Consider the following 72,089-nt stretch of genomic DNA (forward strand, 5'->3'; position numbering starts at 1 on the left):
AATCGAGTTAAAACTCAATCGATAAAAAAAAACCAAAATATTAAAAATAAGAAATTCTTAAAATAAATAATTGTTTCTAGATTCTGTTAAAATAGTTTTTGCTTCACTCCCCCTTCTACCAATAAAATAGTTGTCTTATAGAATATTTAAACAAAATTCAAACATATGCCTGTTAAAAACCAAATATTTGGTCTTTCTCTTCACAAAGTCAAGTTGTATTTCCCCCCTTTTTATAGCTTATTTTTTGGGGTTCAAGTATAAAATTTTAGAATTATATGTTATAAAATACAATATTTTTAGGGGAATTGCTATTCAGTCCTTAAACAAACGTGTTGTGTCTTAACTGCTTTTCCTCCTAACCCACCGAATATTCCTCTCTTCTATTCCGTTCCTTTCTCTCTATAAATCCCCCCGTCCCCCTTCTTAACTCCCTAAACCAAATCAAGAAAAAGAAAAGAAAAGAAAAGTCCCCCCTTAAAAATCGACCAAAACAGAAAACCCAGATCATAAAAAGCTCCCTAAAATGTTGAGTGAAACATTGAAGAACAAGTACCAATTATGTGAAGAGATCGGAAGAGGGCGGTTTGGGGTTATCTCTCGAGTGTTTTGCCCTTCAACCCAATCCTCCTTCGCCTGTAAATCCATCGACAAACGCCTCCTTTCCGACCCCACCGATCGAGAATGTCTGGAGAACGAACCCAAAATCATGACCCTTTTGTCTCCTCACTCCAACATCGTTCAAATCTACGACATGTTTGAATCCGATGATACCCTTCAACTCATCATCGATCTCTGCCAGCCTTTTACCCTCTACGACAAGATTCTGGAACCCGATATGTCTGAACCTAAAGCCGCGGCTTACATGCAACAGCTTATGTTGGGTTTGGCTCATTGTCACAGGTTTGGGATCGTTCATAGAGATATTAAACCTGATAACATTTTTTTCGACTTCAGAGGTAATTTGAAGATTGGGGATTTCGGGTCTTCCACATGGTTAGGGGAAGTTGGGACCGCCGATGGGTTGGTGGGTACGCCTTATTATGTAGCGCCGGAAGTTGTGATGGGTAGGGCTTACAATGAGAAGGCTGATGTGTGGAGTGCGGGTGTGGTTTTGTACGTTATGTTAGCCGGTGTTCCACCGTTTTACGGTGAAACGGCGGAGGAGATTTTCGAGGCTGTTCTGAGAGGGAATTTAAGGTTTCCATCTAGGATTTTCAGGTCAGTCTCTGCTGAGGTTAAGGACTTGTTGAGGAAGATGATTTGCAGAGATGTTTCCAGGAGATGGTCTGCTGAACAAGTCCTGAGTAAGTTCTTTTATTTTCTCTCTTCATTTTAATCTCTTTGTTTGGGGCTTTTTACATATTGAAATCAATTGGCAATTTGGGTTGATCTTGGTTTATTGAAATTTGCTTGTTATGAAATGCAGGGCACCCATGGATCTTGAATGGAGGGGAAACAATTTCAATGGACTGATTTAATCAAAGCATTGGAAAGAGCATAAATAAGAGCTTATTAGGAACACCCCCTCCCCCTCGCCTCCTTCCCCTTCCCCTCCCCCTCCCCCCCCCAAAAAAAAAAAGAAAAAGAAAAAGAAGAGAGCTTATCAATGTAAATATTAGGCACTGTCTGCATATCAAGAATCCCCATAAGAAGGGTCCCCCAAGTAATCATCTCTACAAAGCAAAAGTCAAAATCAAGCAAAGCTTCCCGTTTTGCAAGGCCATGGAAGTTATACACAAGAGAGCAGAGTTTCATCACATGGGGGGGTCCAAACCAACCACCATAATCAACCTACCAGTCTTTATTAATATCTTTTTTGGTTTTTTGTTTTTGTTTTTGGTTAATGTTTTTAAGAACTAAGCATATAGAGTGTACATAGATAAAAACAGTAAGTTGAGACTCGACCTCCTGTACTTGTGTTTTTTTATTAATGAAAGTACGAAGGAAGTGAGAAAAGCCTCTTCTTTTCATATATTAATATACATAAAAATAAGGGTATCTCTTTAACTTTTTCATTTATCTTTCATTTTTGGAATCTCCATCTCTGGGAATCCAAATGTTGATGGTGCATGTGTACTAATAGCATGTACTTGAGCATATACTGAAGAACAAAACTGGGTTTCAAGGAATCTGCAGAATTGTTGCAAAGGCAATGTGATTGTGAAGTGGCATATGATATGACTATTCTTTCCACATTGACATTTGACAAAAGTATATATGAAATGAAATTTTTAAATTCCATAACTTTTGTGAAAGTCATAGGTAGAAGCTTGACACTAAAGAATCAAAATATTGGGGAACAAGCTTTGCATGTTGGCATATGCTTTGGTTTATTCCCTTTCCCTAAGAAAAACTTGTAGAAGATAATTCTTAGTTGAATTTTTTTTTTTGTTAAGAAAGGGTCATAACTTACACATGGATTTGTATAGCATTTTATAGCTTGTAGAATGGGAAACACACTAGTGATTTCACTTTCATACTCTTAAAATCTCAATGGGAAGCAAAACTCCTTTAATATTATGTTTTCTATCTATAGAATTACAAACATACGAGATTTGAGTGAGTTTTAGAATTTCTTTGATTTTAACTACTAAAAATGGTGTCCATTGATGTAGACTGGTTGTACAAGGTGAAGAAGAGAGGAGTTATTGAAATCCAGAACATTTAAGATGGCAGGTGGATGAAATTAATGAATGAAAAAGAATGGCACTTATCAAGGCTTTTATGATACCTTTTTTAAATAATAATAATAACTCAAGCCCTATTATCAAAACTTTGAATATATGCTTTTAGAACCAATCTATTTTGAACATGAATCCTGGAATCTTTAACACCTGGCATGTGCAAGTGGGGGAAAAAACATGCAATCCTACTTAGATCTGATACCAGTTTGCAGTATCCACTACAAGTTTTTTAATTAATAAATAAAAAGAAAAAGAAATTTTTTTCCTAGAGGACAATATTCTCCTTCAATTTTCTGTTCATGGGTCCTCACACGGCTTCATTTTTAAAGTTTGGTTAAAAAAAAAAACCATGCAAGTATAAAGAAATGTATTGGTAGATCAGTGAAGTAACATATCATATGGTAGTTGATAATGAAGAGAAGAAAAATAATGGTAGTTGGTAGAATATAATAATAAAAATATAATTTTTTAAGGCTCACATGCATACCATATGGCAACATCTTTGATAAGTTATCACACTTCTTAATTACACCACAAAATTTATGGATAAAAACCTAATCAATATTCTTAAGAGACAATTTAAATTATTTCATAATAAAGTGTAACTTTTGCAGGAATAAAATTATAAGGGGCCAAATTACATTTCTTGTAATACTAAAGATTTAATCTGTTTTATGGGACCAAAACACAAGAAGAAGATGAGCAAAGAGACATTGTAATGACTTTAGGGAAAAATTTTCTTGGCAACCAAACAAAGAATTAGACCCACTCCATGTGCCACCTGCAAAATTTAGGTCCCACCATGTGACTACTATAGTTTTTTTTTTATTTCCAAATATTTTCTTAAATTTTATGGATAATTTAATGCTAAATTATTTGTGGTTGAAAGGGTTCATATTGGTCTTTGTCAATATTGATGACTTCTGTTGTCTTCATAATTGTTTTTTCTTATTCAAATTTCACTTATTTAATCTTTATTATGACGTGTTTAGAAATCTGGAATCAAAGGACTCATCTAGAATAGTAGAATGTATACAATAAAAATACACTGAAATTAAAATCAATAATATTTGTGAAAAAACCATGAATAGAAAAGATTCTAAAAACCATAACAGGATAAAAACAGTGAATAAAAGAGCAGACAGGAACAGCCGTAGGATGGGTTAGGTTTGGACTTAGTAGGAAACATAGTACATTAAAGTTGTGAAGTTATATGTAAGAAATTGTGAAAAGCAATGGTGTTTTCGAGGAGCTTACGTGCCTCAAATTTGGTTCAAGATGTCGACATTTCATTGTGTTTGCTAATCACAATTTCTTATATTTAATTTGAATTTCCCCTTCTTTCTAGAACTCCTAATAAAACAACATTTTAAATAGAAAAAGAAAAGCCATTTTCTTTGACCATTGATAAGTTATCCCTGGTCACTTATTAACTAAGTTTTTTTCTATAATTAAATTACACGGTTTTAGATGACTCTTTCACTTCAAATCTATTTATAATTTTAAAAATTCGAAAATGAGAATTTACAATGAATTTTTTTTAAAGCATCGTAAAATAGTAAAAGTAAGCTCGAAAAGATAAAGGCATTTGAATTGAACAAAAAAAATACAAGAAAACAATATACACCAAGTGTTTGAGTAAATGCTCTCAAATATATTTTTTAACTCAAGAATAAAATATGATGGGATGAAGTGATAACAAATGATGGGGAAGATATTTATTTATAATTAAGCACCCCAAATCTAATGGTACAGATTGAACTACATCAACGATTGAGATTAATGTCTATTTACAATATTAAGATTTACATTAATTATCTTGCTAACTCTAATTTTAAAGGGGTGTTTCATTGGATTACTAAGGTTTTAAGTAAATAGGTTTCTCCATGAATTTTATGAATCGGGTCAATTCAAATATGTCAAATGAGCTCTATTTATACTTCATATTATTTGTTGTTTGGTACTTATTATTAAAATAAGGAATAAAATACAAATAAAATGTTAATATAATAATTTTTATGGCTTATAAATGTTTGATAAGAGTATGGGAATATAAATGTTTGTACGATTTAGGTTACGGAGGATGTGACACTCATCAACTTCGGTGTAAAGCAACAAGGAAAGGAAAAATCTGGTGTTTTCCACCCACAGAAAAAGATGGAGAATAAAGTTTGAGAAGGGACATTTGTTTTGAAAAATGCCCTCTTTGTTGGATATTTTTGCTAAAATATTAATTTCTAGAATTCCAAAATCAGGTGGAAATTGGATCTACACCCAAATATTGGACGGTCTTTTTATTTTATTTTTTGATTGGTTGTTTTATGTAGAAAAGAAAATGTCTGCTTTCAATACCACAATAAATTTTTTAAAAAATTATAGAAATTCAGTTGGGTGGAACATCCATTAAATATTAAATTTGGTAGTGTGATTAAACAAAGTGTTAGGATTAGGGTTTGGACATGACAGGGGACCTAACCCCATATTTATTGTGCAAATATCTCAATTATTTGTATTTTATATTTTTAAAATTGGGACAAAACAAATCCAGCAAAGCTCACATGTTTTGGGGTTATTGCGGTTTGGTCAGATAATCAGAGTTTTGGTGACCATCACCCTTCTTTTTCAATTACAAATCTTTTAAAAATTGAAAACAAAACCTTTTAACGTGTAATCAATATTACTTCACTCCAGGATTGGATTGGTATTGAAAAACACATATTTATTTATTTGGTTCTTAAGTTTTATAAAATAGTTAGTTTTAGTCTTTTATTTAATTTCTTTTTGTCCTTTTTTAACTATTAAGTTTGTATTTTTTTATCAAATCATCTCAAAATAGATAGAAAAGTTAACATATATTAACTTTATTGATATGGCATCCACATGTATACCACATTAGCAATTAAAAAAAATTAAAATTATTAAAATATTTTTTTATAATTTTATACCTTTTAATTTTTACAATTATTTTTTTGAATTTTTAAAATTAATTAATTGTTGACATAGCATCCACGTGTATGTCATGTTAACAAATTTAACCGCCATTGAATTTTCTATCAATTTTGGGGTAATGTGACAAATAATGCAAGTTTAAGGGTTAAAAAAGATGAAAAATTAAACGATAATTTTGTAAAGTTGAAGGGCCAAATAGATAATTATGTTGTCCAAAATAAGTTTGAAATTGATTTAAAATACAAAACATTACCTTCGGTTGAAAATAAGAAGATGTCTAAAATTTTTATCCAAAACTATTAAAATAAGATTAAATAGTTGAAATAAGTAGATTTTAAAATAACATAATTGGATTGAGTATAACAAGTGGTGTTAGGAGATAAATTATTAAATAAAACCTAAAAAAGACATACAAAGAAATTATTAAATGTGAACTATGATGGGAATAAAATTAAAATTCAAGTATTAAAGTAAAATGAGGGAACTTAATTAAGGATTTTTTGGGCCGCAAAATAAATTAAAATTTCAATGGGTTCTAGATTTTTCTTTTGTGAATAAATAAGGTGACAGTTTCTTGGAAAAATTCTCCAGAGAACTAGAAAAGTGCATGTGCTTATATTTAATAACTTGCATAAGTCGTATAAAATTTCTACTAAATTTGTCCCCACCCATTCCATATGGTAACCATCTTTTGACTTGTGTTCAATTACACTGCTTCAAAATGCCCGCCTTCCTAAGAAAATCCCACAATTTCTGCTTCATCTCTAACTGTTTCTTTTTTTTTGTTGCCCGAGGTATTCACCGGAATAAGCTCAATGGTTAACTCTCTGCGTTCAGTAAAGTTATTTTATATGCAAAACGAAAATTAAACATTGAACCACTAGTTAAGGTAAAAGAGATCTTTATTATCTCATCTAACTTCCGTTGTTTTATTATTAAACTATTGTGTCAACTTTCATTATTATTTTATTAAATCACACTTATACGAGTTAATTAATTAAAAAAATATTACTTTCCTTCTAAAATACATAATGGCATACTAACTTGAGACATCCCAACTTCAATTATGTGTATTATTTTTAAACTTTTTACCATGTGGATATTCTCTAGAATTATTTTAATTTAAACTTAAATATATTTTAATTATTAATCTGATAGTACGCTTAATTCTAATTCAAGTATATATGGTTTATAATTATAATTTTAAGCTTTTTATTGAATAATCTTAAAGTCCTTTTTTCTATCAATTTGAGGGATTTATTTTAAAAAAAAATATTTTTCACTCAACATCAAATCAAATAGAAAAAAAAAAGTATTTGTTGATTTCATTAATAACAAGTATACTTCTTATCATTAAGCCAAAATTTGTTAAGTAATTCTTTCTATTAATTTGATAAATTTTAAAATTTATTTTTGAAATATTTCTTACAAAAATTAAATCAAATTAAAAAAAAAGTTATTTTGATAAAGGGTAGAAATATTTCTTTATGGATTTATAGTCAAATCTCAGTCACTTAAGGAACAAGAATTCTAGTCAAAACAGTTGTGTGTAAATGTGTTCAAACATTACACAGAACTTGGACTGTTTCCAAGTTGAGAATTTCAATTTTGGATATATTTTTACTAAAATCAAGGCCCATACATTTTGGGTTGTCACTTCAACTCAGAGGACTGTCCACTAAACTTTTTTCTCTTACTCACATATATGAAACAAAAAAAGAAGAAGAAGAAGTCCTAGATGACATATATTAAGGGAATATATGATCCATGAATTTTAATTTCAATATCACTTATTTGACTTCTAAATATTTTGTTTTAGGTCTCAAATTCTACCATACCAACAATTTTCTATGATAAATGTCTACCATAATTCAAGGATGGTTAATAATTATTTTTATATTATTAAAATAATCAAACCAGTTTAAAATATAATAGTGTATAAAAAATACCTTGAAAGTTATTCTTTTCAAGTGCAATTTAGTTCCAAACAAAATATTTTATTTACAGAATGATCAAGATTTTAAATATATTAAGTACGTTAAATAATAAATGATATTTTTTTAAATAATAAATGTTAACTCTATTCCAATTTGGCCTTAAATAATTGTATAATGATGTTTTTTTACGCAAGTTATCGAAATTGTATAATGTGAATTATTTATATTTAATATATCAAATTTTATACTCTTAATTTTTTAATTAAATATATAAAAGGTATAATGGTTTGTTTAGCCCTCTAACTTTGCAGTCATTTAAATTTTCACCTCTTTTAGACCTTAAACTTGTATTATTTATCAAATCACCCCAAAATATATGAAAAAAGTTAATATATGTTAACGTTATTGATTTGCATTCAAGTTAAGAGAATTGTGTCAAATGTGTACCCAAATATTTCATATTCATATCTTCTTAAAATTCCTCTTTATCTATCATTATTATTTCCAATATTTATTTTCTTAAATACAATAGTGTTTGAAGAAGATCTAATATTCATCTTCTATTATTGTCTCTTACATGCAATAAGATTAATAATAACTATTGCAAATTGCAAATTGCAAATTATTGGAAACTAGAATGTTTTGCCCATGACCAAGGGTTTGAGAATCATGTATTTAAATATTTGTTAATATATATGTATATATATATTGATGTAAAATCTATACCTTTAATATAAAGATTAAATGGTTGGAAGTATTTATTTACTAATCAAAGGTTATTAAAAATAGGTTTTAGAAAATCATCAAAAATTTAAATCAAGTGATAAATCCATAAAATTAAAATTTATCTTCATTTTTTTTTATCAATAAGTTTACTAGTATCTTTTTACTTGAAAAAGAAGAAATGCTAATAACCAAAAAATATATAAGATAGAGTTCATTACGTTTTAAGAAATAAAATTCAAAGTTTAACTTTACCAATCACCACATATTTATATGCAACATAAATAGATTGAATATTTAATTTTTTTCATTATACCCCATATATATATATATATATTAAAGATTGTCTTCAGCCAAATTATGATCTTGATTATTTTATTATATTTAAATTTGAGATTTAATTTTTATATTTTTATTTCATAAATTTTAAATTTGAGAAATTTTCTGTTAGAATAATTTTCTTAAAAAAATTCACATTAATGTCTTAATCTGATTTAACAATAAATTACTATATCATCTTGGGGATTAATTGAGAATTATCTCACAGTTTAACAAGACTCTAAGAAGATGAAATTGAAAATATACAACAATTATCTTCTTTTCTATTATGTCTTTAGACCTCGAAACAAGATAGCAGTTTAGTAAATCATTAATTTTAATGAGAGGTAATAAATACAAGCTCGTTATTTGGTTTTATCTTGTGTTCCATTTTGGACCGAATTCTGAGAGGAAGAATTGAATTTGAATTTGAAGCGCTAAATACAAGCAGCCAGCCATAAAAAACAACTAAAACATCATCTGAAATCAATGTATTTTTATTTGTCAACCTGCTTATCTCACTGATGATGCCCAAAACCCTTTGGGTTTCACTTGCTTTCTCTTTCCCTTTCGCTCTTTGTTTTTGGACTTTTCCCTCTTATATATATAAACAAATGAACGTTTCTTTTTTTAAAAATTTAAGAAAATACTTTGATTAATAGGAGCCATAAATAATAAAAATATAAGGACATAATATATAGTACAAAAGATAAATATGACATTTTAAATTGATGCACAAATAGCATGTAGAATAATTTGCAAAGAGGTGAAAGAAAAACTACCCATAACCACAATATAGGAAGAATTTAGACACAAATTAGAGATGCATTATGTTGATCAAATCGCTAAAAATTGAATTCTAGCCTCGCTATCATCACACCAATCTAACGATGAACTTTGGTCAACCAAGAAACTACTACCAAGAGCTCCAAGAAAACCTTTGCATTAATGATGCACAAAAGACCAAATCTCAGATGGACTATCCTACTCCTCTCGGATTTCACTTTTATCAATACACCACTATGCTTTATCATGACAATGCCTTCCAATAATAGTTTTGTTAGGGATCAACCCGATTAAGCAACGAACAAGTAAAAAATAGCAGAAGAAATTGAGAAATTGAACACACAAATTTAACGTGGAAAAATCCCTCAAAAGAGGATAAAAAGCCATAGGCAAATATAATTTTACTATAATGACAAAAGAACAAATAGTACAAAAGATGGAGATAAAAACTAAACCCCGAAACCCAAAAATCAAAGAACCCTCAAAACGTAAACACAAAATTCTCCAAAAGTATTATGAGTTCTAATATTTTAATGGGTGTATTTTCTAAGGTTGTAAAAGAGCCTATTTATAGGCTAAATTTGTAAGTCAAATAATAACAACATAATCTAGATTAATTAGAGTTCAAAGAAAACAAATAAACATAGTTTAATTGGGAGATTATCTCTCAAATTTGACTGAAATATGATGCATACTCAACAAATCTCCACCTTGACTTATATTTCCACAACGCCATCTTTGCCAAAGCCCGCCACGGGCCTATCTTGAACTATGTAGGGAATTAACTGAGTCGAATCTGGGCTTAGAAGCTGGAAAACTTCTAGCCTTCGACTGTGCACTGCCAAATCAAAACTAACCCGAGTATGATTTTCACGAACACAACGCCCTAACTTTTCAAAACTTGCATCCAAAAGAGAACATCTCTTAAACGAAATGGTCATCCCTTTTTCCCTCCTATGACCAAGTTGCATCCGCTCCAAACGAGTTCACTTCAACCCTATAACGGACGAAGGACGTCTGATTTCACCGGTTAGACTTTCCAAACGAGATCCCCTGCTCTACTCGATGTTGATTCTACAACCTTTCGAGTCTAAAATTGTAACACCCCACACTCGGCCTAGACATTATGGTCGGATTATGGAGGTTAGTTTATGCAAAAAGAGATGAATGTTTGACTTGATGGAAACCAATTTCATCCAAAGGAAAATTCAATTAGATTATGCTTTTGAAAATCACAGCGACTTTCTGATATCACCGTTTTAATTTTGTAATTAAAAACCAAAACCAATGTATTTGGAAAAATTTGCGTGTTAAAGCATTTTGAGAGAATTTCAATTAACCTTGTAGCAGAAAACCTTTTAGCTTTTTGTATATAAAACTACGGTTCATTTTAATTATCTTAGGTTAAGCATTCCTAAATGATAAAAGCCTTCGTGTAATGAATATAAAAAATAATCCTAATGAACTAGATAGAAATTAGAATGTCCAATCAAAATAAAAACCCCTAAACAGTTCAAAATGTCCATAATAAAACAAATGAAAAAGTCTGTAGTGCTTAATTTAAATTTATGAAACTCGAGCTTCCAAGTCGCCGTCCATTCCTAAGTCGAAGGATTACCTGAAGCAAAGCATATAAATCGTGAGCTCTGAGCTCAGTGTGTGATTTGACCCAAAACTTCAATACAAGAAATCATAATCATCAATTTGTTTCATAGCGTATCAGATTTCATATCAAAATATATCTTATCATAACATATTATATTGTAACAAATCATATCATTTCATAACATAGTGTAACATATCATATGATATCATATCATGTCTTACCCCTATCCGCTTCACACCATCTCTGTCCAGCCAATCACACCATATAAGACTACTAGAGTTCATCCATCCAATCACACCAATAGGTGGCGGTGTGCCACTCGTATAAATGCAGTTGAGCTACCGTAAATAAATTTGCAGTCTAGCCGCCATAATTGCAGTATAAATTGCAATATAGCAGTTCCTCCATCATATCATATCCCATCCCGAAACACACAAAAATCATAATCATATATCATAAATCATATAGCATGCATACTTACAGATTTTCATATAAATCATAACATAACATAAGATTTAATGGTAACATTTCATATAAATTATTTCCTATGCGCACAACTCCACATTCAACCGAACTGTATGTGGAGAACCATTCTCTGTTGGGACACATGTGGAAAGAATATCTCGAATCTAGGATCCACTCGAACGTAAGCTCAGAGCTATCACTCGTTGACACTAACAAGAAATCATCACCGCTTTCGTCGGACAAATTAACACAGCTACATCTTCCTTGTTACTTTCAGCAACCCTTTTATTTTACAGTTTATAACAATCTGCTTTGATGTGACCTAACTTCTTACAGTATCGACACCTTTTGTCTCGCTTCTTTGATGCTACCAAAATGGAAGTTTGCCTATCTACCTTGTTATCTAAACCAAACTCATTGTCGAGTTTGTCTTTACTCAACAAATGACCTTTCACATCATCAAATGAGAGTTTGTCTACCATAAATCAAGGTCTCTTTGAAATACTTGTATAAAGAGGGTAAATAGCACAATAATAGCATTGCCTGATCTTCATCGTCAATCTTAACCTCAATAATTTTTAAATTATTCAAAAGAGTAATAAATTGACTAATGCGATCTCTAAGAAGTTTACCTTCGTTCATGTGAAATGTAAATAGACATTTTTTCAACATTAAACAGTTAGCCAGTGACTTAGTTGCATAAAGAGTTTCTAACCTTTTCCACAAGTCGGATGAGGTTTTATCCATCAATACCTTATTTGCGACGCACAACTGGATTGCAGACAGGGCCTTTTCATCAAGCTTTTCCTATTGTTTGATCTAGATTCCTAGGTTTTTTTAATGGTAATGACCTTTTTTAAGTCGGTCTAAACTAGAATTGCCATCATCTGAACTTGTCACAGATTGAAATTTGTGACACCATCGAACTTCTCAATGTCAAACCTTATTGCTGCCATATCTGAACATATAACATCCCAAAAGTCTTAAGTCTTGATTCGTTAATTTTATTCATAAATAAGTATGTGCTTCAATGGTTAAGTGATTTGGGTGTGAGCTTGAGGTCTTGAGTTCGAGTCTCGGTGGATTATTTTATTTCATTAATAGTTTTGTTAGACTGTCCTGTTGTGGAAGTTGGGTTTGTTTTAAACTCTAATAAGTAATGGGACAAAGATGAGAGTTAGTTGGTTAGGATTTGTTTTTATTATTTTATTTTTATCTTTTTTGTTATTTTATTATTTCTTTTGTTTGAAAAAAAAAGAGAGAGGAAAAATATCAAAATCCCTCCCCTTTTACACGTTCATTTTTGTTTTTCCCCACGTTATTTTTCTTTTTCCCATAATATTGTTTCTTCTTTTTCACGTGAGCTGGGTAGCAAAATTGTTCTTTTGGATTTTTGGTCTTTAGTTCCTTACTTTGGTTGTTGCTATTCAACGCGATAATAGTGTTTGATTGTGTAAGTTTCGTCTCATTCTCTTGTGTTGGAATTTTGCTTCTTTTGTTTTCAATTGTGTTGAGCTATGGTGGGTTTTGTATCGATGATAAACAATTGATTGGTTTTAGGTCAAGTTCGCGAAGAGAAGAATTCATCGGTGAATTAAGATTCGTGTGGGTGCTGTCTGCGCGCAAGGGTAAGTATTTGAAACAGTTATGAGTGCAAACTTTTAAGTGAATTTTTTTATGGTTGCGTTGTAGTCGAGTGGTTATTCGATATGAATTGAGGAATTAAGATTGATTTTGGGTGTTCTATTGTCAATTTTTAAGTTCTGGTTATCTTGTGGGAATGTTCGCATCAAAATCGAGTAAGGTGTGTAACGAGAAACTCGATAAATGACGATTGGTGAAAGCTGAAATTAGGGTCTATCGACGCCACACAGCCATGTGATAGGCCTTGTGTGACACGCGGGCTAGGCCATTTTGAGTCGTGTGGGCCACAGATGGGCGTGTGTGGGCCCTTTAGGCCACGCCGGTTAGGCCATTTTAAGTGTGTGGGTCATACGGGCGTTTGGGCTGAAATTTTAAAAGTTTTCCCTAAAGTCGTACATGTTGTCCTAATCGACATTGGGCCTTTCGTGTGGGGTCAGTATGTGTTTAAATAAGCTATTAAGAATGAAATCTGATAGTTTGATAGTGTGATACATGATGTAAATAACATCTAACATGTATGATCTGTTATATACCAGGTTCTATTATTGTTATACGAGTATGTATGTTATTAACCCATATAAACCATCATTTCATAAATTTGACATCAACTTTTACTATTTTTACAAACAAATCCCTAAATGCAAATTTCATAAAAAATCACTTTACAAAACTTGTTTATTTATTAACAGGGTTCCATAATCTACCATTTAATATCAAGAATCATACAAAAATTTTCATAACATAACCCTCAACCTTTAACAGTTTTACAAATTGACCCCGGACTAGCTAGATTAAGTTAAAACGATTCCGAAAACATAAAAATTATTAAAAATAAGACAAAACTACATACCATGCAAGAGAAGCAAGCTTAGCCGAATCTTGTGTTCATCAATGGTTTTTTATTTCTCTTACTTTCGGTTAGGAAAGAAGAAAAATAAAAGATGATACCATTTCTTTTCTTTTGTTTTAACTTTATTTACTTAATTACCATTTTGTCCTTTAAAAACATTCAAAATTTCAATAAAACTTTCCATGAATATCCGCTAACTATTCAAGTGGTCTAATTACCATCTAAGTCCTCACACTTTAAAGTTTCATAGCCATATGACCATTTTAACTAATGGAGTTCTATTTTTACACTTTTTACGATTAAGTCCTTTTCACTTAATTAATCATGCAAACATAAAAATTTCTTAACAAAATGTTAAAACGACCTTAATATACTACCAAAAACATTAAAATAATAATAAAATAAAAATTTACTCGTCGAATTTGTGGTCCTGAAACCACTGTTTTGATTTCACTAAAAACGGGCTGTTACACCTTTCGTTTGGTGTCGTTTTCACTCGTTTTCAACCTTGAACATGTCCCTACACCACTCATTCACACGTTAGGCCCCCAATGGAAATTTTGGCCAAATTGGGTCACAAAATGAGTAAAAATGAGACATTTACATTTATTAACTTAATATCTAAAAATTATGAAAAATTATGAAAAAGACATTACTTTTCTTGAGAATAAGCTCCTCAAGTATATCAAGAAACCCTATTTTTCCATATCAAATTACGCCAGATCAGTGTCTATGAAATTTCTCCTAAATTTTGGGTAAAAATGGTGAAATTGATGGAAAAGGACTAATTTGTAAAGAAAGCAAATTTTATCTCCTTTATCTTTTCCCACTCATATTGAAGTCATAGAGAAATGAAGAACTTTTTTCATTTTTCCTTTCTTTTTTATTAACTAAAAATGAATAAGATATCTTAATAAAATATTATTAAAATAATATTAAATTATATCACCTAATCAAATTTTAACACTGAGCCCATAATTATTGTAACTGCTCATTTTCAGTGGTGTAAAACAGTGGATTCGGGACCATGATTTCGACAAGTGAGTCGATGTTTTATTATTTATTTAATGTTTACAAGTATTTGTTAAAGTCATATTAAAATTTGGTTAAGAAATTTTAACGTTTAACTAGTTAATTAAGTATAAAGGACTAAATTATAAAAGCCATAAAAGTCCATCAGTATGAATTTTTATTGGTTAATAAGTTTAGTTAATAAAGTACAAGGGTTTATTAGGAAAATATACCATAATTAGAAGGTAGGTATAGTTGATGTTGTTTTATTATGTTAATATACATGTTTTATTAGTTAATTAGAATAAAAGACAAATTAAGTTATAATAAAATAAACAAAATAAGCATCATCTCTTTCATTGTTCTTTAACCCACTGAAAAACCACCATTAAAAAGAAAAGGAAAAGCTTGAAGCAACCTTACCATTCAATCAATTGTATGTAAGTATAACTAAGCCCGTTTTTAGTGATTTTTATGTTTTTGAGTTCATATTAGCTTAACCTAGCTAACCCGGGGGGTCAATTTGTAAACTTGTTAAAATTTTAGGGATTTACCATGAATAAATTGGGTATGTTTGTGAAATTATTTGATAGATTAATAAGGTTGGTAGTTAAATATAAGTATTTTGTTAAGTGATTTTTGATAATTTGATGTTTAAGGACCCATTTGTGAAAATAGTAAAATTTCATATAAATATTGTGTAATGATGAAAAATATGGGATGATTAGAAGGTTTAAGAAATTCAGCTATCATGGTTGGTAGCTAAAAATAGTAAATTTGCAAGTTTCGGGTTTAGGGACTAAATTACATAAAGGTTAAAATATTAGAGGTAATTGGTAAATTCACATTGATAAGGGTTATAGGTGTGAGTTAATTATTTTAATCTATTTGAATGGTTTAATTGAATGAATTTATTATCAAGATCAAGAAACGATCAATCAGATTGAAATCGAGGAAAAGCTAAAGTTTCGGACTAGTCGCCGACTTTGTTTTTTACAACCGTTTTAGTTGAGGTAAGTTCGTATAATGATTAAATTTATTACTTGATGTTTTGCATGAAATGCTAAATATTATGCTATGTATAACATATATTGATAGTTGTATGATTTTTTGGTATTATGGATCAAATTATGATGTTAATCAAATTGAACATTATCTTTGAAAAATGTGCATTTCATGGAAGTATGTTTGAAATGGTATAATGGAATGCAATTAAAGGATTTGGATATGTACAATGGTCCTGTTTGAACCTCGTGAATACTTAGGATACAAATGACATGTCATTAGGGGTTATTTACAGTTTCGGGTGCTAGTCTTGGATGTCCTACTAATGGCTGAGATCCTGCATTTGTTGCAGACTCCCCATAGCTCATGTGAGCAGCATCATGTACCTTAACATCCCGACCCACAGCTCGTGTGAGTAAGCCCTTTTCACAGCTCGTGTGAGTATTTACAGTTACATGTTACATTTACAGCTTGTGTGAGCATTTCCCGAGTATTTAATCTTATTTCATTTGGTTCAACGGATGACTAAAGCATAAAATAAATACATATGTATATGAAATGATCTATAATCTTGAAAGATGAAATGGAAAATGTTGATATGATTTCTTAAAGTTAAAAGAGTGTTTATTGAGTATATATGGATGAAGTATGTATTTGAAATGCTTATTATGAGATGTCTCATGTTTTGGTTGGATTTATATGTTCTTTGATACACCTATTAATCTTATGAAGTAGTGTGTATAGGAAAGAAAAGTATGCTCATGATCTAATAAAATTATGCTTGAATGGTTTAAACATAATATGTTTGGTAAGTTTAAGTTTTCATTATACGAGCTTACTAAGCTAATTGCTTATGATAGTTGTTTCTTTCTCTTTTCTGTAGATCATCGGAAAGCTCGACCGGTTGGAATCTTGTCGGAGCATATTCACACTACCGGTCTCTCATTTTAGTAGATTTTGGTTATTATGTTGATGGTTATAAATGGCATGTAATAGGTGTTTTAAGTTATTTTGCCAATATGGTGTGGTTTGAACATACTTATTGCCTACTTGTATATGTAGTTTTGGTTTGGCTTGTAAATGGCTAAGTTATGTGTTATATGAACACTATGGTTATGCTTTTTGAAAGTAGGATGGTTATGGTGGAATAGTGTGAGAATGAAATGACTATTTGATATCTTTGTTACATGTACAAGGTGTGAATTTGTAGCATTGTGTTTAAATTGGTTTGGTGTATAAATGACTATTTGTATCCGTCGCCGGATTAGGGTCACGAGGTATTACTGACCAAAACACAACTCAAAACAGTCTTTCATTTTAAATTATGCACAAATTATATCAACTCAATCCGAAAATTTTTAAACTCGAATAATAAGTAGCAGCTAAATCGTATAATTCACTTTCGCTCATATAGATCACTTAACCAACTAAAAACTAATCATGCTTTACTACTTTCAATACATAAGCAATTTATGCTTTAAAATTTAAACATATCAATATTATTTATTTAATTACCTATTCGACCCAATTAATATACATCATATCATAATACATATATTATATAACTCTAATAGCCGAACCTTATGACCAAAGATCATGGCACTCTGAAATTCAATCAATCAATACTCTTAACCTTTTTAAAATTTGTACCAAGCTATCATACATCAATAAAATATTGCATGCTTTATAAACCCATTATTCGAACCTATTTACTATCATATTCATACCATTTAAATATTTATAATATATTCAAGCTTCTATCATTACATCATATTTACTAAGCTTATGTCAAATCATCCATTGCATATATTTATTTCATTAGCAACTTCTAGCCATGCTATTTTATAAACTATGCACATATGCATAATAAGTCATAACAATCCACATCTTTAACTAATTATCAAACATATCATTTTATAAGATATATATATACATACGCATAGCACTCTAAAACAAAGCCATTTCTAAATTCAAATACCAAATCATGGCTAACCCAATTCATTAACTAATTTATACAAATAGCAATTTGTATGTTATGCATATGCGCACATTTACTTAGGTTAAGCTTTTCACACACCTTATTAGGCATACAAATAAAAAAAAATAAGCAAGCTTCATTATACAACCAAATACATTTGTAAACATTACCAACCTATGTGCATTACACCATAGCCACGTTAAACAATTTTTTTAACATAAGCAACAATTTTAAATACACCAATTCGCATGCTAATTGTCATGCCCCAACATATAAACACAACAAATCAGTTATCCCTATATTCGGTCATTAAATTTAGCCTCAAATGATAAAACCAAACTATTTTAGAACATGTAGTTAATTACCATTTCAAATTATACCCAAATAACCATTACACCATCAATGATATACTCATCTTTCTGTCTTCTTACCTATTTATTCATGCCGAATCATGTCATCATATAACACACAAAATAACCACATATCATACTTCCAAAATAAGTATAAGTCATACCACATACACATAAGCCATAATATTATAATCAAGCCATTTTCGCATGGCTATATATATGTATTCAAATTCATAACCAAACATATTTAATCTAGCCTATACATGCCATATGTTCAAAGTTTAAAACTTCAAAAGTACCGAATGATAGTCGATAGTGTGATGATGATCCTTGGCGATCCCCGAGCTCGTAACTTGCTTCCAAAATCTATAAAAAATCAATCGAACACAAACACAGTAAGCTTGGATAGCTTAGTAAGTCATAAGGAAATAAATCATCAAATGAACATTAGCATTATAATTTCAACTTGGCCGAATATAAACCATCTCATGTACACATAAATCACTCTTTTAACATGCATATTTATATCATCATCTCAAGTACTATACTTACCTTATTTTCATGAACATTTAACTTCTCATGTACCTGAACCATTTAGCTCGATTTCACATTCAATCTTAACTCGACATTGCCCATTGAACCATTCAAAATTATTAAGAATATTTGGATAGCTCCACAGTTCATACAATGCCACCATCCCAGACGTGGTCTTACATATAATCAAATATCATGCCACTGTCCCAGACAGGGTCTTACACGAAGTCATATATGATGCCAATGTCCTAGACATGGTCTTACACATAAATCTCAAGTCGATGCCAACGTCCCAGACGTGGTCTTACATGAAAATCTCAAATCGATGCCAACGTCCCAGACGTGGTCTTACACGAAATCACATACTGGAATCTTAGGGTTCGTACGGGGCATTTGGACGTCGTAATTCAACCGATTCATACTCGTAACAAATCATTCCATGCTAAATCCAATTCGGCAATGTAGTTATACATACATAAAATTCAATTCGGTTATGTACAAAATAAATTCATACAATTTAACATCATTTATTCACTTACGAACTTACCTCGGACGGAGATGAACGGATGGAATCGACTACTCGACCACTTTCGACTTCCCCCGATCTAATTCCGTTTTCTTTTGTTATTGATCTATATAAATTCAAATTTGGCTATTTAATAACACATTTCATTCAATTCAAACCATGAACACATAATTAGGGCATTTTGCACTTTAGCCCTTAAAATTCACATTTTTGATATTTTAGTCCCTATTTCATAAAATCACAAAATACACAAAATTTCATATTTCCCATGCTTGGCCGAATATTCATATAGTTCATATAAGTCCATATATTTCATTTATTTCACATTTTAACCCTTCAATTTCTCATTTTCACAAATTAGTCCATACTAAGCAAATTCATCAAAAATCACAATACAAAATATATTTATCTATCATCAAGCTTTCATTCTTTATCATTTAACATCACAAAACTTACAAAATCAACAATGACATAACTCAAATTCATCATTAAATTATGAAATTTAAGTATGGGCTTGATAAAACACAAAGCAACGACCTCAAAAACGTAAAAATTATCAAAAACCGAACAAATTACATACCTCAATCAAGCAAAATGAGTGTCGAACCTAGCCTGCTATTTTTTTATTTATTTTTATTTTGTAGATTCGGCAATGGGAAAGATGAACTTGCAAATTTTTTTATGTTTTATTTATTTTATTATCATTTAATATTCATTTACCAAATTAACCTTAATGAAATAATAATATAAAACAATTGAATCATGGACATAAATGTCCACTAGCCTTATAATGACATAATAACCTTTTAAGGACTTCCTATAAACCAAATCATAACAAATTCACATATTAACAATAAGAATGCCACTTTTACTTTTTATGCGATTTAGCCTTTTCCGCAAATTAAGCACACAAACGGATAAATTAAATCACGAAAATTTCACACATGTCAATTCACATACTATAAGCATGAAAAATAATATTAAAATATTTTTTTGACTCGAATTTGTGGTCCCGAAACCACTGTCTGACTAGGGTCTAAACTGAGTTATTACATTAGCGCCTAAGAAATGGAATGTGAGATGGCTTGCATTAGGGGTCATTTTGGTAGCAAACGACCTAGGACACGATCTGTCACACGACCGTGTGTTCTTTTTAATTTTAGGTAAAGGTTGGTTGACACGGTCTTGGAGAGTTACACGGCCTGTGACATGGTTGTGTGACCCTATTTAGAATACTTACACGGGGGGACACACGGGTTGGGACACGGCTAGACCTGTTCATGGGTCGGGCCACCTGGCCTGGCCCGAAGGCCAGCCTAGACCCAAAAAATGGGCTTGGACAAAAAAAATAAGGCCCGTTTAAAAACCAATCTGGGCCTCGAATAAGACATTTTTGGCCCGGGCCCGGCCCAAATTCACTAAAGGACAAAAAAAACCTATTTTTTATTTTTATTATTATTTTCTTATTGTTTTCTCCCTATTTTGCTACCATTGTACTATTATGTTGCTACTATTTTGTTGTTATTGTTTAGATATTGTATAAAACTTATTTTATTGTTAATTTTGTTATTATTTTAAAGACATTTGTTAATTTTGTTATTGTTTTAGAGGTATTTGCTTGTTAAGTTGCACCTATCTTAGTGTTAAGTAAGTTTTAAACCACAACAAAACCGATGTTATTAACTATCCTAAACTTATTATCACTACACCAAAACAGGTCTTTAGCGACGTTTTTTAGGCCTTTAGTGGCGCTTTTTAACGCCACTAAAGGTATTTGCGGCGCTTCCACAAGCGCCGCAAAAAAGGCCGCTAACGAAAACGTCACAAACGTTTGCAGCGTTTACAAACAAAAACGCCGCTAAAGACCATGTTCTTTGGCGACATTTTTCCTTAAGCGCGACTGTAGATCAAGACCTTTAGTGGCGCTTTTATCAAAACGCCACTTTAGAACAAACCTTTAGTGACGCTTCTTGCAAAAACGCCACTAAAAACATAACATTTTAAAATATTATTTTAATCAAATAATATTTATTTTTATGATAAATATTTTATTTTATTTTATTTTTTAAATTTGAACTTTAAATATACTTTGAAAGATAAATAAAAAAATTATTTAAATTAAATTTTCTAGAAAATTTTAACTTTAAAACTAAATATAAAAATTAATGAATTTAGTTTTAGAATTTAAAATAATAAATTAATAACACAATTAAAATCCAAAAGTTAGAACTCAAGTTGTCGTAAATATTAAAGTAAAAATAAAAATTTAGAATCAAAACTAAAATAAATAATACATATGAGAAACTGACTGACTAGTTAAACCTGCCTATGACCATACACATTGCCAGGTAATAAAAAATACAATGCAGCCTGCTGCACCATCTTTGCTCTGCAAGTTTCATTGAAGGCATTCCAAACTTTCTTCCCAAGTTTTCCAAACTCGTGTGCATCCCGCAAACTTTCTTCCCAAGGCTGAAACAATGTAGGAAGCAGTTTAAGATCAGCTTAAAGAATGTAGACTAATTTTCCCACAAATAACAGCAATCAAAGAGGCTATGAAAATAATTTAAACGATTGAATTTTGCAAAGTAATCACATCTTTCTTAACAAATTAGTAATTGTCATTGTGTGTCTTTCAATGCAACTAACAATCAAATATAATGTGCTAAAACAAAGCATGTATCTCAAAATAAAGGATACTGATTCATCAAAGATGTCTTTCCCACTCTGAAATTCAAGAAAAATATCAAAAGGAATTAAGGATACGACAATTACAAACAAATCAAGACTGCAAAAATAAAATAAAATAAAACATACCCACTATCACCACATAAAGGTATTTAACTCAATAAGGCATACTCAAACAATTAGCCACATAAAGGTTTAACATTCCTAGTAATTGAGGGGGGCAGAACAATTGGCTTGAAGCAAATATCGCAAAGGATTATAAAGAACTAATCAAATATCGCACAACAATGTGAGAAAAGGAAATCTTTAATCTATTCAATACCTTGAAGTAATTCTCCACAAAATTGGGATCCCCAAGAGTTGAATGCCGATGCTTGGAAGGTCCAATGACTGTTGATGTGGGTGATCCTCTTATACCATGATTGTCAAAACAATGGCTACTAACAGATGAAGAAGACTGTCCAGGATAGGAAATTAGTGTGGGTGATCGACCATTTCTCTATGCTTATCTCTTCTACTATTTAACCATAAACTGCAAACCAACTAAATGCATCAAAAAATATATTGTTGCAGCTCCTGCACATTAATAGGCAAATAGAAAATTAGTGAAGGCCCTAACATCATAGATTTAAACAAGCTAATTACTATAATAACATTAAAACATTAAATATACATACCCTTCTATTTTTTACTTACAATCAGGTAAACAGACGCAGAAATTTATATGATGTATGCAACCCCAAAAAGAAAAACAGAGAACAAACAGTTCCAACAAATTAATAAACCACACAATCTCATAGACATCTTTTACTTGAAATGCATTATATTGATTCATTAATGGGGAGCAGTGGTCTCTTTTTCCTTCTCGTCCTCTGTTTTGGAGAGGTAACCAGGAATTTTCTCCTTGATTTTCTCCAAAAATCCCTTCTTCTCTTTTGTCTCTCCTTTTTGTTTTTTGTTTTTTATCATTCTGCCAAAAGATGGGGCCTAGTCTTTCTGACTGTTGAAATTTAAACAAGCTAATTTATTTGTGGCTGAGCATACAAAATTTTCAAGTCCTCAAGTGGGAAATAAACTATGGTCGGCACAACATTCTTTCAAGGGTATTACTAGTTTTAAACCCTACACTCTCAAGTGGATAAACCTGAAAAACATAGTTTCTATGCTAATAGAACCAGATTCTACATTGTCTACGCATAGTGTCAGCAAAATAAACTGGAGAAAACCTGCAATTTCATATATATACCAATGACATCGAAATTTTAATTTATTTTTAATGTTCTCAGGTTGTTTCCCACTGATTGACAGGCAGAAAGTGAAAAAAAAAAAAAAGAGTAGACTCGGAGAATAAAAAACCAAGAGTAAAAAGGAAGGAACAAAATCCCTTTGAGATCTAAGGCCTTTTGTTTTGTTTTTCTTTTTCTACAACATTCCCCCCATTGCTCCCTCAAGAACTAATTATTAGTAATTTAGACAGTCAGAGACTCAATGATTAAAGAATAATATATATATGTATATAATTCACAGTTTCATACTCCATGTAATTCAACCCATGTTAATGATTTTGCGCCTGGCACTACTTGTTTTAGCAAGTTGCAACCACTGTTTATGCCTTTAAAAAGCTGATTTGCTTGAGAGTGCCTGGAACAAGAGGCAAAGATGTACATTACAAAGGAACCAGGGCTATTGCTTGTGCACAAATGAACTATAATGTCAATACTGTAACATGGTCAATTTAGAATAGCGGGCAACCGAGAAGGCAGATAAGAATATTTGACAGCAATGACTATAGTTTTGTAAGTAGTTCAATCAGTAACACAAGTCTTCTCCTCTGTCATAGCTGACAAAATAGTAAATATCTCTTCAATATTAGGTCTAATGACCTATAACGCTACTCTGAATTCGGTGTTCTAACTGCTAGTTTCGAATTTTTGAAAGAAAAGAAACACAAATATAGATACACATATATTTATCTATTTATCATCGAGCATATGAAATACGAGTTGTCCCACAATTTAAATATTATCATAGAAGCATGTTCTACTATAAGCTCAGTAAAATGGACATTGAACCACGGTCAATATATACTAACGTTATAGGTAATAATCTCCACAACTTCTGCATTGGCAAGCACATGCGTGGGAGAAACAAGATTACCATTGACCTGCAATGAGAAAGTCAAGCATTAAATTGGTGGCATTTGTTGTAGGCTGACACTAGAATTGGAAATTAGCAACATGCAATACAAAAGTACCTTCGCCGCCACCATTTTGTTTCCAATGTCGGTGTGTATCATGTAGGCATAATCAATAACAGTAGCCCCTCTAGGCAAATTTTTAATCTTCCCATCGCAAGAAATATTTATCAGAGCAGTAGTTCCCGCAAAATTATGGTAATATTTTAGCAGAAATAAAAGCCCAAATTATGGTTTACGAATTATCATACCTCTCCCCTTGGGGTAAAGACGAAGATACGACTGCGTAAGAGATCTCTGGTACAAATTCTCTAGAGCTCATGTTGCCAACCAACTCCTCTTGCCATTCTCTAATTGCATTGAGCCAACCAAGCTGGAGAAAAGAAAAAGCTTCATCCATAAAATTAGCATTCCTCTTGTCATCGTTTTTTTTCTTGGATGTGGGAAATTAGGGATTTTAGGGGGGAAAGTTGGGGATTTCAGAGGGGGGGGGAGTTTTACAGCTATTTTTATAAATTGAAAAATTTTTTTGCCGCGTTTTTATGCTATTGCTTATTTTTTTTCATTTTGAACAAAACGACGTGGTTTTGTTATTTTAAAAAGTTTTTATTTTATGTTTTATAAATTGATTTATTTTTTACGGTGTTTTTAAAAAAATGCCGCTATTACTTATCTTTAGTGGCGCTTTTATAAAAAACGCCATAATTTAATTTTGAACAAAAGTTTTGCTATTCTAAAAAGTTTTTATTTTGTTTTTTTATAAATTAATTTATTTTTTGCAGCGTTTTTTAAACGCCGCTATATATATATATATTTTTATTTTGAACAAAACGACGCCGTTTTGCTATTCTAAAAAGTTTTTATTTTTTTTTATAAATTGATTTATTTTTTGCGACGTTTTTATAAAAAAACGCCGCTATTTCATTTTGAACAAAAGGACGCCGTTTTGCTATTCTAAAAATTTTTTATTTTATTTTTTATAAATTGATTTATTTTTTGCGGCATTTTTATAAAAAACGCCGCTATTTCATTTTGAACAAAATGACACCGTTTTGCTATGCTAAAAATTTTTTATTTTATTTTTTATAAATTGATTTATTTTTTGCTGCGTTTTTATAAAAAACGCCGCTATTACTTACCTTTAGCGGCGTTTTTTATTGCAAAATTTTTTTCATTTTGAACAAAACGACGCCGTTTTGCTATTCTAAAATTTTTTTATTTTGTTTTTTATAAATTGATTTATTTTTTGCAGCGTTTTTATAAAAAAACGCGACTATTTCATTTTGAACAAAATGACACCGTTTTGCTATGCTAAAAATTTTTTATTTTATTTTTTATAAATTGATTTATTTTTTGCGGCGTTTTTATAAAAACCGCCGCTATTGCTTACCTTTAGCGGCTTTTTTATAAAAAAACGCTGCAAAATTTTTTTCATTTTGAACAAAACGACGCCGTTATGCTATTTTGGTTTTTATTAATTGATTTATTATTTGCGGCGTTTTTTATAAAAATGCCGCAAAATATTATTTCATTTTGAACAAAGTGACGCCGTTTTGCTATGCTAAAATTTTTTTATTTTGTTTTTTATAATTTGATTTTTTATAAAATAAAATAAAAAGTACTCTCAAAATAAATATTGTATATTTTAATAAGAAAACAAATGATAAAATGGTTGTAATTAATTATTAAGTTAGAATTATCTAAATTAAATAATTACCTATATATCCATATCATGTTTATTTCATTTTTATTTTTGTATTTTTTGTCCTCTCCAAAATAAATAATTATACATAAATATCCATATCAATCTATTACTTTTTTTTTTAACTTTTTTATTAATTCTATTTAAACTAATATTTAAATATATCAAATGGTTTAGATTACATTTTTTTAAATATAAAAGCATTAATTAATTCTATAAATTTTTATCATTTAACAAATCTCAAGTAAACCTTAACCTTAAACCCTCTAAATTAACCATTCAATACATATAAAATCTATCTATTATATATCTCTTAAATAATTTAAACTATACTCATAATTTCAATATATTTGATTTATTATTATCTATTTTACAATTACATAAGAACATATTTAAAATATAAATTAAAAAAATAATTAATCTAAACTCAAAATCTTAACTCGACCCCTGAATCCCTAAACCTTAAATCCCTAACTCTTAACCCCTAACATCTAACCCCTAAACCCCTAAACCACTAACCCCTAAACCTTAAATCCCAACCCTTAAACCATAATCCCTAATTCATAATCCCTAAATCCATACTCCCTAAACATTAAAATATGAACCCTAAACCGGCTTTAAATCTTAAATTAATCATATACCCTAAACTAAAAACCCTAAACAAATTTATTATTATCTCTTTTACAATTATATAAGAACATATTTAAAATATAAATTAAAAAATAATTAATCTAAACCCAAAACCATAACTCGACCCCTGAATCCCTAACTTTTAATCCCTTAACCCTTTAACCCCTAAACCTTAAATCCCAACCCCTAATCCATAATCCCTAAACCCATACTCCCTAAACCTTAAAATATGAACTCCTAAACCGGCCTTAAATCTTAAATAAATCATATACCCTAAACCAAAAACCCTAAACAAATTTATTATTATCTCTTTTACAATTATTTTAAATAATAATATTTTAATTTTTCCATGTGTTTTATGTCAAATTATTTCTACGTGTCATTATTTTTTTCTGAAGATTTTAAATATTCAATTAGAAATAAATTGAATTTTATTTAATATGAATAAACCAATTAAGATAAAATATTTTTAGCGGCGCTTTTCCAAAAACGCCGCTAAATCCCCGAACGCTCAGAAAACGGCGTCGTTGGGCTTAGGATTTTTTGCGGCGCTTTCCCAAAAACGCCGCTAAAGCCCTGAGCATTAGCGGCGCTTTCTTCAAAACGCCACCAAATCCCCGAAAGCTCAGAAAACGGCGTCGTTGGGCTTAGGTTTTTTTGCGGCGCTTTCCCAAAAACGCCGCTAAATCCCCGAAAGCTCAGAAAACAGAATCGTTGGGCTTAGGTTTTTTTGCGGCGCTTTCCCAAAAACGTCGCTAAAGCCCTGAGCATTAGCGGCGCTTTCTTCAAAACGCCACCAAATCCCCGAAAGCTCAGAAAACGGCGTCGTTGGGCTTAGGTTTTTTTGCGGCGCTTTCCCAAAAACGCCGCTAAATCCCCGAAAGCTCAGAAAACAGAATCGTTGGGCTTAGGTTTTTTTGCGGCGCTTTCCCAAAAACGTCGCTAAAGCCCTGAGCATTAGCGGCGCTTTCTTATAAATGCCGCTAAATCCCCGAAAGCTCAGAAAACGGCGTCGTTAGGCTTAGGTTTTTTTGGGGCGCTTTCCGAAAAACGCCGCTAAAACCCTGAGCATTAGCGACGCTTACTTAAAAACGCCGCTAAATCCCTGAAAGCTCAGGAAACGACGTTGTTGGGCTTAGGTTTTTTGCAGCGCTTTCTCAAAAACGCCGCTAATGCTTATTTTCAGCGGCATTTTCCATAATGCGCCGCTAATGATCGATCGTTAGTGGCGTTTTTTATCCAAACGCCGCTAAAAACGCCGCTAAAAGCCTGTTTTGGTGTAGTGTATGATGGTTTTGTTGTATTTGGTACAAGTATGAAACTAAACATTTGTGCTTAGGCACTTGATCCTTCGAAAGAGATGCTTTTAGATCCTCAAAGAAAAGAGAATTTTGACGATGGAAGTTTGGGATTGGAGATAGTTAGTATCTATGTAATAATGTATTATTTTAGTTCTCAAAGATTATTAATATACTAATAATATCACAATTTGAAAATGTGTAAAATTGAAATAATATATTTAAAATTCCAAAATGAAAGCGGAGAAACAATAAATTATCCTTATCTCTAACAAATTCTTTTTTTTTCCAGATGCTATGTGTTTCTTTTCATCCTCACCCATTGATACGAAATGATGATTATGAAGAAGAAACAATATTTGTGTGTGACAGATGTGAAGAACTATGTATTGGTTCACGTCATATCTGTAAACTTTGTTTATTCAACCTTGACAACAAATGTGCTACTTCAAAAGATGAAACCCAAAAAGTGAGAAAAGTCAAAACCATAGTCAACCATTTTAGTCACCTCCATCTAATTACACGATGCAAGATTGGCATTTCACAAACAGAGCCAGACTTTGATTTGACTTGCATGGAATGCAGACAACGCCTTTGCAGTATAATATATGCTTGCACTTATTGTTGAAGGTTCTTTCTACATGAATTTTGTCTCAAGCACATACTGAAGGAAGTTCAAAGCTCGTTCCATGCACAACATCCTCTTCCCATATTTCCAATCCCATTCGAGTCTAGAGCTCCATGCAAAGCCTGCAATGAAGACGTTAAAGGCATACTGTTCTTTTGTGTAGTATGCAATTTCCCAATGCACTATTATGCGTTAAGTATCAATTTCGTGAGATAAAACATCATTTCCATGCCGATCACCATCTTCTACATTTGGGGAAAGGCTTTTACGGTGATAAATCTCCCCAATATGATGCATGTGGTGAAGCTTGTAATGACACGTTGTTCAGTTGCCTCAAGTGTGAGATTTGTATACATCTTGAATGCATTTCACTACCATCCACCGTCAAGCACAAACGTCATTTGCATCCACTTCTACTCACAACTTTGGTGAATGAAGACGGTTTTGAAGAATACTATTGTGATACATGTAAAACACAAAGAAACCCAGAGCATGACATTTATTATTGCAAAAAATGCAACTATATTTTACATATTGATTGTGTGCTTTCAGAGGTAAGTACTTATTGTTACATTTGTTTCATAATTAAAAGAATTAAAGCTTTTTCTTGATATGTTATAAAGCCTAAAACTAACATTTGATATATGTTTATTACTTAAGTTGAACCTCCAGAAAAGATACTTCAGTGTCTAATTCCACATTCAATGGAAAGTGATTAAAAGGGTTGGCATCAACAAAAAATAATTCCTTGAACATTTGCAAGTAAACTTATTATATTTAAACTTTGTAATTTGGCATGTTTAATTGATACTTAAACTTTCATAATTTCATTCAAAAATATGTCTCTTTTATGTCTCAAAAATTAAATTACATATTTAATCATTAATTTTTATATCATAATTACAAAATTGAAGGTTCGTTTATTAAAAGTTTCAAAATTTCAAAATATTTATAATGTATATTATCGGGTTATTTGACATATATCATATGGTATTATTATATCATCCCTAAACATACCCAAATCGTGTATAAATATAATTTTATACTATAAAAATATTAAATTCATCCACTTATTATTAGTATACAAAATTATTTTATTTACAATAAACCTTTGTGGATTGTAAATCATTAATTCACATTTATATTGTTGAATGAAGTTGTTAAATGAAAGATGCTAAAGCAGGGATGAAGTCAGAATTTTTTTTAGGGAGGCTAAAATTAAATTGTAATTTTTAATAGTATATATGTTTTTAATTTTTAGAGAATTAAATCAAAATTTTATCATTTTTAAGGGGGTCAAAGTACAAATTTATCTTTACTAGTTTAAAATTTTAAAATATCTAAAAGACTTAAATGAATAATTTTCTATTTTAAGGGATGCCACTAATTAGCTGTAGTTTCAATATGTGATTGCCATTAATTTAGTTAGTATAGATTAATGAATGTATATTTTTCTTTATGTTTTGAACTAAAATTATCTTTAATTCGGAAATCTTTTTCTTTTGGTTAACTTCAAAAGGCTATATTGAATCGCAATACAAACGAAGAAAGGCAAGTGTTTGTTTTTTTTCTAGAGATGGAGACATAGAAAGATGAAATATTGAGATACTATGCCATCTATGTGAATTCAAAATGGCCCAAGGGTTTTTCTTTTCTAAAATAGAAAATTATATTTTTTTTCAAAATTAATAAATTAATTTAGGCAATTTCAGCACAAATGATTTAGTTTTCTAACTAAAAATGTTATAAATTTATTTATATTTAAGTAAACTTTACCATCAATATATATAGATATTAGAGATAAATCTTAAAACTCTACATAAGTATTAAACAAATGTGCATTGTTATATATGAACTTTGATTTTATACATTTTTATATATGAGATTTTTATTTGATTCAATTTTCATAAATCAATTACACAATTATTATTATAGACCCATTTTATGTTTACATATTACATTAAAAAATTGTTGTATTTATCCAATATATAAGTAAACTGATGTATTTGTCTTTTTTAAATGTGTACAATTAAATCAAAATCAAAATTAAAGTTTCATTTATACATTTGAACTACAATTAAAGTTTCATGTGTATAATTATACCAAATCAAAGTTGATATGTCAAATTGCACATTAAATTAAAATTAATGTGTAATCTTAAAATTTATCCTATATGTACATTATAAACTATTTTTTTTAGTTGATTCATAACATGTTATATCTGAGTATAAAAAAAATATTTATCTAAATGTGACTTGAATCCCTATTGTGTTATTAAATTAAATGTTTTGTTTATTTTATATTAATATATACTCTATAATTAAATTTAAATGATTTTGAATTAATATTGCAACAATGTAGTGTAAATGAATTCTTAAAAATAATAATATACTAGATTTAGAAGGTTGTTGTTAAATATAATGAATTAAACAAAATTTAAATGATTTTAGGTTTAGTGATATAAAATGTTTTCAAAGAATTAAAGAAAATATTAAGTCTCTTTCAATTTCTTTTTCATCAAATTAAGTTTTTAAACGATTAATTTTGATCAACATTAACCATTAGAAATTAACGGCAATACTGATGTGATCGTTAAATACCACAGAGTCAGTCAACCGATGCTGATTTGACATTACCACATAAATTAAAAAAAATCAATTTTTTCAAAAACTAAAAAAAATTATTTAAAAAAAAAGTAAATTTTAGAATGAATCTGAACACATTAGCTGTCTTGGTGCATTTGAATCTAGTCACTTATTTGTCTAAATTTATTCTAAAAATATAAAATATCATTAAAAGTTATAAAAGTAATTTTTTTCTTGATATAATCTCATGGAATAATTGTTGTCGACAAAGAAGGTATCATTTTTTTTCATGATGTAAAAATAAGCATCGTTTCCAATTTAATTTTTCATAAATAAATGATACCTAATTTGATATTTTATAATTTCATTTTTTTTATAAACAAATGCATGTGTAGATTCAAATGAACATGATCCACAATTTATTTAGGTTCATTTTGAACTTAAAATATTTAAAAAATATATTTTTAAGTTTTTTTTTGAAAAAATTGAATATTTTTAACAGCCATGTCAATGTTGTCGTTAGTTTCTAATGGTTAATGTTGATCAAAGGGTCTTATTGGTCGAAATTGTTAGTTTTTGGACTCAACTGGGAGCAAAAAGTTGAGAGGGGTTTAATTGATTGATTTTTGAAATTTTTCAAGGGCCTTCTATATTATTAATCCATATTTTTATTGTATTTATTTTTGTAATTTCTCCCAGTGAATTAATTCGTGACACCAACTTGGTGAAAATTGCTATATGCGTGTGTGTGTTTTAGGTTACTGAGACCTAAAAAAAAAAACCTACTTAAAATTATAAAATTAGTAGAAAGCAACAAGTAGGATCATTCCAGAGAGACCAGTGATAATGTTTCTAGGTTTCTTGGCAATTTTTGCATCAAACTTTCATGCCATTTTTGGATGCCTTCCTAACATTTTTAGGCTTGATTCGTACAATAATTATATTTACATCTTTAAATTCCTTTCGAATTGGTATATTATAAGCTCAAAACAGAGTTCTATAGCTCAAATTCTAGCTAAAATATTGAAGTTGTGCTTTTTTTTAAAATTTAACACCCATTCTCGACCCGGTTTCCAGGTTTGAGCTATAGGATTCCACATTGGTTTCCGGAGCAACTACAATCAATTACAATTGAATTTAACTGTTTATACATACTAACAAGTTTAAAACATTATTAACACCAACTATATAATCAACTTCAAGATTAAAACGAGCTTACGAAAGCTCTTTTGATAACCTGAGGTTGTTTAAGGAATAAAAAGCAAAATATTCAAAATTACTGGCTTGGAGTTAGGACGCCGGGGTACCGCATTGCAGCTTTAACAAACAGTGAGTAGCTTGCGACATTAAGGGTTCGTCGCCGCGACGTGACATACTGTTTACAAAATTTCTATATGGTGTCTGTAATAGGCCCAATTTGCCCGGCCCAAATTAGAAATAAATAAAAAAATATAAAAAAATAATAATAAACCAAAACCAAAATTAAAAGTCCAAAAAAAAAATATAGTCCAGTTCTTTACATCAGCAAGCCTAAATCCAAGTAGGCCCAAATGCATATGCCCAATTACACCTAGTCTAAATCAGCCCAAAATTACAACCAAACTTAAATTTAACCTAGCCCACTAAATCAAAAGAGCTAGCCCGACTGCCCAAACAACCCAAAAAAGCTAATACCCTAACCCAATTTACACGGCCCGATTCAAGTTGAAACCCTAGCCTTCAACAGCTTTCAGCTTTAGCCGCCGCTTTCCCTCGGCCTCACGTGCCCCACGAGCCACGCCTCCGCACGCCACATCCGCACCTCCGTACGCTGTACCTGCAACAAACAAGAGACAAACAACGCAGCACCAAAAAGGATAGAGAGCAGTTGTAAAAAAAAGGGGCAGATATCATAAATTTAAGGGGGAGGGGGAATAGTTTTTCGGTATTGGGATTTTTATTAGTTTTTCTTTTTTCGGCTATAAAAGCCGTTCTAAATTCTGTGAAGGAAAGCCCTTTTTTTACACGAATATTGAATAGAAAAAAAGATTCAAAGCAAAAAAAGGTGATTTTGAGTTTTTCGTTCCTCTTGATTTTCTTTTTCGACTTTTAGATTGCTCTTTTCTTTTATTCACTGTTTGAGAAAAGGAAATGGAGGGAGAGTTAAGCGTTTTACCTTTGTGGCGAATCCGAATAATCGTCCTCTTCGTCTTAATCGGAGTTGGGGCGATGGATCGGAGAACTTCCGACTGGCCGGGGCATGAAGCGGCGCTGTGAGACTTTTTTTATATTTTTGTTTTAGGTTTTCTCCAAAATAAGAATAGGCTGCTAATTTTAGGGTTTAGTTTTGTTTTTATGTAACGAAGGAAATGGTGCCGTTTAAAGGCCTGTTGACCCGCGCGGTAACCCGACCCGGGGAAGGATCCGCGCGTTTTGGGTTTGATGGGATTATTGCACAACAAGCCCCTCCGCATTTGCTTTTCATTTCAATTCAGTTTTTTCTTCATTTTTTAATTGTTACCTCGCATTTAATTCTAGTTTCATTTAAATCCATGGTAGAATGGCGCCGTTTTCACGGACGGGTTTGAGCACACAGATTCGTGCGTTTATTTGCTGTTTTAGTCCCCTAATTTTGAATCGATTGCAATTTTAACCCTTCAAATGTTTCAATTTTTGTTTAATCGTTTTTAGTTATGTTTATTATTATTTTTATTGTTCTTTTTAATTTTTTTTGTCTCTCGTTTTTTCTGCTATTATTCTTACATTTTTATTTGTTTATACCTTTTATTTATTTATTTATTTTATTATTATATTTTATGATTTTAAATCTTTTGTAAATAATGATATTCAATTTTTCTTATGTATTTTTATTTGTGAATTAAATTCATTATTTTAGTATTTTAGATTTATTATCATATATTTGTTTTTAAAAATTTGTCAAATATTATTTTTAAAATGTTGTCTTATTATGAGACATTAGTATTTTATCATGCATTTTTTATTATTTAATGTTATTTATATAATAATTTATTTTGTATAATCGATCAATGATTCCAAATTATATTCTTTTATACCAATTTCTATATATTTTACTTATGCAAAATATTCCAATGTATATTATTATATATTATTATTTACAATATGCTTATGAAATATTTATTCTAGATCCATGCTTATACATCTTATAATATTCATTTCAAAATTCATTCGAATAAATGTATTTTATTTTATATTATTCTTAATTTTATTTTAAATCTATTTCTAAACTCACATATATTGTTACTTTTTAAAACCATTGTAGAAATAATATTTTTAGGCTATATTTTTTACCTTAAGGTGTCTTTTGAAATTGATTATTAATTTCTTCTAATTTTCAATCGTTAATATTGGTATTTACACAATATGATTAAAATTGTTATTGCTATTTCTGTCTGAGTTTATTCATTATTTGTCTATTATCCCTTAGTGCACATTTAAATCACAAATTGTATCTTTTACATATTACATTACTGCTCAATCATATTGCATTTACTTTTAAATTGTGTTTCATTGGAACGTCAAGATCGTTCTATTTCATAATTTTCAAAAAGGCCTGGTATTCATAATTTTCGAGAGAATTGTGCCCTAACTTACTGGGCTGCAATTCTTCTCGACGGATTTGCCGAATGTTTATTTTGGCAAAACCAGACAATTTTAAAACTAAGCATTTAGGATTTCAAAATGCCGGATCCTAACTTATTGGATGTGACATTCTGTTATCCTGATTTTAAAATAAAGGTAATGTTTGGTGTTTAAGAACTTCGAGAAATCGAAAGCTAACTTACTGGATTCTGATTTCTCATTTGACTTAAATGACCGAACAACCTTCTCAAAATGCATGAATTTTAAATTTTAAAAATTAAAAAGACATACTTAATTTTGATGATTGAATTGTTGCATCCTAACTCATAGAGTGAGACAATTTATTTCTTCGAAATGAGTGTGTCTTATCATTCAATTTGGTTTATTCAAATTTAAACTTCAAAGGATCGTATTTTAAAATCTTTTCAAAATTTTGACATTAAGACATTAAACAATCGATTCGGTACCAATTTTGGACGTTACGAGGGTGCTAACCCTTCCTCGTGCGTAATCGACTCCCGAGCCTATTTTCTCGAAATTCGTAGACCAAAAAAATCATTTTTAATGGTGAAATGGTCACACCTTAATAAAAGATCGGTGGCGACTCCAATTTTCATTTCATTCTTAAGTCGACTGCCAAATTTTTGTTTTACATACAAAAACATGGTTTCGACAGTGTCTATTCATATTAAACCAGCCAAAATAACTTGTTACATATTTAAACCACTTGAGCTTAATATATATTTCAAATAACTATAAACACTACTATTGATATCTCATTTCTAACGAAATTGCCCAATCGACATTTCACAACTCAAAACCAATTGTTACCAATTTATACATCCAACCTACTATCATATTTGCATATCAAGTTCATTCCAACTTCAACCATCTCAAATTATAACCTATAAAATATCATTTGACCATATCCAATTGGTCATTACTAACTTAATTATCAACATGATCCTATATTATACAAAATCGACTCAACACCTAGGTACATGCCATATATCAAAACAAAAAGGGACTATACAAACATTGCTGAGTCAAGGACTGTTGATTGGATGCTGAATCACGTTTCGAGACTTCAAAATCTACTATAACATGCACATGGAATAAACACATCGTACGTTGAGAGATAAAACTCAGTGGTAGTTTCATGATTCAAGTCACTAACATTAGCATGATTGTAAACTAATACGATTCAAAACATGATTTAGTAATACTTATTTAATTCACTTTCACATGTTTCATATACGAACAACTACACAATCTCAACTGGCAATTCATTATGGATACTATTTCAATTAGCAGTCAATATAGCTATACCATGCCATGCTTCTAATTATCAAGAACATATTCATCTTTCAATTCAATGCTTGTTACCTATTCTTTTGTTACCTCATTTCATTTTCAAATCTATTGATTCGTCTCATTTCCATATCGACCCTTAGGGCTCATATAAACTGATTCACACAATCTTTAACATGCTGTCGCATATCACATTCCATATATATATAATATCAATTTCAATCACATTTCATTTCAATTACAACATAACCAAATCACGTTTTATTAAACCTATTAACTCGACACGGACTTAATACGGATACCTGGATCTATTACTCTGTTATCTCGGGTCGCCAGAGAATGATGACTAGTAGAACATGTACATATTACCACCCTGGGTTTTCCAGCAACGATGGCTTTCACAATTAATATATCTTACCATCTCGGGTTGCCCAAAAACAATGGTTTTCACTATCTGATTACTTTGTTATCTTGGGTTTCCCAAAAACGATGGTTGCTAGCATATGTTCATTATACCTCCTTGAGTTGCTCGGAAGTGATGGGTTCTAATCATTATACTTGGCCTCATGGCATGCCAACTATATCTGACTCTGTCCAAATAGTTAATAGGGTAACCAAAGTTTCAATTTCATATTATAAATCGAATAACATATGATGATCTCATATTGTTTTAATAACCAATTCACATATAAATTCATAGTCATTATCATAAATCCATTCCAATTTCCATCATCAATCATATTACAAATCATTTAACAAGTTATAATATGCTTGTTTTTATTATTTTCAATTCAGTCTAAATTCTCGATATTCAATATCATTCAATATAGATAAATTCATATGACAAGCATAAGCTTACTTTGATACTCAATCATGCATTCTATATGTATATGAATATAAATATATGTTGGAAAAAATCTGGTTTGAAAACGTTTTTCTTGCGCAGCGAAAAATAAAAATTTGAAAACTGACTCGGTTTGTGATATTTATAGCAATAAACCCTAGATCAAAATCATACCTGTGTTTTTGGATAGACAGATCCTTGTCGTTCCTGGCCTTCGACCAGATGATCTTCTCCGCTATTCTCGTACTACGAATTGCTTCATAAAAATAAATGATACCTTCTTTGATATTTTATAATTTTATAGTTTTTTTATACTTATAATGATTTTTTTTATAATTTTATATTGAACTTAAACAAATGCATGTTTAAATTCAAATAAACATGAACAATTTATTTAGATTCATTGTGAATTTAAATTTTTAAAATAATTTTAAAAAATATTTTTTAAAATTTTTGAAAAAAATGAATATTTTTAACAGCCACATCAATGTTGTTGTTAGTTTCTAATTGTTAACGTTGATCAAAGAGTCTCATTGATCAAAATTGTTAGTTTTAGGGCTCAATTGGGAGCAAAAAGTTGAAAGAGGCTTAATTGATTTTTTTTTTGAAATTCTTCGAGGGCCTTTTATACTATTAATCCATAATTTTTTTTGTATTTATTTTTGTAATTTCTCCCAGTGAATTAATTCATGACACCAACTTGGTGAAAATTAGTATATATGTGTGTGTATGTGTGTGTCAAACCTACAAAAATAAAACCTACTTGAAATTATAAAATTAATAGAAAGCGGTAAGTAGGATCATTCCAGAGAGACCGGTGATAATTTTATTTCTTTAATAAACAAATAAATAAAAATAAAAATAATGAGGTTTAAAATTAAAATTAAACAAAGTAAAAAAGAAATCATAAAATAAAATAAAATCAATGAGATGAAACTTTAGCCAAAGGTAAAATCTTTGTTTGATTCATAGTTCGATCATCGATGCAAGGATAACTTTAATGCATTTAATAAATTAATTCTAGTTGCTGACTCAACGACAGACAACCAATCTTTCCTTACTTGTTCGGTAACCAAGAGGCAACTCGTTTGAAATTACTTAACTAATAAATAACCTTGTAATTAAATGTCCAAGATTTCACTCACCGACAACATTAAGAACTAGAGAGACCTAAATCTAACCAATAAACTCACTTGAACGGAGTTCATTTAAGCTAGATCACACATCTACACCACATAATCGTGAACTACAACATAAACAAGTTATGCAGTTCGACACTAGTACAATAATGAATTAAGCAATTACAAATTTAATTATTCTAATGGAAAAGGTAGCCATTCTAAGCTATCAAATACCGGAAAAATATTTAACAAATTTGAGCAATTGTAATTATAACAAAAAAAAAATGCATGAATACCAAATAAGAAAGAAGAATTAAAGCGCAAATTAAGTCTCATGAATTTATTGAATCAAACTTCGATTAACCTTCGTCTAGAAAAGAGGGTTTAAAAACCCATAAAAAATAAAAAATAAAAAATAAAAAATAAAAACTAAGAGGGCTATGTATAAGTCTAAGTATATCCAAGTCTTTACCTAATAATGTCTATTTATAGCGAAAATAATATAATGAAAAAAAAAACAAAAGTTCCCCTAATTAAATAAAATAGAATGTTTCTAGGTTTCTTGGCAATTTTTGCATCAAACTTTTAGGCCATTTTTGGATGCCTTCCTAACATTTGTTTTTTCAGCTTGATTCGTAAAATAATTATATTTATATCTTTAAATTCCCTTCGAATTAGTATATTATAGGCTCAAAACAGAGTTCTGTAGCTCAAGTTATGGTCAAAAAATTGAAGTTGTGTTGTTTTTTTAATATAACAGCCTATTCCTGACTTGGTTGCCAGGTTTGAGCTACAGGATGCCACATTCGTTATCGAAGCAACTACAATCAATCCCAATTCAATATAACCGTTTATACAAATGAACGAGTTTAAAACATCATTAGCACCAACTATATAATCAATTTCGAGATTAAAATGAACTTATGAAAGCTCTTTTGACAATCTGAGGTCTTTTAATAACCAATTTACAAATCAATTCATATTAAATATCATAAATCCATTCCAATTTCCATCATTAACCATATTACAAATCATTTAACAAGTTATAATATGCTGGTTTCTATTATTTTCAAGTCAGTCTAAATTCTCGATATTCAATATCATTCAATACAAATAAATTCATACGACAAGCATAAGCTTACCTTGATACTCAATCATGCATTCTGTATGTATATGAATATAAATATATGTCAAAAAAATCTGGCTTGAAAACGAGTTTCTTACACAGTGAAAAATAAAAATTTTAAAATTGACTCGGTTTGTGATATTTATAGCAATAAACCCTAGATAAAAATCATACTTGTGTTTTTGGATAGACAGATCCTTGTCGTTCCTGGCTTTTGACCATATGATCTTCTCTACTATTCTCTTACCAAGAATTGCTTTAAGTGTGGGTTTGAATTGTAACACCCATACCCGACCGGATCGTCGGATTTGGACTATAGGGTGTTATGTTCCATAATCGAATTTAACTAACACATTTGTTACAAAGTTTCACATATCATATTCATGTAATACAAATATTATTTAACTCGGTTAGCTAATTGACTTCACCTATTTCTAAAATTTAATACAATTATAAACCCTTAAATTAAGATACAACAATTTTACAAGGTAACTTTACTACATGAAAATATTTACTTAGTTTTGGAAATGATAGTCAGTGACTATACTTAGTTATAGATTCGACTCTGTCCATGAGGATCCGCCTCTATGTTTGAAATCTGAGGAAATATAGGTCAGACAATTAACGACTGACATTGGGACTCCCATTTATGGTTGTGAGGGAATGATATTTTGGACAAGGAGCATTCAAATCCATGTTCCTAGAGAACCCTTACTCTGATGGAAATAGGTGTATACTACATATAGAGGAGAAGTCAACCAATTGTAGGCTGTAGGGAAAAAGGAAAAGCTAAAGGCTTTATTGATATAATCTGCTAAATGTCAAGGTCGACCAAGGAGTGGAACATTATTTTAAACCTTCAATCTCCTAGTTTTGAATTTTGATATGTGCTCGTTATGTAGAATCTCACTAAGATCTATTGATCTTATAAATGGTTTGCATAGTTATAGGATAAAATTACCATTAGAAAACGAGTAGAGGGTTGAGCCAGACTTCGCCAACCTAGAGAAAAGGGAGTGGTAGTTGCAACATATAGAGGAGGGCACCCATAGGCTATGCCTCAGGATTTTAGCCTAGTTATAAATCCTTAGAGTTTTACAGTCATAATTTTAAATGTAGTTGGCTAGCAGTGATTTCAAAAGATGTATGTACCAGTATAAACTATTGTGTATTGTTAAGTTGTTTTCTAATATAAATTAATTAAGGATAATCAATTACTCAAAATTTGTATCATCCGGGACCCGGACTTGGAGAACGGATCAGGTATGAGTGTTATACTAGTAGAATAACAAAGTTGCCAAGGCTGGAAAAGTAGTTGATGTCATGGTGGCGACGTCGTGACGAGGAGTCTTCCTACATCTCAACGACACAACAATGGCAAGCCAAAAATGAATTGAATCCTTGGATGACACTCTTGGGATATTTCCATATTTGGACCCTAGCATTTATCAGAATATTGAATGAATTGGTATCTAAATGTATATAGGGTTGAGTGGTCATCAAGGAGCTCATTGCCTATTTAAAAACCTTAAGGTCACTAGAATTGTGGGTAGACTTAGATAGACAGTTTTTTCCTATTCAGTTTTCTTTTCTTTTCATGTTTGTGAAGTCAAATTTTCTATTCCAGCGTGAAGACAATTACGAGCAGAGATTGCTCCAAAATTGTGCTTCAATATATATTCATGAGCATTCTCCTTACTCTTCTATTCTATTATTTTATTTATATTTCGTTGAATTGGCTAATTACTTGTATGGATATTAGAATAGATTGTTGTGCTTACTTATATCTTGCATGATTCAGTTATTAAACTGATTTATCTGTTAAGTAATTAATTATCTAGAATTTGTTGTTTATTGAAGAGTACTTAGTATATTAGGGAGTGGCACCCCTAGTAGAATATCGAGACAGATGAGACCAGAAAGGTATCCTGTCATATATAATTTGTACAAAGCGGTGGGACTAGAAGGGTATTCGTTTGCCTAGGAAAAGACCGAAAGGGTGACTTAGGTTGTAATCCTTAATGAAGATGGGATCAGAAGAGTATTCTTAGCTAAGGGTTATAAATAACTCAATCGATGATAATTAATTATTTAATTAGATAATTAGATATTTAATCGATCATAGGCTAGAGGCTCGCATTGTCGACACTAGGAATAGGAAAGTCCATTCGGTCAATTAATTTAATTAGTTTAATAAATACTTTAATTTAGATTCACACTACTAATTTGTGACTCAATTAGATTAGTAATTATTTTCTGTAATTAATTTAATCAGAGTTTCTCCAATTTGCAATCCCTTGGGTACAATCCTTGGGATACTTACTAGTGTTTTTTTTGTAAACTTTACTATATTACAATTTGACCCGTACGCTTAGAGACATCATCGATTTAATTCAATATATTTTTTGTGTGATATTTATATTATAAACGATAACACGTTTATAGGCGGTCACCTGCTCGACTACATTAGATATATTACAGAAGACTTGAAAACAAGAGGTTTCACTTTCGGACTATACACAATCTTGCACATATAAGGCTTCCACTTACAAGATTTCTTAGACGTATAATCAGAAATACAAATTTATAGACATTTGACATTGTGGTGGATTATACTCGCGGATTCTTTTTTCAATAGCTGTCTTTGCTGATTTCTATGCAATTATATCCCTGAGAGGTAATCCTTGTAGATTCTTACTTGCGGACTTATGAAAGAAGACTCATATGTAGGTAGAGGTAATTCTGACAAGCCAGTAATGCCTTGTAAATAGGAAAGGGAAGAGGACTTATTCATAGATCATGGTTAAGGATCCGCCATTAATAGTCGCCAAAAAAGATCTCAAAGAGGCACTAGATGTTAGAGGAAAACCTTGAAAGATTATTGGGAGACTCCCTCCCGATATAAGACTCGTTTAAGCCAAATTTATGTAGGGAGGATTGATTGGCAATACACCAGATAGACAAATCAATGAAAACGGGTTAGTTAGAACCTCTTTGATAAAAAGAGATATTAAAAAGGATAAACTGAGTGACAGATATTTCTATCAAGATTATTCCTCTTTAAGGGGAAACTATCGAGAAAGTACCAGTCAAAGAGCTAGTTTTGTAGGGAACCATCCCGTGAAAGAAATAGTAAACTCAAAGGGTCACTCGGATAATAGCCGGTTGAATACAGTTGACCAAAGCGGTCCACAACAGACAGACATGTGCCTTACAAGAAAGGTATCGCTGTTAGGGCGACCCACAAGGAAGTAACCCAAACAACATTGCAACCTAGATGTATAATGAAATGAGATCTCATAGGACTGAAGTAAGAAAATAGAGTCTACCAAGGACTAATCAGGTTTGTTATGTTCGCCAAGGAAGGTAAAACTAAGGGGTATTAGGGTGGTAAGCAGGATGGCTACCTTATAAGCCAAGGTGGAAAAAAGGAATCTGTATTGGTAACTGACCACCCAAATATGTGATTAAAGATTTAAAATTATGAGTATAAGGATGTTCAGAAAGGGAGATGGTGAATGAAAAAATATATGTAAAGAACGGACCGAGTTCGTGGTTAAGGAGACACTTAAGAAATTGTCAAAACTTGTTGAGTGACTATAGGATTAGCCAAGGGAAAATCACTTAGTGGCCTAACCACTTATAGATAAGTTGAGGGAAATGAATCAAATACCGCCAACCCAGATTGAGAGAAATTGTCCCAAGACAATTAGGGAGTTAAATGTTTTTAGTTTATTTTATTATCCCGACAAGTTTGGGGTTAATATGCATAGTAAATAAATAAACTCATTAAGTTCTTTTGAACTTATAAATTCTAGTTTATGTATGTATGACTCATTGGTTGATTAAGGAAATCGATGACGGACTGAGTCAAACCCTGTTAAAATGAAGATCGTTGTCAATACGGTGTCATGTACATAGGAAGGGGGTGCCTTTTGATGCTTCATCGTAGGGACAAGTACATTTTAACTAGATAGTTCTCTTAGAGTCTGAAATTTCAAGATAGTAAACTTTTATTTTAATTTAAGGTTTCTGTTATAAGAATTTTTATTAGTAAGTAATAAAGTTTGTCTTTAAAATAGTTAAGTTTAAAATTGTGGTTAGGACCAATCTGGCCCACTTATGAAAGTCCAAACCTAGATTCGGCATACGGGTCGAGTAATGGTGAAGCTCCCCATAATCTTCTTCTTCATCTTCACCTCGACCTTGATGTTGATCTCTATCTTCATCTTCTTTCTCTATGGTTTAGTGTGTTTGGGTCCTAGACGCCCATCGTACATCCTCCATTGCATGAATCGGTGGTTGTGAAGATGACCCACCTCGGTAGAACAACGATGTTGAGGGTGTTTGTGAAACTATCCGCGGGTAACTGTATGGTGTTGCTAACCTGGCGCCAAAATTGGTGGTAGTTTTAGTACATTTCGGCACTGAAGGCTTGTTTTCTGGCCATTTTATATTTAATTATCGCATTTTTAGCTTTTGTAGTTTAGGTTTAATTATCTGCAAAATAAGCATTTTTCCACAAGAATTGATGTTAGTTGACCTATTAGGCCAATTCAGGCCTTAGGTAGTTCTAATATGTTTAATTGAGTGTGCAAAATGTGTATTGAGTAGCCCAATAGCCTTATGGATGACACTCGAGTGTAGCACAAGTTTCTTGAGATACAACACGTGAAATCAGACATCCTAACTAGGAAAACAGGTGTCGTATCGTGACACAGGTCTGAACGTGGGGCAGAAGACTCGACAAGGCTGAAAACATTTAGGCAATCAATAGTTTACGAGATTAAGGCCTGTAATAGACCTAATTATGGTTTCTAAACATCAATATAAATAGAAAGGTTATTGCTAATATGTAAGCAAGCCTTTAGGAGCCGTAGTTAGTAGATTTAGGTTTTAGTTCGTTTTATTTTCCATTTTTAAATACTTTTGTTCTTTTATACTAGGTTCAGTTTGAACCTAAGTCTTTTTTATTGAAGTATTCAGCAATTTATTTTATTGCTATTTTGCAAACATTGAAGATCAGTTAATTGTCAAGAGATTATGTAAATCTGAGCACATCTGATTCAATCAATTGAATAATTTATTACCTTTCTCTTATTTTAATTTACTTGTGTTCTTTTGCATGTTTAAATTAAATCTAAGAGTTATGACATTTAGATCTAGGAGAGGCTAAGTCTCTCGAAAGATTAATGAGTAGATGTGTGAGTATTTAATGGAGGGATATGGGTTTCCCATAAGAACTAATTGGTTTTAAATTATATGTGCTTAAATTGTAGGATTGGAGTCCTTAAAAAGTCATTTAGGTTAAACAAAATTGGGAGATAAGGTTGTTGAGTAAATCGTAATTTATCCCGATGGGGAAAGCGAGGTTGGGAGATAAAGGAGTACTGGTAGATTAGTTAATTAGTAGAGGTCAGAAGGTAATACTAGTTAATTAATAGTTAATTCCATTTAACCTCAAATTCTGATGTTAACGACAACCACTGAAACGAGTTAATCTTCTACTTGTTAACTTGGTTTAGTTGTTTGTTTATTTTATGTGATTTAATTTAGTTGAATTTATTTTATGATTTTATATCTCTTTTATTAGTTGTTGTAATATAGATTTTAATTATTACTATTTAGACTTGTTATTGTAGAAATAAATTTCTGATTTAATTCGTCATCCCTTGGGTACGATCCTCAAAATACTTCATTTTGTTCTGTTGTAACACTTACTATATTACAATCTGACCCATATACTTGCAGATATTGTTTACTTAATTTTATATATTTTGGTGTGATGTTTTTTAGTCAAGGGTTCACACGTTTGGCAGTGATCAAGTTGTCGGCGTCGTTGCCGAGGAGGTTTTGGCATTAAAACAAAATTTTATTTTCTACAATTAATAAGATAAATAGGAAAGTTAAAATTTATAGATACAACTATTTTTATTATTTTATTTTAGTTTCTGTTTTTATCTTCTGGCTAGATTTTAGTCAATTACAGGATGATAACACCGGTAGGATAAACCACTTTTGATGCAAATTGGGTGAAACCCAATATTGTTAAACCAATCATCAATCAAACTCAGTTCAATAGTAATACAGCTTTGCTAACCTAGGTATCTACAAATTTACAGTTTAGTGAAGACACAAATATGGATCCTGTAGCCTTTTTGAGACGATTCGAACAAATATGTAGTACAGTGGGTTGTACAATAGTTTCAGAGTAAGTAATCAAGCTGCTTTTAGTTCTATCTGTACCCGGAGGACAAATCATATAATGGTTGGAAACATTACCGCCAGAAACCATTAATTCTTGGAAAGAATTTATGCAATGGTTCTTACAATGTATTATACCTATGTCTGTGATGTTAAAAACATATAAGGAGTTGTTGCAATTTAAGAAAACTCCGACGAACACAGTTGGTCAAGCTTGGGAAAAATTGAAGATAAGTTTAATCAAGGCTTTTGGAGGTTGAATCAATACGACCATTCATCTACAACATTTTTATGTCGGACTAGATCAAGATAGTAAAGAACAATTCTTGTGGAAATGGTACACAAGCCTTTTGGTGTGAGAAATGGTTCACACGTTGGCAAGTAATCGTACCTATATTACCACATGTCGATATAGTTCTTATGGAATGTTGGCCAATCTTCCTTGAGTCTCCCCCATAAGTCGATCTTGTGCATGTCATCGAGATCCTGGGATGACGGCGAAATACATTGCGTACTCCTGAACTGTCGCATCACTTGGTTGGATTCATGCATCTCAACTACTGTAAAAACGATCAATGGCACTGTGACATGCCATATGTTGTGATTGGCGAAAAATTTGGCCGAGATGCATTCTTGAATTCTTAGATCGACATATGGTATTCATACAAAGTGCAGTACAATTTATAAATTTTATCACGTGTCTAATATTTAATTTCAAAATGTTGAAGAAGATATTATATAACTTTAAATTTCATAAACTAACCTCCTCTTCGAATTGTTGATCTAACTCTAGCTGGATATCCTCGAGCTCAATTGGTATACTTGTGTGTCTCATGCGATTGTTCCACCTATTCAAATAATATGTTATTTTAAAATTATAGTAATGAAATAAATATAAGGATAATGATATTATCAAATGAATTTTACCATATTATGAATGAGAATTCATAAGGAGGTCCACTTGGGACCGTAAAAATGATAGTCATACCATGCCCACGATTAAAGAACGAGCATGCAACTGTCGATCTTAACTTTTCTAGTTTCATCGCTTGACACATCTCTCGGTATAATGTCACCAGCACTGTTGATCCTTAATTGAGCCGTCTCATTTTTTTCAAGTAAACTAATAGTAGTAGACACCTTAAATGTACCAAATTTTGAGATTGATACGGTATAAGCACACCCATGATCAACTTCAAGATGAATGCGCTTGCAAATTTTTTTTCACAACATCACTCACGGAGGCCTTGTTATGTTTGAAGTTATCCTCCAACCATCCCATATCGATCTGGCTACCCCTAAACTTGTTCGAAACCTTCCCTAGTAGTTGCTCTTATATTGCACACCAATCAACACTCGTCGCTAGCCCTGTAACAACTTCCCCATCGACCGATAGACCGAGTTGTAAACCAATGTCCTCGAGTGTAATTGTACACTCACCGTAGGAAAGATAAAATATATGTGTGTGTGTGGCCTCCATCTTTCCTGTAACACCCTTTACCTGACCTGATCGCTAGGTCTGGGTATCCAATGCTACACTAATTAAAATGATTTAACATAACTTTTGGGTTTGATTACAAATTTTGGACAAAGAATTGAAAATATATGTCGACTTAATCCTTGAGGCGAAGCCTCTACAAGTGCCCCTTTATGCACATGCACAACTATCCATTTCTCCTAGCACCTAGAAGTGTCTTGTTTGGTCCCTCACTCATTTTTGAATCTTTAACTAACCTGTATTTGAGTATAAAACTTATAATTTTAGGTGCATTCAATGAGATACACATATAGAATTTAAGTAAAATATGAGGCATTCAACTCAAATTTAAGTAAAATATGACGTTTGGCAATTGCCTAAGCAATTTCTACATTTACATCTTTCCCGAACTCTCACTATCCTTACTGCCTTGGAGTATCAGGACTCACTAGAAATGCTGAGACCCTTGCTCTTGTTAAAATATTCCCAAAGAAGGCTTCTTAACATAAATAGTTCCTAGATTGGGATCTTAACGAAATTATGGCCCTTCTCTTTGGGTAGATCTAACCTCTACTTTCACCTATCTTTTGGTGGACTTTGCTGGCCATCCGGCCTTGGCATACACTTCCTCTCAATCAGACACGGTTCAGCCTATTAAGCCCTTCGGCTAATCCTTTCCATCATTTTAATATATGTATAGTATTGCGTTCTAGCACAGACATAACTATGCTTGTTTAACTTATTTGGGATCCGTAAATTCCATGTCGAACTAGTAAGTATATATACTATGAATACCTTTTTTTTTATTATCCAAGAAGCCTCTTTTCTTTCCACCTTATCTGGGTTGAGACATAACCTTGGTGTCACACATTATTTCGGTGGTCTATATTCTTTGGGCAGGCCCACTCATTTCTTCATATGACTTATCCCTCTAGTCACTCACGAACTCCACTTTCACCCTTGATATTCTTCATGAATCGCGGGCTTTCCAATTACAATCCTCATGTCTTTACACCCTGACGGACTTCCCCATGTTACAGTCCTAGCTGACTACTCCATGTTTTGTGTCTCAGCGGACTATCAAATGATGCCATGGCGTCTTCCAGCCAAGGTCTTAGTCCTATTTAGCCATTTTGACGTGCTTTCATATGATGCCATAGCATTTTTCAGCTATGATTTTACTCATTTCTACCATGATGCCATAGCATCTTTCAACTATGTTATTACTCATTTTTACCATGATGCCATAACATCTTTCAGCTATGGTCTTACTCATTTTTACCAGGATGTCATACCATTCAAATATGGTCTTACTTATTTTTACCATGATGTCATAACATCTTTCAGCTATGGTCGTACTCATTTCTAGGTGTATAGCCTCCAATCGGATCCATGGCCTAGCCATGATCTTTTATTTACTTTTCTTGTTGCAGTCCTTCCATTCCTCCATTCGTCATTCTAGCCTTGATGCTCGAACACTAAAGTGTCCCCTCCACAAGGCCCAGAGCTTTGCTCATCACGGGTGCGCTTAGCAACACCGTTTGACAGTATCTAATAGAATCACCCCTTTTTCCTATTCTTAACTCTATCTAACCCATTGGTAATTTCTTTTCCAACTCATGCATACACTAATCAAACATGCCATACATAACATCCTTATGCACTACGCCAAATAACCATTCAACAATCATCAACTATTACAATCAACATTAGCATGACAAGTTCTCAGAAAAACATTTAGCAACCAGAAGGCAATGTATAGATACTCACTTCATTTTCTTATCCTTGGCAGCTCAGCTAATCCAAACGCCAGAGCCTCCTCCGTCTTGGCAGCTAAACATGACAACCATATTTTGGTTAAACCAACGGGATAAGTTCTTAGAAACCCAGAACCTCAAATTACACAGAAGTTTTGAGAGTCCTATCCTACTTCTTTCTTTGACCCATAAGCACAAAGATACATAAGGAAACCTACTCATTCCTCCATTCTCTATTACCAGAATCGAACTCACTCTTCTTCTGCAACATGCAGAGCTTCCTTCATCCACACCCCTCTTCTTCAGAACGACCGGAGATGGTGCGATGAAGAGGGGAAAAGTTATAAACTAAATTCAAAAAATTTTGTCTCAATTCACGCCTTATATACACACCTTAGGCATGGTCCTCATTAGCCCTTTCCACCATTTGTTCTTAATCATATTGTCTCCCACTTTGGAACCATCCGGTTCCATCCCAGTCAAACCAAAATTGGAATCCAACTAACCAAAATTTGGCCACTTAAATTTCTAAATTACTCGACGGGGTCCTGGAATTCTCTAATCCTCTACATTTAGTCCTAGCTTCCTAAATTTCAAGTTGTTAGTGATATCCAAGTGTTACATTTCCACCAAAGTACTGATAAGTGGGGAATCCAATTTAGTCCCCCCGAGCATGCGAGCCACGTATAAGAATCCCACATTTTGCAAGTGTCCATGAATGACAGCCGATGCGCTCACACTTAAATTGTGTATGTATATATCCAAAATTCGATCTTCGGCCTGAGTATATAAACATAAAAAATTAATAATGTTAACAACATAATAATTAACTAATTAAAATTAAATAATTTAATAATATTTTCTTACTATTTGTAATTGTACGTTGGAGATGTGCTTGTCATCCAAACGAATAAGCTGATTTGTCATTTTACAAATTATAAGGAATAAAATAAAATCGAAGAAAATAGGATTTAGAGAAAGATTTAAAACAAAATTTTTGAGAGAATTAGAATTGAAAGAATAAGTTTGAATTGAAAAGAATGAAGTTTAGAGAGGTTTATATAGGGAAAAATATGATTGTTGGGGTGTAGCCGTTGGAATTGTGATCGTTGGGGGGGGGGAGGGAGTTACCGTTGCCTTGAAAACGCGTCTTGTAGGATGTGTTTTCATTTCTCTCTCCTAAAATGATATATCAGGATAAATATATTTAAAAAAACCTACTTACTTAAATTTAAAAAAAAACAATCGGCATATTTCTTTAATTTACCCTATAAATAAGTTTTGTCCATACTTTTTCGCCATAAATATTTTATAAATAAGTATATTATAACACTTTTATGATATGTATTTTTATGATATTTTCTTTGGCCATAGCATTAGAATATTTTTAGAATTTAAATAATATAAATTTTTGTTATAATTTGATAAAATACATATAAATTATCCTTATAATATAATTTTTTAGAATTTGTAATGTAATTTTATTTTTCTACACGAATCCTGTCTTGAGCACATGTTGATGGAAGTTCAGAGTCCGTTCCACCCACAACACCCTCTTACCATATTTCCATTATACTTTGATTTGGAAATTAGATGCGAAATCTGCTGTGAAGATAAATGGCCTAATGTTCATTTGTATGGCATGGGTGTCCAATGCATTATTCATGTGCTAAGTATCAATTTCGTGAGATAAAATATAATTGTCATGTCGATCACCATCTTCTACATTCGGGGAAAGGCTTTTCCAATGATAAATCTTCCTGATATAATACATGTGGTCAAGCTCGTATGGACACATTGTTCAACTGCCTCGAGCGTAGGTTTTACATACATCTTGAATGTGTTTTACAACCATCCATTGTCAAGCACAAGTGTCACTTGCATTCACTTTTACCCACAAATTTAGTGGTTGAAGATAATTTTAAAGAATACTATTGTGAGACATGTGAAACACAAAGAAATCTAGAGTATGGTATTTATGCAAATATATTTCACATATTGACCGTGGGCTTTCAGAAGTAAGTACTAATTGTTACATCAATTTCATACTTCAAAGAAATAAAATTTTTTTCTGAGCATGTTACTAAAACTAAAGTTTGATATATATTTGTTTATTATTTAGATTGAACCTCAGAAGAGATAACTCCACGTCCTAGGAAAAGTGATAAAAAAGGATGGCGTACATAGAAATTAATTATTTGAACATTTCGAATAAATGTCTCTTTATATCTCAAAAATAAATTTCATATTTAATCATTAAATTAATTTTTCTCATCATAATTATAAAATTCAAGACTTATTAAAACTATGAAATTATATTTGTTGCCAAGCTAAAGTGATAATATGTGATCGTAATTATTAAATTTTATTTTTTGATAATTGAATTGAAGAATAGGATTGCTTAAAATTAAATCCAAACTTTTATGTTTAAAATATAATACTCTTGTTGATAGGTTAAGAAATTAATATGAATTAATGAACCTCTATTTTTTTTTTTTATATATTTTGAACTAAAATTATGTTTAATTTGAGAAATTTTCTTCCTCTTTTGATTGACCTCAAGAGGCTGACAAAGAAAAAAGATTAAAAAATTGGAAGAAATGAGTTATGGAAAATGTCTTTTTCTTTGAAGGTTTTTTAAGTTTAGGTTTGTTATAAGTTTGAGTTTTCTCATACTTGGATTGATATGTGTAGACTTTCAGGTTTGGGCCTATTAGGTCTATAAATTAAAAATTAAAGTTAAAACCACCAATACTTTGGAAGAAAATAGAGTAAACAAAATAAAAATTAGAAAAAAATATGGACAAATACTATAATAATATGGACTAAAAACAAAAAAGAAAAAGAAAATCAGAGAATATGTTGTAGAAGATGCAACCAGCGCTATCAGTAAAACGAAAATTTGATTTGAAAAGTTGAATGATTAGGTTTGTTTTTAGTGAAAAAGGAGTTTTTTTTTCAAATTGAATTTATTTTTAAATTTTTAGTTAAAATGATTAAATTGAAGCTTTAAACATTTTATAAAAATATAATCATATCAACCTTTATTATTTAGTAAAAAAAGAGAGATTTTTAATCATTTTTATAATTGATTTTTAATATTTTTCAATTAAATTGGTGTCTAATTTATCATAACACAAACTCAATTTTTAATAGTATTGATATATATATATATGTGTATATAGATATGAACCAAAGAGTAGGATTTTTTTTGAAAAAAGTGGTTTTTTTAATTGATTTAACCTATAATTATAATTTAATAGTTTATTGTGTAGCATTGCCCATTTTTAAGAAAGCGCTTTTAAAAGATCTAAATTTATTTATACACTAAGGTGTTGAGATTTTTAAAAAAAAGTCTAGCACAAAAGTTTACATAAATAAAATGATTTAAAAACCTTATTTTTCATTGACATGTACAAAAGTATTTTTAGTACAGACAATATTCGACATGATATGCACCACATAATAATTAAAAAAATATGTCAAGATCTTCAAAACCCATATTGCATGAGAAAGAAGAATGAGATCTGTACCAAATTCAGTTTAGATGTCCCTGCAACATCATCAAGAATAAGGCCATTTCACTCTCCACACCACACTTATGCAATAATCCAAGAGAACAATTAATTAATATAGCACAAAAGACTGGGTATATAACAGTCTAGAATGAGAGATACTGGTGGAGAAAGATGCATATGTAGGTGCCATACTCATATAAGACATCCAACGCATAACCAAATCCTATTTTGATTTAACCAACCACCGAAACCTTTTTCACTGAATTAAGGAGCCAAAACTATAGCAAAACCCATATGAATAAGAAGTCAATATACTCCACTAAAAACGATGAAGCCACGCAGCCACAACAGAGCATTTGATAGGTTCATCTGAAACAAACATGATTTTACTCAACTTCAGTTTTTTTCTCGATAGAAGGGAATTACTTGGGGTTTTATAGGCTTTGCCATTGGATTTTCTTCAGCCTTGATTATAAGTAATGACTATAATCGTCTTTGCTATTGAAAACAAACAAAGAAATGTCGAAGAGACAAGTTTTGGTAAATCCCATTTTTTTAATTAAAAAAATATTTTTTTAAGCATAATTTTCATTTTTAATATATGAATTTATATGCATAAAAATCATTTAAATTACCAATAAGTGTTGAGCTCAATTATAAGATGTACTGTACTCCTAAAGAAAGAATGCAAGTCTGAATTTTAAAGACGACATTGTTGAAGGGGATAACCATGAACCCTAATCATATACCATAAAGTATATAAGAAAGATACCAAAACACAATTATTTGAATTATCTAAGTAGGGCCTTAGCACTCTTGACTAAGTTTAGGTGAGAAATTTAAGAAGAAAAAAGAATAGAAATTTTTTTAGAGAAAACTTTCAATATCAAATCTAACCAAATTTTAAAATAAAATAAAAACAAACAGGCTATGGGTGTCGATTCTTATAACCAACCAACCTTTTTTTAGAAAAATGGGCTATTTGCCCTATAAGCTCCCCTATTCTCCCCTGTTCTAATAGTTTTCCTTTTAATCATTAGTTTTTAATTTACACATTTAATCTCTACTTTAACCACTATTCTCAGATTAGTCTCTATTATTATTAATATTTTTATACTAATGTCCCGATTATTAATACCATAATTATTTGTATTTTTATTATTAACTAATTATTTATTTTATCCTATTTTAATTCTTATGACACAAAATCTTATTTTTCTCTCAAACCCATAATCTAATGTCTAATTCTACTAACTTGGTTTTCGGGATGTAATAATAATTTAATTTAAATTTTTTAATATAATTTTTTTAACTTCCCATAATTTTTAAATTTTGTTTATCCCCTAAACAAAATTCGTGGCTTCATGTAAATTATAAATTTTTAAAATAAATTAATAAAAATGTTATTATGTATTTTTTTTATCAAATTATGAATTTATTTTTTGGATTTATTCTTATATAAGGTGTAACACCCAAACTCGACCTAGATGTTATGGCCGAATTTGGAAATGTTACGTAAAATAGTTATAAATCTGATTTTTGCTTATTGAAAAGCTTCATGTAACTTTGCTAATTAAAAACCAATTTTATATGAAAACGTTTGTCATCCTTAATAGTTAAAACCGTTAATTGTTTACATTTTTAAATAAATCGAATAATTTGCAGCGAAAATTCTCTGGGCGTTATATTTTGGAAAACCGAGTTTGTTTTCTTAAAAATAGTTGATCGCAAAAACATATTCGTTTTTCAAAGTAAAATATTTTTACAGTAAGTTATGCCAAAACCCAAAATAAAAATCCAAAAAAAATGGTAACAACCCAAACATCTAGAGAGTCTAAGAATTACAAAACTCTTTCAAACCAGAAATTTAAATAAGCCAAATTATGTAAATAAAGTTTTAAAGAATTGTAGACATATCCGAGCTCCCGCCGCACCGACCCGCCTAAGTCTAAAGATTACTTGAAAGTAACAGACAAACAGTGAGTGAGTTTTATAACTTAGTGTGTAACTTAACAGAAACAGAATCACAGGTTGAATACATAACAAAATAGATATTGACGAATGTCTCATTCAGAATCAGAGTTATATGCAAATTACAATCCTACCTTCATCTGCTACACACTATATCCGACCATCCCAAAACACCATGTGGGGTATAAAACACCCACCCAGCCCTACACACCACTGAGTGTCCTTACGACACTTTCAAAAAAAAAATCGTAGTAGTGTTGCCGATATAATGGCGAGTTAACACCTCACACAGAACATTTCCTCCACATAATACATAACCCGCCCCTTAGCCAAATACAAACAGAATAACAAATACTAGAATGTATATATCATGCATGCTCGTATAACAGATAGTAAACATGCTTATACATAACAGATCAAACATATCTCATCACATTACATGTATTCAGGTGTTTATTTACCTAAAATTTCATACTAACGATTAACAGATTTCATGCTTCAAGGCTTATATAAACACATATCGACCCCACGGAAGGCCCATAGGTGATCGGGATGATTTGTACGACCTTAGGGAAAAATTCTAAAATTTTGGGCCCACACACCCGTGTGACCCACACGGCCCAAAATGGCCTAGACCGTATGTCACACACGGCCTGGTACAGGACCGTGTGGCGTCAACAGACCCCAATTTTAACTTTCATCGTTTGCTGTTTTTTGTATTTCTCATTACACACTTGACTATTTCCTGATGCAGATTCAACGTGAATAATCCCAGAACCTACATTGATTATTAACATAACTGATTTTAATGAAGATTCGCGGAATAAAACTAATAATGACCCCAATCAAACCAAATAACCACACACACACTTACTGATGAATGAGCAGCCACTACGCAAATTCTAAATCGTTGGAGGGTCGTCCACTGCCTCTTGCACTACTCCTAACATGCAGTAGAATTTATACAATGTCACTAATCCAATTTAACACGATACAACGACCAACACCTCTAGAAAAACAAATGCATAGCAAACTGAACTTGAACACTCATCCTTGGATTTACAGTCAAGAATCACACCACTGCTTAAAAAATTAATAGCCCAACGTTTAAAGAAATTTCCCCAAGCAAAATTAAAATAACAGACGAAAAATATGAAATCAAGAAAATTAAATTTTGGAATTGGGGGTTTGTGGCGTGGCTTAGGAAAAATAATAAAGGGAACGTGGGTTTTTTTTAAAGTTTTGTTGTTAAAATAAATAAAACAATGGAGCTAATTTTTTATTAAAAAAATTGATAAGTACAAAATAATTTAAATACTTAATTTATTTATTTCAAAATTAACCACTTGATTTATTATTAATATATTTTCTTAACAAACTCATTTAAAAAAAAACAATGAAATTGAGACTCAAACCCATGAACTTAGCACACAACTAGAACCCTTAACCACCGAAACAAATACACGCTAACAACAAAACCTAGCCACCATAACCACTAAAACCTTGGGGCATTACATAGTTCGTTGCTGATATTTTGATTATAAGAAAAAAATAATGTTAATCGAGAGTTGTAATATATATGAATGATTTATTTTTTTATCCATCAAAAGCACAGATTGATTGTGTATAATTTTTTTTATTAATTTAAAATATTTGTAATATTGAAAATATATTATATGGTTTAATATTGAGGAAGTAAATTATTAAGATTGAATGCTGACGTATTGATTTGATATAAGTATAAAAACGTGTGTTGAAAAGGCGAAGAGGATATGTTTAATCGATTTGATACATAATTTTGTTCTTCCACAATGTGAATTCGGCATAATCTTTTATATGTATATATATTAGAATGTTTTTTTGAAACAAAAAAAAAGTAATATTTTAAAATAATTATAATTGGAAAGAAAGATGAATTAAAATGTAAAAATAAAGAAAACGTCTTTTTTTAATGAATAAGTTACTTGTTTATTTAAAAAAAAGAAAAAGAAAAAGTTAGTATAGTTACCATTTGATATATTAATGCATGTTGGATCTATGTAAAACTAGTGCTATTTATGCATGATTCGACCTAAAATTTTACGCCTTCAATATTTATCAACATCCGCAATTACAAATTTAAATATAATATAAACAAAAAAAATAAAACCTATATTCATATGGTTTTTTTAAAAAGAAAAAGAAAAATTGGGAATAGAGATAATTTTAATAAATGCATCAATTGGGAAGTTATTGTTGCGTTTTAATTTCTCTCTCCTAAAACGGTTTATCAAGATAAATATAAAAAAACCTACTTACTTAAATTTTAAAAATCAATCGGCATATTTCTTTAATTTACCCTATAAATAAGAAAAGAAGAAAAGAAAAAGATCAAATTACACAATTTATAAATGTTAAGGGATATTTTTTTTTTAAAATCAAGACTAAAAATAATTAAACTTAATATATCCTAGAAAAAGAAGAAGAATATTAAATTAAACATGTTGAAAATTTAAAATGCTTATCTTATTTTAATATATACTTTATAATTAAACTTATAATTGCAGTTTAAATGAATACTTAAACAAAGTAATGACAACCAACTAGATTTAAAAAATTAAAGCGAAAAGTAGTTGAATTTTTTCAAAAAATCAACTAAGTTTTTTTTTATATTTTTTATTTAATTGATCCTTAGAACGTTAAGATTTTAAATAATTAAGTTCTTTTACCATTAAAATTAACTATCACCTATTACAAAGTAATGACAATCATTTTTCTGAATTGTTATTTTCACGTGGCGGAAAATATGGGATTTTATATTTAAAATCAATACAAATTATTAACAAACACTACACCAAAACGGGCTTTTAGCAGCGTTTTTAGTGGCGTTTGAATAAAAAACGCCGCTAAAGATCGAGCATTAGTGACGCTTCCTGGAAAACGCCGCTAACAATAAGCAATAGCGGCGTTTTTTAAAAAGCGCCGCAAAAAACCTAATCCAAAACAACGCAGTTTTGTGAGCTTTGTGGATTTAGCGGCGTTTTTAAGGAAGCGCCGCTAATGCTCAGGGCTTTAGCGGCGTTTTTGAGAAAGCGCCGCAAAAAACATAATCCAAAACGACGCAGTTTTGTGAGCTTTGTGGATTTAGCGGCATTTTTAAGGAAGCGCCGCTAATGCTCATGGCTTTAGCGGCGTTTTTGAGAAAGCGCCGCAAAAAAACCTAATCCAAAACGATGCAGTTTTGTGAGCTTTGTGGATTTAGCGGCGTTTTTAAGGAAGCGCCGCTAATGCTCACGGCTTTAGCGGCGTTTTTAAGATAGCGCCGCAAAAAACCTAATGTAAAACGACGCAGTTTTCGTGAGCTTTCGGGGATTTAGCGGCGTTTTTAAGAAAGCGCCGCTAATGCTCAGGGCTTTAGCGGCGTTTTTGGGAAAGCGCCGCAAAAAACCTAATCCAAAACGACGCCGTTTTGTGAGCTTTTGGGGATTTAGCGGCGTTTTTTAGAAAGCGCCGCAAAAAACCTAAGCCAAAACTACACCTTTTTTGCGCTTTCGGGGATTTAGCGGTGTTTAATTGATTTATTATTTATATTAATTATTTAAAATTGAACTTATTTCTAATTAAATATTTAAAATCTTCAGAAAAAAATAACACGTGGAAATAATTTGAAATAAAACACATGGAAAAATTAAAAGACTATTAGTTAAAATAATTTTAAAATTTTTTGGGTACATGATTACTAATTATTTTTTAATTTATATAATAAAAAATTTCTTATATAATCGTAAAAGAGATATTATTAATTTTAAAATATTGAATTAATTATCACTATAGTTTAGGGTTTTCAATTTAGGGTATATAATTTTATTTAAGATTTAAGGTCGGTTTAAGAGATCATATTTTAAGGTTTTAGTTAGGGAGTATTTATGGATTTAGGGATTATGGATTAATAGGGATTATGGTTTAATTAAGGGTTGGGATTTAAGACTTAGGGGTTAGGGGTTTAGGAGTTAGATGTTAGCTAAGGGTTAAGAGTTAGGGATTTAGGGGCTTAAGGTTTCATGGGTCAGGTTAGGGTTTTGGGTTTTGGGTTTAGATTATTATTATATTTAAAATATGTTATTATGTAGTTGTAAAAGATAATAATAAAATTGTTTAGGGTTTTAATTAGTTTAGAGTATATGATAAATTTAATATTTAAGGCCGGTTTAGGGGTTCATATTTAAAGGTTTAGGGACTACTACATATATGGATTTAGGGATTATGGATTAGGTATTATGGTTTAATTAAGGGACGTTGGTCGAGATTTAAGGTTTAGGGGTTAAGAGTTTAGGGGTTAGACGTTAGTGGTTAAGAGTTAGGGATTTAGGGTTTAGAGTTTTAGGGGTCGGGTTAGGGTTTTGGGTTTAGATTTTTATTTATATTTTAAATATGTTATTATGTAATTGTAAAAGATGTATAATTTAGGGTTTAAATTATGCCTTGAAAGAGATGTATATAATAGATAGACTTAAATATTTATATCATTTCAATGGTTCATTTAGGGTTTAATAAGGTTAAGGTTTACTTGAGATTTGGAATTTTATACAATTAATTAATGTTTTTATATTTAAAAAAATTGAATCTAAACCATTTGATATATTAAATATTACCATAAATCGAATTAATAAATAAGTTTAAAAAAGTAATAGATTGCTACGGATAATGTAAGTATAATTATTAAATTTGGAGAGGGCCAATTTATAAGAAATAAAATTAAAATACAAAAATAATAATGAAATAAAAACACTAAACTTTTAATTTTATCTAATTTTTATAAATATTACTTAAAAACTAAAATTTTTAAATTTATCTAATTTTTATAAATATAACTTAAAAAAACCTATGTATTAAAATTTTCCAAAACGGCGCCGTTTCAATAAAGAATTTCATTTATTAGTGGCGTTTTTGTCCAAAATGCCGCAAAAAAATTCTTAATAATATAGACAAAACTGTGTAGTTTTTGGCTACGAATTTAATGGATTTCGCGTCGCTAGGAGAAAAACGCCACTAAAGGTCATCATTAGCGGCGCTACGCTAAAAGCGTCGCAAAATTTCATTGTTTTTTTTTGTTTAAACAAAACGGTGTTGTTTTTATGAGCATTAGTGGCGCTATTATATAAACGCCGCAAAGTTCGAAAAACTATGTATTAAAAACTATGATTTTTTGTGGCGTTTTTTGTAAAACGCCACAAATACTTTTAAAAGAATCGCGCCATATTATTCCCAAATTTTCGAAATCCCTAATTTCCCCCTGAAACCCCTAACTTTACAAAATGCAGACTTCTACTGTTCCAGGTTAGCTATTCTATTCTACTGTCCTCTGGTTTCAGTTTTTAGTTCTAGGTTTCCTCTTAAAATTCCCTCCCACACACTCTTTTTTGTTCTTTTGTTTTTCATTTTCATGGTTCACACACTTAGAGAGACCCAAACCGACGCTTCGCCAGACACAAATCGTGGGAAGACAAAGTTGTAAAACGAATATAAAGAAAAGGGGGAAGGGGTTGAAAGGTGGCTCCTTCTTGCTTAGTTGTGTTCCAAAATAGATGGGGGCTTTGGCGCCAGCCCTTTCCACTTGGATACCTGAAGATGACCTTCTTTTGAAGAACGCTATTGAGGTACTTGCCTTTTCTTTTCTCCTTCATTGGTTTTTAAGAAAAGGAATAAAATAAAGATTGGGTCTTTTTCATACTTGTTTCAGGAATTGGTTTTACTTGTGGTCTCAATTCGACTTTTTTTCTGTTCGTATTTGCTGTCAACTTGAAGTCTTCTTTGTTTTTCTAGTAGCTAGAAAATAATGCATTTTTTTCTTTTAAATTTCTCGCCCGTTCTATTTCCTTGTTTTATTTATTAGAGTTGCTGAGCTTATTTACGTGTCCTTTTTAGTCTTTTGGATGTATGGCACTGCCACTGTTCTAGTCTTCAAATTCTGGGTTTATTGTGTTAAAACGTGGATTCATTGCAATATAAGTTGGTTGTGTTAAAAAAATTATACGATTCTTGCATTATGTTTATAAAGTTAGGATATTCATAAGATTATCCTCATGTTGTTGTTGTTTCAGAGGAATTCTATTGCATAATGCCAAAATTTGTCAATAGATAGATTGCTTGTGAGAATGCGATGTAGAAATATTACTAATAAACATGGTTTGCGCTGTGCCAAAGTGTTTCTATTCATGGATGCAAGTAGCTTTTCTAGAACATGAAATGACATTACTCTGGTTGGTCTGGTAGTGCCCTTATTTGCAAAGAGTGCATGAATATCAACAGGAAAATGGGATCCAAATTGTGCATTTAGCATGAATATCAAGAGGAGCAGCATCCTTAAAGATCCTTTACCTGTAAATGGCTTCAAATAAAGTGTCTGAATATTTGGAAGAATGAATCTTGAAGTTCGTATGAAGATATTGGAAGATAAAGTTGACAACGAAACCATCAACTGGATGATGGAGAACTTTAAACTCTCAGTCAAACAACAGGTAAATTCAATCTTACTTTTAAAAGAACTTGATTACATAGGTAGTAATCTCCAATCACACTCTTAAATAAAGGTTTCATTCACTTCTATAGATTGAGGCTGTTTTAACCAAGGACGAACTTCAACACCTTGCTTTCTTATGCAAATCCGAAGTTGATTCAATTGGTAGGTTAACTGCTGGAATCTTGTGGTTGCTCAAGCTTGAAAAATGTGCCGCTCTCATCACTGAATCATCTAATTCTGAGTCTTCCCTGGTGAACCTTACTAACATTAAAGAACTTAAACAGAAACTGGATAACATGCATAGTTTACTACTGCAATTGCGGGTTCAAATTTGAATTTCTTTATCAAAAAAATATTTGCTTTTGATCATATATTTTTACTCATTCTTTATGTATATAGTAAACATACTATAATTACATGTCCGAGTATATGAGGTTTATTAAGCATTGATGAAAGAAATTTAGTTGGTGTAATCCGAAATTTTGTTCATGTTTTTTTTACTTAGTTATAAATAAGGTAACAGCTAGTTCAATCAGTTCAATCATCGGATTTTAATTATTTTTGAGAATTTTTTTAAAAAAATTGAGGTTTTTCATTATATTTTAGTTCATTTTCATCCTTTGTTTTTTGAAAAAAAATTATGATATTTTTTTATGCATTGCTTGAAGTAATTTTAAAATTTTGGGGGGTTAAAAGTAAAATTTTAACAAAATTTAACGAAATTGAGAGATTAAAATTGATATTATTCCATTTAACGAAAGGTGTAAGGCCATTGTTTGCCCCTAAGCATATATTCTGAATATATTCATAGACATTCATATATCCAAATGAAAATATTAATCTTTATAATAAAAAAATTGAAAAAATAATTAATCAACTTTATCTTCCAAAGTGTTTCTATTCGTCCTATGAATTGTGTTTCTACTTTATTGAACCCTGTTTCAGTCTATTTCTTTGTACCCTTTTGCAGGCTGGTGCTTCTTTGGAATCTCTTGCTAAGGGTACTAAGAACTCAATGGGCTTGTCAACAATTGCACTGAATTGCACAGAAGGTGGTCATATTTATTTTCTTTATGAAAATTTTCTTCGCTTCATTTTCTTTGATATTTTATATTGTTTTTTTAGTATTTTTTCCTCTTTATTTTGATTTTAATTTTTTTTCATATTTGAAGAATCTTCTATTGTTTTCTATATACTCATTTCTTGATCGGAGTTTGGTTTTAATTTATGTCAGTTTGAATGTCCCAGCAGTAGTGACAGTGGCTTGTGGTTTTTCATAATTTTATTGTTAAACTCTTCTAATTTCTTTAAAAAAATAAAAGAAATGTATAGTATATTTAGTCGCTGATATTTTGTTTGAAAATTTATCTAATCTCCTTTGTACTTAATTTTTTCTATTGTTGGTCGGGATCCACTTATTGAGGTGTTTGTCGACAACCCTCCGGATTATTTTCTTTTACATAAAGCAACTAACCTTTTCCCACTAACCTTTTCCCACACCTAATCTGTTTTAAGTTCTTCATGATTGAACTTGAATGTTTCATGGTATGTAAGCTGATCAAGGTATAATAACGCATAGACTGAGAGTCCAGTCATGTTGGCTTCATATTTGGTGGCAAATTCCGTAAATAGTATTATGTTTTCTAAACAGGGATTCATTAGTACTTTGTAGTTTGTATAAGTGACATTCTAATTTTGTCCATGATTTCTTTGTTTACTGTAAATGTTTTAATATGCTTTTCTCTTGCCGTCTATCATTTTCCCCTTTTGCAGGTAGCTATTAGTTTGGAGAAGGCCGCATTATCTGACGAATATTTTATTAAGAGGAAGCTTTATCCAAATGTTGATTTCTATTTTGGGTTAATATATCGGTAAGATAAGATTAATTTCACTGCTCACTTTGAGAAACTAGACGAATGTATAAGATATATTTTAGATGTTAGACCAGTGACAATTGAGGTTTTATTCAATAGGGCCATGGGATTTCCACCAGAGTTCTTCACTGTGTTATTTGCAATCCCTCGAATGGCTGGGTACTTGGCACATTGGCACGAGTCTCTAGATGATCCCGATACAAAGATAATAAGACCCCAACAGGTCAGTCAATACTTCAGGACTCAAAACCTATTTTATTATAATTATACTTATGATCATGACTGTGGAACCGAAATAAGCAACGAGGCATGTTATTTTCTTCTAGTGTAGTGTGATTCCATATTCTTGGTTGGGAAAATCCCTACCAACTTTGACTTGCTATGCTGCTATGTTTTATCTGGTACTCAATAAAAACCCTAAATAGTTGGCTATGAATTTTTCTGCTTTTTTCTCAGCATCCAAAAGTATAGTTCTTTTTTTTTATCATTTATTTTAGGTGAACGATTGTAGTAGAAGATCTCATGGGAATTTAGTTTAATTGATGAATGCTACTGTGGTATAACAGCAAAAATTGTGAGAGTGAAGGAGGGGGAAAGAAGATGAAAGCAAAAAGGAAACTTGGTGATAGTGTAGACGTAAAACGGGACTTAAAACGGCAGAGGGTTGTGGATTCACCATCTTCACCTCCTGAAGAGTCACTGTGCCTTATAATGACGATGAAGATGATGAAAGGAGAGCATTGAATCACATAGGCAGCAGAGAAGAAGATGGTCACAGAGTTGAAAGTAAAGAAGAAGATGATGAAGATGAAGATGAAGATGATCCATTTCAGTTTAATTTCAAAGGGTTTTTGAATTTCCATTTTAGTCTATAAATTTTACATTTTGAACTTGTGCATTTTTTTTGCAATCAATTAGTTGCACTATTTGAACTTGTAATTTTGCTATTTAAATATTAACATAATTTTTCAATATTTTGACTAAAAAAATTAATTTATTATATGATTAAATACTATCTTTTTAACTAAAAGTATATATTTAATACTAATTAATTTTTTATATTAATAATGTTTTATTTTAATATTTAATATTTCTAAATGTTTTTTAAAAGTTAGTGGCGTTTTTTCATAAACGCTGCCAAAGAATGGTGTTTTTAGCGGCGTTTGTAATCAAAGCGTCGCTAAAGGTCTTTGATCTATAGTGGCGTTTGTGGTAAAAGCGTCGCTAAAGGTCTTGAGCTATAGTGGCGTTTGTTAGAAAAGCGCCGCTAAAGATCCCAAGCTATAGCGGCGTTTGTTAGAAAAGCGCCGCTAAAGATCCTGATCTATAGCGGCGTTTATTTCTAAAAACGCCGCAAAAGTTTGCGGCGATGACAACAGTGGCATTTTTTGCAGCGCTTTCAAAAATGCCGCAAATACTTTTAGCGGCGCTAAAAAGCGCCGCTAAAGGTATTAAAAAACGCCGCTAAAAATCTGTTTTGGTGTAGTGAAAATAAATATTATAAAATATATAAAATCATAAAAAATAATATAAAAATTACGAAATTATAAAAAGCATGTAAAAGTGAAAAAATTATAAAATATAGAAATTTATAAAAATTCTATGAATGAAAAAATTATATAAATAATAAAAATTGAAAAAAAATTCAAAATTAATAAAAAATAAAAAAGAATGAAAAATTATATAAATTACAAAAAATAAAAATTCGGAAATCATGAATAAAATATTTAAAATATAGAAAATTAATAAATTATTATAAAAAAGATAAAACTAATTAAAAATATAATAAAATATTATAAAAACAAATTTTTAATTTTTTTTGCAATTTATATAATTTTAAAATTTTCATTATCTTAATATTGTAAATATTTTTCATTTTTAATAACTTTAATATTTTATATAATATTTGTCATTTATTTCAAATTTATAAATTTCTATATTTTTTGAATTTATATATACTAATAAAATTCAAAAAATTTTAATTTTTCCAATTCTTTTATAATTTTATAATTTATATAATTTTTGTCATTTATAATAATTTTCTATATTTTTATATTTTTGCACTTTTATATATTTTTATGCTTTGTTCGTAATTTTTAATATTTTTTTTTTATAATTTTCTATAAAATCTATATTGATTTTAAAAATAAAATACATGTTTTTGTCTCATGGCACTATCTTAGCGTGCCAAATAGTAGAAACAATCCAGAAAAATAGTTGCCATCAGTTGATCATTAATCTTATCGGTCAAAGAATTTAATTGATTGAAATTTTAACATTTAGGATTCAATTGTATAAAAAACCATATAAAGATATAATTGAGTTTTGAAAAGTTAATATACAATAGTGGAGGATTATTGGACAAAAAATAAATTCACTTAGTTTCAGACTTGGTACAACCCAAAGTTATCATTCTCTTTGGTTTGCACAACCTAAAAAGTATTCTGAGGGCACCCTAATATTCTTGTCGAATTTATAGCCGGACAATTAAAGAATCGAGTTTAATTTTGAAAGGCAATGAAAAAGGCTATTGAATTAACTGAGCAAGCGAATATTGTAGGGCATATTGGTGGAAAAGAAATCGCACGTGTCGAATGGATTCGAGAAGGTAGGGTTCCTCTACAAACTATTGGAGCGAAAATTAAGTATAGCTCTTATAGAGTTCGAACTATCTATTGGAGCGAAAACTGTATTCTGCAATAAAGCAAAAAATGACAAATTGAACATAAAAAAGAAAATAAATTCTAAAAGTTATAAGGAAATTCTATAAGATTTTATGTAGGTTATTCTTGTCTTCAAGACTTTACCTTTCTTTTACAATTCATCAAAAAGAAAAAATATGCAAAAAAATAATTTTTTAATGTTAAATTTTATATTACTAATTAGAAAAATAATGTAAAGTTATTTATACCAATTATTGTTTGCTTTGAATTAAAATCTTTATACCCATTATAGTTACCATTCAAATATTCCGGCTTTAAAAACTAAAATTTAACATTTTAATTAATTAGTAATGTATAATCATATTTAGGAATTAAAAAATAATAATTGTACGGAGCTCATCCAAATAAATGTAAAATTCACTATAAATCATATGTAAATAAAAAAATTTATTTGATACATCCACATACGTGTATATTGATTATTTTATTTATATTTAAATTACAAAGAATTAAAAGAAACAAATACATTAACTTCGTATACTTTTACAAATCAATAAACATGATAGATACATTAATGTAGAAAATTTGTCCCCCTTTTATTATCTTGAAGTTCATGTAAAAATAAAAATAAAAATTAATATAAATTTAAAATGAATTAAAATGTATCCATTTGAAGTTTTTTTTTTGCTATATATTGTTATAACTTTGTTTTAAATTACAATATATTTTAATTTCTTGTACATTACATTTAGAAAGGAAAGAATATTTGAAGTAATGGTTTTGGTTGTTTAGGGATTCCAAAGTTAAATTAAAAGCAATCGTACATCCTTTTCATATGTAAAAAACTAAAAATATTTCATCAATCAAGAATTTCAACTTACAATTAATCTTCTCACTCTCTCAATTATTGCTATTATTTATTTGTTTTGGTCCTCTAAAATGGAGTTCCAACATTTTGCCCACCACCATAAGCTCAGCTTTAGGGAGGCGTATAAGGAGGATGGATGCGTCGGGTCCCTGGATTTCATTAACTGTCCAGCTTATATTTGTGAAGACGACGGCTTTTCGATGCACAAAGTATGTGTTGAAATGCTGCCTCAAATACAAAAAGATGTTTTTCACCCCCATCCACTCAAATTCAAATTGCTGGACATAATTGTGTGTGATGCATGTAGAAGATTGTCGGCATGTTACATCAGTTACAGGTGCATGTACTGTGAGTTCAACCTCGATTTCAAATGCGTTATAAATGATGAGAATGAGATAGCCAAACGCGCTGATGAGGATCTCCAAAGGACCACATCTCTCCATTTCAGCCACCAACATCAACTGACTCGCTGCAAGGTTTCGCAAATGACCAAAATTGAAGAAGAGTGGATTGAAAATGTTGGGAATCAACCCGGTTAAGCAACGAACAAGTAAAAAATAGCGAAAGAAATTGAGAAATTGAACACACAAATTTAACGTGGAAAAACTCCTCTAAGAGGATAAAAATTACGAGTAAAGATAATTTTACTATAATAGCAAAAGAACAAAGAGTACAAAAGATGGAGATAAAAAACTAAACCCCGAAAACCCCAAAGCAAATAACCCTCAAAACGTAAACAAAAAATTATCTAAATGTGTTATGAGTTATAATCTCTACTGGGTGTATTTTTTTAAGGTGGTAAAAGAGCTTATTTATAGGCTAAATTCACAGGTCAAATAATAATAAAATAATCTAGACTAATCAGAGTTTGATTGAAACAAATAAACAGAGTTTAACTGAAAGATTATTTCTCAAATTTGACTAAAATAGGAGTCATACTCAAGAAATCTCCACCTTGACTCATATTTCCATAATGCCATCTTTGCCAAAGCCCACTACGGGCCTATCTTAAACTATGTAGGGAATTAATTGAGTCAAATTTATGCTTAGAAATTGGAAGACTTCTAGCCTTTGACTTGTACACTGCCAAATTAAAACTAACTCGAGTCTAATTTTCATAGACACAGTGCCCTAACTTTTCAGAACCTGCATCCAAAAGAGAACCTCTCTTCAACGAAACGGTCATACATTTTTCCCTTCTATGACCAAGTTGCCTCCGCTCCAAACCAGTTGACTTCGACTCTGTAACAGACAAGAGACGTCTGATTTCACCGGTCACTGTAGAACCTTCCAGAATATAAAGACTGCCGTTTCTTTTACCTTTTAACAAAACGAGAGCTCTACGAGATACTTTAATGTTGCTCAACTCAATGTTGATTATGCATCCTTTCAAGTCTAAAATACTCAAAGAGATGAGATTCTTTCGTAAATCAGGTACATACCTGACATCTGAGAGTGTCCTAATTGTCCCATCATGTATCCTAATTTTAACAGTACTAATACCAATTACCTTACTAGATGAATTGTTTCCCATGCGCACAACTCCACCTTCAACCGAACTGTATGTGGAGAACCATTCTCTATTGGGACACATGTGGAAAGAACATCCCGAATCTAGGATCCACTCGAATGTGAGCTTGGAGTTATCACTCATTGACACTAACAAGAAATCATCATCGCTTTCATTAGCCAAATTAGCACCAGCTACATTTTCCTCGTTACTCTCAACAGTTCTTTTATTTCGCAGTTTATAACAATCTGCTTTGACATGACCTAACTTTTTACAGTAGCGACACCTTTTGTCTTGTTTCTTTAGTGCTACCAAAACGGAAGATTGCCTATCTGCCTTGCTATCAAAACCAAACTCATTTTTGATTTTGTCTCTACTCAACAAATGACTCTTCACATCTTCGAACGAGAGTTTGTCTCTGCCATAAATCAGGGTCTCCCTGAATACTTGTATAAAGGGGGTAAAGAGCACAATAATAGCATAGCCTGATCTTCATCATCAATATGAACCTCAACGTTCTTTAAATCATTTAGAAGAGTAATGAATTGACTGATGTGATCTCTAAGAAGCTCACCTTCGTTCATGCGAAACGTAAATAGACGTTGTTTCAACACTAAACTGTTAACCAGAGACTTAGTCACATAAAGAGTTTCTAACATTTTCCACAAGGCATATGAGGTCTTCTCCATCAATACCTCCTGCAATACTGTATTCGCGAGGCACAACTGGATTACAGACAAGACCTTCTCATCATGCTCTTCTCATTCTATTTGATTTAGATTCTCAGGCTTTAACCCGGTAACAACCTTTTTCAAGCCGGTTTGAACTAGAATTGCCATCATCCGAACTTGCCATAAATTGAAATTTGTCTCACCATCGAACTTCTCAATTTCAAACCTTGTTGCTATCATCACTGAATGAGCTGATCTATGAAAATTAAACTAGCTCTGATACTACTTGTTGGGAATCAACCCAGTTAAGCAATGAACAAGTACAAAATAGCAAAAGAAATTCAGAAATTGAACACACAAATTTAACATGGAAAAACCCTCCAAAAGGATAAAAAACCACAAGCAAAGATAATTTTACTATAATAGAAAAAGAACGAGGAGTACAAACGATGAAGATAAAAAAACTAAACCCCGAAAACCCGAAAATAAAGAACCCTAAAAACGTAAACACAAAATTCTCTAAATGTGTTATGAGTTCTAATCTTTAGTGGGTGTATTTTCTAAAGTTGTAAAAGAGCCTATTTATAGGCTAAATTCGTAGGTCAAATAATAATAAAATAATCTAGACTAATCTAAGTTTGATTGAAACAAATAAATAGAGTTTGACTGAAAGATTATTTCTTAAATTTGACTGAAATAAGAGTCATACTTAATAGAAAAAAAGTATGGAAGTCAAGTAAGTTGAAGTGCATGGCATGCAAACAGGAGCTCCAAGGCACATTAACTTTCATCTGCCTTTCTTGTAAATTTTTCATACACAAATCATGTATGAATGACATGCCGATGCAAGTTCAAAGCAGTCCGATTCACCCTTACCATATTCTTCACCCTCGACCATTCTTTAAAACCCAGGGACTAGTTCGATGTTATGCTTGTAGGAAGAAAGTTAATGGTTTTAGCTTTTACTGTAATAAATGCAATGTTGACTTGCATGTTTCATGTGCCAAGTATCGAACTCGTGCTACAAGCATAGTTGTCATCCTCACAATCTTCTACAATTGGGGAAGAGCATTATCAAAGGGCTATCTTGTGATGCATATGGTCGTGAAAATTGCAATGACTCCCTTTTTAGCTGCAGAAAGTGTGGTTTCGGTTCACACCCTAAATGTATGCCACTACCGTCTAGTTTTGCGCATAAACGTCACTTGCATCCATTTGCACTTGTAGGTCCTTTTGCCGAAGATGATTCAGAAGATTATTATTGTGATATGTGTGAGATAAAAATAAATCCAGAAATTCATGTTTATTATTGTGCAGAATGCAATTATATTGTGCATATTGATTGTGTCCTTTTTGAGGTAAGACAACTGTAATAACTAAAATAGTAGTTTTTTTAACTCACGAAAGAAATATGCATAGTGAAAAAAAGGAACATATAACTAGTAAATTTCAAACCACAGCGAACTAATGGTATTAACTATCTTAAATTTATTACAATGGTTTTGTTCTATTTGGTACATTATGAAACTAAACATTTGTGCTTAGGTACTTTAGCCTTTGGAAGAGATGCTTTTAGATCTTCGAAGAATGGAAGAGAATTTTAATGATGGAAGTTTGGGATTGGAGATGGTTAGTATCTAAATGAAACCCGAGAAACAATAAATTACCCTTATCTCTAACAATTTTTTTTGTCAGATTCTAAGAGTTTCTTTTCATCCTCACTTGTTGGTACTAAATGATGATGATGATGAAATAATATTTAGGTGTGACAAATGTGAAGAACTATGTATTGGTTCACGTTATAACTATAAACTTTGTTCATTCAACCTTGATAGCAAATGTGGTACTTCAAAATATGAAACCCCAAAATCAAGGAATATCATAACAATAGTAAACCATTTTAGTCACCTCCATCAAATTACACGGTGTAAGATTGACATTTTACAAATAGAGCCAGACTTTTATATGACTTGCATGGCATGTAGACAATGCCTTTACGGTATAATATATGCTTTCTATTATTGTTCAACATTCTTTCTACACGAATCTTGTCTCAAGCACATGTCAATGGAAGTTCAAAGCTTGTTCCACCCACAACATCCTCTTACCATAATTACTCTCGCAATGGAAAGTAGATGCAAAGCCTGCAGTGAAGTTGTTAAGGGCCTAGTGTTCGGTTGTGTGGCATGTGGTTCCGTAATGCATTATTCATGCGCTAAGTATCAATTTCGTGAGATAAAACATAATTGCCACATCGATCACCATCTTCTACATTTGGGGAAAGGTTTTTTCGGTGATAAATCTCTTCAATGTCATGAATGGGGTCAAGCTTGTAAGGACACATTGTTCAGCTGCCTTAAGTGTATGTTTTTCATACATCTTGAATGTATTTCACTACCATCCGTCGTCAAGCACAAATGTCTTGCATCCACTTGTACTCACAACTTTGGTGATTGAAGATGATTATGAGGAATACTATTGTGATACATGTGAAGCAAAAAGAAATCCAGAGCATGACATTTATTATTACAATGAATGCAACTATATTTCATATATTGATTGTGTGCTTTCAGATGTAAGTACTGATTCTTACACTAGTTTTATAATTAAATAATAATAGCTTTGTTCTTGGTATATTTTAATTGCCTAAAACTAAAATTTGATATATGTTTATTATTTAGGTTGAACCTCCAGAAGAGATACTTTAGCATCTAACTCCACGTTCAAGGGAAAATGATTATAAGGATGGCATTGATGGAAAATAATTCCTTGAACCTTTGCAAGTAAGCTTATTATATTTCAACTTTATACTTTGGCATGTAATACTTAAACTTTCATAATTTTATTTAAGTTGTTTATTTTGAAGATTTCAAAGATGTGTCTCCTTATGTCCCAAAATAATAAATTACATATTTAATAATTGAATTATTTATTCTAACTTTGTTTTTGGGAATAAATTGTATTAGATCATCCTAAAAACCTTAGTTTTTAGGCACATAAAATACTGCCACATCATTAAAATTTAAAGATATACACTCATCTATATCTAATATCTTCTCCAACTTAATTTAACTTTAATTAAATTACTTAAAATAATTAATTTTTAAAATTATAAACCAACGTTTTTCTTCTTTCACAAATTTTAATCATTTTTCCATAATGTAATTTTTTTTATTTTTGTGCAACTAAATTTAAAAAAATTAGCAATTCTTGTGCAATTTTTTCCATATCATTGATACATAATTTTGGTCATTATTTTACCCTGAATCTCGAACCTAAAACCCCAAACCTTAAACTTTGAACCCTAATGTTCAGGGTTTGGGTTCAAAATTTAAAGTTTATGGTTTAGAATTTAAGGGTTTAGGATTACGAGTTCGAGATTTATGGTTTGAGTTTAGTATTTAAAGGTTTGGGGTTTGTGTTGTTAGATTTAGGGTTTTGGCTTGGAGTTTAAGGTAAAATAATTATCAAAATTTTGTTTTAATGACATGAAAGTTTTTGTTAAAATGTCATTAAATAATTGGTAAGGGACCATAAATAATGTGGTGGGAAAAGTCCATAAAATAACTTCTCTATGGATGAGTGTATAATAAGAATTCCATGTCTTCAAATTTTGATTATGTGGCAAAATTTTATTGGTGCCTAAAAATCTTAGTTTTTAAGATCATCCTAATGTAAGTTATTCTCTTGTTTTTATATCATAATGCGTGTGTAGACTCAAATGAATATGGACAATAATTTGTCTAAGTTCATTTTGAACTTAAATTTTTAAAATATATATTTTTATTTTTTTTGAAAAAATTGAATTTTTATTTTTGTTGATGTGGTAGTATGTTAGCTAACTCAACGATTTTTAATCGCCACATCAGCATTGTCATTAGTTTTTAATGGTTAACTTTGATCAAAGGGTCTCATTAATAAAAAATATTGTTAGTTAAGGAGCTCAATTTAGTGCAAAAAGTTAGGAGGAGCTTAATTGATTTT

At 30.9% G+C, this 72,089-nt stretch overlaps 1 protein-coding gene and 2 long non-coding RNA genes across 5 annotated transcripts; 1 reads left to right on the plus strand and 2 right to left on the minus strand.

The window, feature by feature from the left end:
- The first annotated feature begins 292 nt into the window (after positions 1-292).
- Positions 293-1,972, plus strand: LOC107926832 (phosphoenolpyruvate carboxylase kinase 1). Its single transcript, XM_016857766.2, has 2 exons — positions 293-1,304; positions 1,427-1,972. The coding sequence occupies exons 1-2, from the start codon at positions 524-526 to the stop codon at positions 1,471-1,473; spliced, it is 828 nt and encodes a 275-aa protein (XP_016713255.2). The 5' UTR covers positions 293-523; the 3' UTR covers positions 1,474-1,972.
- Positions 1,973-21,589: 19,617 nt separating this feature from the next.
- Positions 21,590-24,761, minus strand: LOC107926763 (uncharacterized). 2 transcript variants are annotated; one of them, XR_005920655.1, is made up of 6 exons: positions 24,500-24,761; positions 24,309-24,395; positions 24,147-24,218; positions 23,590-23,695; positions 22,377-22,630; positions 21,590-21,838 (listed from the first exon to the last, which is right to left on the minus strand). It is a non-coding gene; the product is annotated as an uncharacterized lncRNA (long non-coding RNA). The 2 variants fall into 2 exon arrangements; XR_001692264.2 differs by lacking the exon at positions 23,590-23,695 and having other exon boundaries at positions 24,500-24,758.
- A 20,747-nt stretch (positions 24,762-45,508) lies between these two features.
- Positions 45,509-49,544, minus strand: LOC121223328 (uncharacterized). Of its 2 annotated transcripts, XR_005920657.1 has the most exons (3): positions 49,399-49,544; positions 46,225-49,311; positions 45,509-46,145 (listed from the first exon to the last, which is right to left on the minus strand). It is a non-coding gene; the product is annotated as an uncharacterized lncRNA (long non-coding RNA). The 2 variants fall into 2 exon arrangements; XR_005920656.1 differs by having other exon boundaries at positions 45,509-49,311.
- Between the last annotated feature and the right edge of the window lie 22,545 nt (positions 49,545-72,089).

Source organism: Gossypium hirsutum, chromosome D11, assembly GCF_007990345.1.
Source record: "Gossypium hirsutum isolate 1008001.06 chromosome D11, Gossypium_hirsutum_v2.1, whole genome shotgun sequence".
Lineage (NCBI taxonomy): Eukaryota > Viridiplantae > Streptophyta > Magnoliopsida > Malvales > Malvaceae > Gossypium > Gossypium hirsutum.

What these genes read in the sequence shown, in the direction of transcription:
- LOC107926832 (XM_016857766.2), top strand. Translation starts at nt 524, where the DNA reads ATGTTGAGTGAAACATTGAAGAACAAGTACCAATTATGTGAAGAGATC. An exon ending in GTCTGCTGAACAAGTCCTGA is followed by an intron (nt 1,305 to 1,426) that starts GTAAGTTCTTTT and finishes TATGAAATGCAG; the next exon opens with GGCACCCATGGATCTTGAAT.